Here is a 72089-nt window from a genome sequence, read left to right on the forward strand (position 1 = left end):
TATATCTGGCGCCGTTGGAAGGTCTTTTGTTGCAGTAGCAGAAGTATTTCTGACGCATTTTCCAGGGATACACAACAAACATCAGAAGTATTTCTGGCGCCATTGCCGGGGAGGAGAAATCAAGATCTATCCAAGTAGGTCTCACAAACTCATCTCTTGCATTTACTTTTGTTGCCAGTTGCCTCTCGTTTTGCTCTCCCCCACTTCACATTTGCCGTTTTCATTTTCCTTTTTCCGTTCGCCCTTCTTCCGCTCGCTTTCTGTTTGATTGTGTTACCATGTGCCTTCTTTTAGCTTGCATCTTTGCTTGCTAAAAATCCATTGATATGAATCCTCACCCACTAGCTAGTCTCTTTACGAGACCCACTTATGTGGAACGAATTGCTAGTGAGTTGAGGGCACTTGACTATCTTTATGGAGTTTTGCGTGAGATGCGTGAATCTGAAAATTGTGAGGAAGAAATTTATGAAGTGATTCACAAGGTCTCCTTGGATGAAAAGCATGATTGCAATGGTTTCACTATAAATTGTATTAGTGACAATCATGCTAAAATTATGCAAAACCCTAAGCTTGGGGATGCTAGTTTTCCTATGACCACTACTTATTGCAATAATCATGATTGGGGTGATGATCTTTCTTATGATCTTGAAAATTTGTTTAAACCTCATGATGAATATGATATTTTCAATGATATTGAAAGTGGGTTTGCAGAAGTCATGGCTTTAGTTGATGATAATCCCACTATTTTTGAAGAGCATCAACTTTGCATGCATGTGGATCATGAAAAGAATATCCTATGTGATAGTTACATTGTTGAATTCGAATATGATCCCACATGTAATTGCTATGAGAGAGGAAGATATTTTGGTAGAAACTTTCATGTTACCAAATTACCTCTCGTTATGTTGAGATTGGTATTGTCTCTTTCTCCTTCCTTGCATATGGCAACTATTGGTTGTCTTGACAATCTGTTTTCCTATAAAATGCCTATGCATAGGAAGTATGTTAGACTTAGATGTGATTTTCACATGCTTTAGGATGCTCTCGTTGTGCTTCAATTCTTGTCTTTTGTGAGAGCATCATTGAATGCCTAGCTAAGGGCGTTAAACAAAAGCGCTTGTTGGGAGGCAACCCAATGAATCTATCCTTTTTCTTTCTGTTTTGTGTTTTCCACACTTTCATAATTCTGTTATGATTGTGTTTTTTGTGTTTCTTTTTGCGTTTGTGCCAATCAAAACCGTTATGATTAGTCTTGGGGATGATCGTTTGGTCATGCTGGAAAAGACAGAAACTTTCTGCTCACGAAAAGAATTTTCATTTTTTTATGTAAGAGCTTTTGAGTTGATTCTTTTTGGTGCTGATTGCTACACAAATTATTCAGACTTTCGTAATGTTTCAGAATTTTTGAAGTACCAGAGGTATACTAAATACACAGATTGCTACAGACTGGTCTGCTGTTAACAGATTCTGTTTTTGTTGTGTTGGTTGCTTATTTTGATGAAACTATGGATAGTATCAGGGGGTATTAGCCATGGAAGATTGAAAGTACAGTAACCCAACATCAGCACAAGTAGAATTTAAGTTTTCTACAGTACCTAAGGAAGTGGTGGTTTGCTTCTTGTACTAATGTTATCACGAGTTGCTGTTTAAGTTTTGTGTTGTGAAGTTTTCAAGTTTTGGGTGAAGTTCTTATGGACAAAGAGATAAAGAGTGGCAAGCGCTCAAGCTTGGGGATGCCCAAGGCACCCCAAGAGATTCAAGGATGTCGTAAAAGCCTAAGCTTGGGATGCCCCGGGAAGGCATCCCCTCTTTCGTCTTCAATCCATCGGTAACGTTACTTGGGGCTATATTTTTATTCACCACATGTTATGTGTTTTTGCTTGGAGCATCTTGTATCGTAGGAGTCTTTTGTTTTTGTTGTGTCACAATCATCCTTGCTGCACACCTAGAGAGAGAGACATGCACACACCGTGATTTTGTCGAGCTTCACTTATATCCTTTGATAGACAATTCAGCTCACATGTGCTTCACTTATATCTTTTGAGCTAGATACTTTTGCTCTTTGTGCTTCACTTATATCTTTGACAGCACAGCGGTGCGTGGCTTGGTAGTTGATCTATGCTTTGAAAGTAGTCTCAAAAGGGGTAGTTATCCATAGGGATACGAAAACTTCCACCTTCATGTGCATTGAATAGTTAGAGAAGTTTGATTCATCTCAATTAGTTTTGAGTTGTGGTTATGGTAATATTGAAGTCATGCTAGTAAGGTGTTGTGGATCTAGAAATACTTGTGTTGAAGTTAGTGATTCCCGTAGCATGCACGTATGATGAACCGCTATGTGATGAAATCTGAGCATGATTAGTATATTGATTGTCATCCTTTGCGTGGCGGTCGGGATCGCGCGATGGTTTATACCTACCAACCCTTCCCCTAGGAGTATGCGTTGAATGCTTTGTTTCGATTACTAATAAAACTTTTACAACAAGTATATGAGTTCTTCATGACTAATGTTGAGTCCATGGTTTAGATGCACTTTCACCTTCCACCATCACTATCTTGTTAGTGCCGTGCAACTTTTGCCGGTGCACAAAACCCACCATTAGCCTCCCTCAAAACATCCACCATACCTACCTATTATGGCTTTTTCAAAGTCATTCCGAGAAATATTGCCATGCAACTACCACCGTGACATGTGCCACCACGTCTACATTGCCATTGCATGATCGTAAGATAGCTAGCATGATGTTTCCATTGATGTCTATGCCATGCTAGATCATTGCCACGGTACACTACCGAAGGCATTCCTTATAGAGTCATACTTGCTCTAAGTTTTGAGTTGAAAGTGTGATGATCATAATTAATGGAGCATTGTCCCATGTGAGGAAATAAAAGAGGCCAAAGAAGCCCACCAAAAAAAAGAGGCCAAAGAGCCCACCAAAAAAAGAGAGAAAAAGACAGAAGGGACAATGCTACCACTTTTTCCACACTTGTGCATATTAAGCACCATGATCTTCATGATTGAGAGTCTCTCGTTTTTTCACCACCATATAGCTAGTGGGAAATTTTCATTATATAACTTGGCTTGTATATTCCAATGATAGGCTTCCTCAAAATTGCCTTAGGTCTTCGTGAGCAAGCAAGTTGGATGCACACCCACTAGTTTTATTTAAGAGCTTTCACATACTCGTAGCTCTAGTGCATCATTCGTATGGCAATCCCTACTCATTCACATTGATATCTATTGATGAGCATCTCCACAGCTCATTGATGTGCCTAGTTAATGTGACTATCTTCTCCTTTTTGTCTTGCAACCTCCACTACATTCCACACCATCTATAGTGCTATAACCATGGCTCACGCTCATGTATTGCGTGAGAGTTGAAAAGGTTTGAGAAAGTAAAGGTGTGAAACAATTACTTGGCCTACCGGGGTTGTGCATGATTTAAATTCGTTGTGCAATGATGATAGAGCATAGCCAGACTATATGCTTTTGTAGGGATAACTTTCTTTTGGCCTTGTTATTTTGAAAGTTCATGATTACTTTGCTAGTTTGCTTGAATTATTATTGTTTCCACGTCAATAGCAAACTATTGTTTTGAATCTAATGGATCTGAACATTCACGGCACATAAGAGGAATTACAAAGGACACCTATGCTAGGTAGCATGAAAGCATAAAAAATTCATCCTTATCACTTCCCTACTCGAGGGCGAGCACGAGTTAAGCTTGGGGATGCTTGATACGTCTCAAACGTATCTATAATTTTTGATGGTTTCACGCTGTTATCTTGTCTTCTTTGGTTGTTTTATGTACCTTTTATATCTTTTTTGGGACTAACTTATTAATTCAGTGCCAAGTGCCAGTTCCTGTTTTTTCCGTGTTTTTGACTCTTTTCAGATCTGATTTTGGAACGGAGTCCAAACGGAAGAAATACCCCGAAATGATTTTTTCCCGAATGGAAGATGACCAGGGGGCTTTTGGGCCAAGCCAGCTGGGCTCCAGGGAGCCCGCAAGCCCCCACTCTGCCACCAGGGGAGGCGGCGGTGGGCAGGCTTGTGGCCTCCCTGGCCGCCCCCTGACCTAGGTATTTGGCCCATAAATTCCCAAATATTGTGCAAAAAATCAGGGGAACCTCGAAAATACTTTTCCGCTGCCGCAAGCTTCCGTTTCCGCGAGATCTCATCTGGAGACCCTTCCCGGCACCCTGCCGAAGGGGACTTTGGAGTTGGAGCGCTTCTTCATGATCATCATCGCCCCTCCAATGACTCGTGAGTAGTTCACTTCAGACCTACGGGTCCGGAGTTAGTAGCTAGATGGCTTCTTCTCTCTCTTGGATCTTCAATACAAAGTTCTCCATGATCTTCATGGAGATCTATCCGGTGTAATCTTCTTTGGCGGTGTGTTTGTCGAGATCCGATGAATTGTGGATTTGTGATCAGATTATCTATGATATATATTTGAGTCTTTGCTGATTTCTTATATGCATGATTTGATATCGTTGTAAGTCTCTCCGAGTCTTGGGTTTTGTTTGACCAACTAGATCTATGATTCTTGAAATGGGAGAAGTGCTTGGTTTTGGGTTCTACCATGTGGTGACCTTTCCCAGTGACAGTAGGGGCAGCAAGGCACACATCAAGTAGTTGCCATCAAGGGTAAAAAGATGCGGTTTTTATCATTGGTTTGAGATTATCCCTCTACACCATGTCATCTTGCTTAAGGCGTTACTCTGTTCTTATGGACTTAATACACTAGGTGCATGCTGGATAGCGGTCGACGTGTGGAGTAATAGTAGTAGATGCAGAAAGTATCGGTCTACTTGTTTTGGACGTGATGCCTATAGAAATAATCATTGCATAGATATTGTCACGACTTTGCGCGGTTCTATCAATTGCTCGACAGTAATTTGTTCACCCACCGTCTACTTGCTTTCATGAGAGAAGCCACTAGTAAACACTACGGCCCCCGGGTTTATTCACATCCATCGTTTACATCTCCGCTTTTACTTTGCTTTGTTACTTTGTTGCTTTCAGTTCTCACTTAGCAAACAATCAATAAGGGATTGACAACCCCTTCATAGCGTTGGGAGCAAGTTTTGTGTTTGTGCAGGATCTTGAGATACTCCTTCACTGGATTGATACCTTGGTTCTTAAACTGAGGGAAATACTTCCCACCGCTACGCTACATCACCCTTTCCGCTTCGAGGGAACACCAACGCAAGGCTCCAAGGCCACGAGGGAAATCCTTTGCATACTTGCCTAGGAAGTCCCTTAAGGCGTAGCCGCGGCAGAAAGATCAAGCCAAGTATTCTCCCGTCGACGTGCCTATTTCTGGCGCCGTTGGAAGGTCTTTTGTTGCAGTAGCAGAAGTATTTCTGGCGCATTTGCCAGGGATACACAGCAAACATCAATCTCCATCACCAAAGCACCGGCACGATCTTCTTGTCACCGGCGCCACACCATGATCTCCATCATCATGATCTCCATCAATGTGTCGCCATCGGGGTTGTCATGCTACTTATGCTATTACTAATAAAGCTACTTCCTAGCAATATAGTATACGCACCTGCAAACACAAACGTTAGTTTAAAGACAACCCTATGGCTCCTGCCGGTTGCCGTACCATCGACGTGCAAGTCGATATTAACTATTACAACATGATCATCTCATAAATCCAATATATCACATCACGTCGTTGGCCATATCACATCACAAGCATACCCTGCAAAAAAAAGTTAGACGTCCTCTAATTGGTGTTTCATGTTTTACGTGGTTGCCATGGGTATCTAGTAGGATCTTATCTTACTTACACAAACACCACATCGGAGATGTATGAATTTCTATTTAACCTCTCTCCAAGGACCTCCTCGGTCAAATCCGATTCAACTAAAGTTGGAGAAACCGACACTCGCCAGTCATCTTTGAGCAACGGGGTTGCTCGTAGCGATGAAACCAGTCTCTCGTAAGCGTACGAGTAATGTCGGTCCGAGCCGCTTCGATCCAACAATACTGCGGAATCAAGAAAAGAATAAGGAGGGCACCAAATCGCACATCACCGCCCACAAAAACTTTTATGTTCTACTTGAGATGACATCTATGCATGAACCTAGCTCATGATGCCACTGTTGGGGAACGTCGCATGGGAAACAAAAAATTTCCTACACGCACGAAGACCTGTCATGGTGATGTCCAACTACGAGAGGGGATTTCCGATCTATGTACCCTTGTAGATCACACAGCAGGAAGCGTTAAGAAACGCGGTTGATGTAGTGGAACATCCTCACGTCCCTCGGTCCACCCCGCGAACTGTCCCACGAACCGTCCCGCGATCCGTCCCACGATCCGCTCCGATCTAGTGCCGAACAGACGGCACCTCCGCGTTCAGCACACGTACAGCTCGACGATGATCTCGGCCTTCTTGACCCATCAAGAGAGACAGAGAGGTAGATGAGTTCTCCGGCAGCATGACGGCGCTCCGGAGGTTGGTGATGATCTATCTCAGCAGGGCTCCGCCCGAGCTTCGCAGAAATACGATCTAGAGGAAAAACCGTGGAGGTATGTGGTCGGGCTGCCGTGGCAAAGTTGTCTCAAATCAGCCCTAATACCTCAGTATATATAGGAGGGAGGGGGAGGGACCTACCTTGAGGCTCAAGAGAGCCCCAAGGGGTCGGCCGAAGGGGGGGAGGAGGATTCCTTCTCCAATCCTAGTCCAACTAGGATTGGAAGGTGGAGTCCTTCTCTACTTTCCCAGTTCCCCTTTTTTTCTCTTTGATTTTTCTTCTCTCCTGCGCAAGGGCCCTCTTGGGATTGCCCACCATCCCACTAAGGGCTAGTGCGGCACTCCTAAGGCCTATGTGCTTCCCCTGAGTGGGCTTCCCCCCCGATGAACATTCGAAACCCATTCGTCACTCCCGGTACATTTCCGGTAATGCCGAAAACTTTCCGGTAATCAAATGAGGTCATCCTATATATCAATCTTCGTCTCCGGACCATTTCGGAAACTCTCGTGACGTCCGTGATCTCATCTGGGACTCCAAACAACATTCGGTAACCAACCATATAACTCAAATACGCATAAAACATCGCCGAACCTTAAATGTGCAGACCCTGCGGGTTTGAGAACTATGTAGACATGACCCGAGGGACTCCTCGGTCAATATCCAATAGCGGGACTTGGATGCCCATATTGGATCCTACATATTCTACGAAGATCTTATCGATTGAACCTTAGTGCCAAGGATTCATATAATCCCGTATGTCATTCCCTTTGTCCATCGGTATGTTACTTGCCCGAGATTCGATCGTTAGTATCCGCATACCTATTTCAATCTCGTTTACCGGCAAGTATCTTTACTCGTTCCGTAATACAAGATCCCGTGACTTACACTAAGTCACATTGCTTGCAAGGCTTGTGTGTGATGTTGTATTACCGAGTGGGCCCTGAGATACCTCTCCTTCACACGGAGTGACAAATCCCAGTCTTGATCCATACTAACTCAACGGACACCTTCGGAGATACCTGTAGAGCATCTTTATAGTCACCCAATTACGTTGTCACGTTTGATACACACAAGGTATTCCTCCGGTGCCAGTGAGTTATACGATCTCATGGTCATAGGAATAAATACTTGACACGCAGAAAAACAGTAGCAACAAAATGACATGATCAACATGCTACGTTCATTAGTTTGGGTCTAGTCCATCACATGATTCTCCTAATGATGTGATCCCGTTATCAAGTAACAACACTTGCCTATGGTCAGGAAACCTTGACCATCTTTGATCAACGAGCTAGTCAACTAGAGACTTACTAGGGACAGTGTTTTGTCTATGTATCCACAGAAGTATTGTGTTTCCAATCAATACAATTATAGCATGGATAATAAACGATTATCATGAACAAAGAAATATAATAATAACTAATTTATTATTGCCTCTAGGGCATATTTACAACATCTCGCTGCCATCGTACTTGCACATCAGACCATCCCAGCGACTCAGAGGAAGAATTCTCCACTCCAGCCAGCAGCTGAATAGGTCAACCCCGGTGAGCCCGTTATTGGTCAAAGACCTTAGCTCGAAGAAGATGGAGATGGATTCTGATTCTTCTTCTTCGGTAAGTTTCTCTGGCAGCTTGAAGTCCATGGGTAAGCGATCTTCTCTATAATCCGGAAGTGGGTTCTCACCGGGAGGAGAAGTGTCACGACAATAAAACCAAGACTCGGCCCAACCTTTGGGATGGCTGGGCAGGAGGACAGACGGAATCCACGTTCGTGGCGCTGCTGGATGTTGACGCCCCCCAAGTTCCAAGTTGGGCCCATTGGTAAAATTGGTCTGGTGGTTCAGATGGAAGAAGTTCCAGAATAATGGAACTCTGGGCTCTGTTTGTAGATAGGCCTCACAAAATACTTGGAATTGACAGAGGTTACTGATATAGTTGGGCCCAGATTCTGAGGGTGAACATTGAGGAAGTGCAGAGCGTCTCTAAAAAGCATTGACCCGGGAGGCTTGAAGCCTCGTTCAAGGTGATCAATAAAAACAACTACTTCCCCTTCGGCAGGATTGGGAGTCACCTCACGTGGGGTGGTCCACCAACCAACAACTTCCTTACGATCAAGATAACCCGCCTTAACATATTTGTTGACAAAGGCATCATTAGTCTTGGTTGGTAGCCAATTGCATTTCGAGATGCTGACCATGACTAACAAAGGAAGGAACAACGCAGCTCATTAAGGATCATAAAACGTGGTAACTCGCCAGTTGGAGATCTACAATATGTCTGTAGGGACATTATGACTCACCGTTAGGTGACCCAAGGTCTGGATATGAGGATATTCTAACTCGCCAGTTGAGTGATTTACAGTATGTCTACAAAGGCGTTATGACTCGCCATTCGGCAATCAAGGGCATTGCTATGGTAATGTTCTAACTCGCTATGGTGGAAGAAGGTGAGTGGCGACTCAGAAAGGATTTTTTCCTTAGGGATATTCCCGGGAGTAGGATAAACAAGTTTCTAAAGGCAAGCAATAAAATACAGATCTATGGGTGGATCAAATTAAAGAGATAATGCTTGACAAAACTGCAAGACTACGAACGTGAGAATGCGACAGGGATGCCGTATGAATCTATGAAGTAAAAGCATCAAACTGACCGGGAGATGCGGTGAAACTACCATGACCTACCGTCGCAAAGGATCTACCATGAAGAAGTTTACGGATCTAAAAAGGGGGAAAATGTTCATCGCATTGCTAAAGGTGACCTAGAAGAACATGGCGGCGAGGTCTAACCCTAATAAGGGGAAGATACTGACCTTAGAAAGAAGGACGATCCCCGGAAGCGGGTGCGGAAGATCTGCGGCGGATGCTGCGCCTTCGGTTGGCCTGGAGGCGTCCAGTCCACGATGGCTGGCAACTGAGCTTCGAGAATGGCGAAGTGACAGAGGCGCAGGCGCGAGGAAGACGAAGTGCTGGTAGGTGACGGTGCCCCCACACTCCATGCGGTTAATTAAAGGCCAAGTGTTGCAAACAAAGTGGCACACGCGGGAACAGAGGCGACAGATGGAAGATTTGCAATGATGGCACCTGGATTTTCGGGATAACTAAATGGCAGTGAGAAAGATCCGTTGGGTGGTTGCATCATTAAGTCCTGAAATTGGAGGGAAAGGGTGATGTCATTAAAAACTACTTGGCGGCTCAAACAATGCATGGTGGATGGCGGCTTGTCGTTCGTCAAATGATGGGAGTGATACAAGTCGCCCCAAAATGAGTGGAAGTTCATTGGCATGAATAAATTCAAGTCAATCTAGGGCCTAATGTTGGGGATATTACCTGTGGTGTAACCCGCTCTAGCTGGGCCGGGTCACTAAAGGGGCGACTCATCCTTTGGTAATGCAAGCCTTGGCCCAGAGGCCCAGAAGCTGGATGGCGGTTCAGAAGCGATGCAGAGGATAGGCCGCCAAGGAGGCTTCCAGTCTTGGAAAGCACGGCGACTTAGAGATATGGAAAACCATGATCTGTAGCGTGGTTAGGACTCTTGTAAACCCTAGGTCCTCGACCTGTATATAAAGGCGAGTCCCTGGGGAAGATAGGGCAGGTTAGAAATCATCGAGAGCTAGGTCAGGCGAGTTACGCCCTCCTTGTAATCAAAACCATCATCAATCTACACAAAGCAGGACGTGGGCTTTTACCTCCACACGAGGGGCCGAACCTGGGTAAATTTGAGTCTCGCTTTCGCTCACCCCCTTTGAGTCTCCACCAAGGTGTGATGGCTCCTTCACTAAGTCCTTTCACGAGGACATCTGTCGTGACAAAACCACGACAGTAACAGTAGCACGGGCACCTGCGCTACTGCTAGGCTTTTCCCTAGTAGTGGAGGCACGAGTCAACATGGCGCAGCCAGGGCCTAGGGCGCGCCATGTTGCCTCGTGCTCCCCTCGGTTGACTACTACTGTACATCTTCACAAATATCCCAAAAAACCTGGAAGGTCTCCCGAAACACTTTTTCCACCGCCGCAAATATTTGTTCCGCTGTGTGCCCTTCTGGAGCCCCTTTTTGGTGCTCTGTCACAGGAGGGATCGATCACGGGGGACCTTGATACGTCCATCTTGCATCATGCTTTTATGTTGATATTTATCGCTTTTTGGGCTGTTATTACAATTCACGGTACAATACTTATGCCTTTTCTCTCTTATTTTGCAAGGTTTACATGAAGAGGGAGAATGCCGACAGCTGGAATTCTGTCCTGAAAAAGGAGCAAGTTTGAGATGCCTATTCTGCGCAACTCCAAAAGCCATGAAAATCAACGTGGATTTTTTTGGGATTTATAAAAAATACTGGGCCAAAGAAGTGCCGGAGGGGCGCCAGCAGGAGGCCACAAGCCTGCTAGGCGCGCCCCCTGGCCGCGCCTAGGGGGCTTGTGAGCTCCCTGCTGGCCCACTGCCCCCCTCTTTTGCTACAAGAAGGGTTTCGGTCTGGAAAAATCAAGGGGAGGCTTTTCGGAGGATTCGCCGCCTCCACGAGGCGGAACTTGAGCAGAACCAATCTAGAGCTCCGACAGGACGATCCTGCCGGGGAAACTTCCCTCCCGGAGGGGAAATCATCGCAATTGTCATCACCAACACTCCTCTCATCGAAGGGGACTCATCACCATCAACATCTTCATCATCACCATCTCATCTCCCAACCCTAGTTCATCTCTTGTAACCAATCTCCGTCTCGCGACTCCGATTGGTACTTGTAAGGTTGCTAGTAGTGTTAATTACTCTTTGTAGTTGATGCTAGTTGGATTACTTGGTGGAAGAGTTTATGTTCAGATCTTGGATGCTACTCATTACCTCTCTGGTCATGAATATGATTATGCTTTGTGAGCAGTTACTTTTGTTCCCGAGGACATGGATAAGTCATGCTATAAGTAGTCATGTGAATTTGGTATTCGTTCGATATTTTGATGTGTTGTATGTTGTTTTTCCTCTAGTGGTGTTATGTGAACGTCGACTACATAACACTTCACCATTATTTGGGCCTAGAGGAAGGCATTGGGAATTAGTAAGTAGATGATGGGTTGCTAGAGTGATAGAAGCTTAAACCCTAGTTTATGCGTTGCTTCGCAAGGGGTTGATTTGGATCCACTAGTTTAATGCTATGGTTAGACTTTGTCTTAATTCTTCTTTCGTAGTTGCGAATGCTTGCGAGAGGGGTTAATCGTAAGTGGGATGCTTTTACAAGTAAGGGCAATAACCAAGCGCCGGTCCACCAACATATCAAATTATCAAAGTAACGAACGCGAATCATATGAACATGATGAAAACTAGCTTGACAAAATTTCTCATGTGTCCTCGGGAGTGTTTTACCTCCTATAAGACTTTGTCCAGGCTTTTCCCTTGCTACAAAATGATTGGGCCACTTTGCTGCACCGTTGCTACTTTTGTTACTTGCTACTTGCTACGAATCATATCACCACACAACTACTTGTTACTGATAATTTCAGTGCCTGCAGATATTACCTTGCTGAAAACCACTTGTCAGATCCTTCTGCTCCTCGTTGGGTTCCACACTCTTACTTATCGAAAGGACTATGATAGATCCCCTATACTTGTGGGTCATCAAGACTCTTTTCTGGCGCCATTGCCGGGGAGTGAAGCGCCTTTGGTAAGTGGAAATTGGTAAGGAAACATTTATATAGTGTGCTGAAATTTCTGGTCACTTGTTGCTATGGAAACTAATCCTTTGAGGGGCTTGTTCGGGGTATATTCGCCTCAAACGGAAGCACAAAGAGTTTCTCCTCAACCTGCTGTACCTACTGAAATTTTTTGCTATGAATTTCCTTCGGGTATGCTTGAGAAACTGCTCGCTAATCCTTTTACAGGAGATGCAACATCACATCCCGACTTGCATCTAATCTATGTAGATGAAGTTTGTGGTTTATTTAAGCTTGTAGGTTTGCCCGAGGATGAGGTCAAGAAGAAAGTCTTTCCCTTATCTTTGAGGGATAAGGCGTTGACATGGTATAGGCTATGTGATGATACTGGATCATGGAACTACAATCGGTTGAAATTGGAATTTCATCAAAAGTTTTATCCTATGCATCTAGTACATTGTGATCGGAATTATATTTATAATTTTTGGCCTCATGACAGAGAAAGCATCGCTCAAGCTTGGGGGAGGCTTAAATCAATGTTATATTCATGCCCCAACCATGAGCTCTCGAGAGAAATTATCATTCACAACTTCTATGCTCGGCTTACTCAGGATGATCGCACCATGCTTGACACTTCTTGTACCGGTTCTTTTATGAAGAGAGATATTGACTTCAAATGGAATTTATTGGAGAGAATTAAACGCAACTCTGAAGATTGGGACCTTGATGAAGGAAAGGAGTCAGGTATGAATTTCAATTTTGATTGCGTTAAATCCTTTGTTGAAACAAATACTTTTTGTGATTTTAGCGCTAAATATGGACTTGACTCTGAGATAGTAGCTTCACTGTGTGAATCATTTGCTGCTCATATTGATCTTCCCAAAGAGAAGTGGTTTAAATATCATCCACCCTTAGAAGTCAATGTAGTTAAACCCAATCCAGTTGAAGAGAAAGTCATTGCCTATAATGATCCTATTGTTCCCAATGCTTACATTGAGAAACCACCTTTCCCTGTTAGGATAAAGGATCATTCTAAAGCTTCAACTGTGATACGTAGAGGCTACATTAGAACACCTACACCCCGTGAGCAAATTAGTGTTGAACCTAGCATTGCTATTATCAAAGATCTCCTGTCCGACAATGTTGATGGCCATAATATTCACTTCTGTGAAGATGCTGCTAGAATTGCTAAACCACACGCTAGAGACAAACATAGGCCTGTTGTTGGCACGCCTGTTGTTTGTGTTAAGATAGGAGATCATTGTTATCATGGTTTATGTGACGTGGGTGCTAGTGTTATTGCAATACCTCAATCCTTATATGATGAAATTAAAGACGAGATTGCACCTGTTGAGATAGAACCTATTGATGTCACTATTCAGCTTGCCAATAGAGATACTATCTGCCCTGTGGGAATTGTTAGGGATGTTGAAGTCTTGTGTGGTAAAACGAAGTATCCTGCTCATTTCCTCGTTCTTGCTACCACCCAAGAGAGCTTTTGTCCCATCATATTTGGCAGACCCTTCCTTAATACCGTCAATGCTCATATTGACAGTGAGAAGCAAACTGTCACTGTTGGTTTTCAAGGTGTGTCACATGAGTTCAATTTCTCCAAGTTTGGTAGACAACCTCATGAAAAAGAGTTGCCAAGTAAGGATGAAACTATTGCCTTAGCTTCTATTGCCGTGCCTCCTACTGATCCCTTAGAGCAATACTTTCTTGAGCATGAAAATGATATGCATATGGATGAAAGGGATGAGATAGATAGAGTTGTCTTAGAACAATATCCTATCATTAAGAATAACTTGCCTGTTGAACTGCTTGGGGATCCACCCCCACCAAAGGGTGATCCTGTGTTCGAGCTTAAACGGGTTGCCAGATACTCTTAAGTGTGCTTATCTTGATGAAAAAGAGATATATCATGTTATTATTAGTGCTAGCCTCTCAGAGCATGAAGAAAATAAGTTACTAAAAACTCTGAGGAAGCACCGCGTGCTGCTATTAGATATACTCTTGATGATCTTAAGGGCATTAGTCCCACTCTATGCCAACACAAGATTAAAACCGATCCTGATTCCAAACGAGTTGCTGATCATCAACGGAGATTAAATCCTAAGATGAAAGAGGTAGTAAGAAAAGAAATACTAAAGCTCCTGGAAGCAGGTATTATCTATCATGTTGCTCATAGTGATTGGGTGAGTCCGGTGCATTGCGTCCCTAAGAAGGGAGGCATTACCGTTGTCCCTAATGATAAGGATGAACTGGTCCCACAGAGGATTATTATTGGCTATAGGATGGTGATCGATTTTAGGAAATTGAATAAAGCCACTAGGAAAGATCATTACCCTTTGCCTTTTATCGACCAAATGCTAGAAAGACTGTCTAAACACACACACTTCTGCTTTCTAGACGGTTATTCTGGTTTCTCCCAAATATAAGTTGCACAATCTGATCAGGAGAAAACCACTTTCACCTACCTTTTCGGTACCTTTGCTTACAGACGTATGCCTTTTGGCTTATGTAATGCACCTGCCACCTTTCAAAGATGTATGATGGCTATATTCTCTGACTTTTGTGAAAAGATTGTCGAGGTTTTCATGGATGACTTCTCCGTTTACGGGTCTTCTTTTGATGATTGCCTCAGCAATCTTGATCGAGTCTTACAGATATGTAAAGATACCAATCTTGTCTTGAATTGGGAGAAGTGCCACTTATGGTTAATGAAGGCATCGTCTTAGGACATAAAATTTCTGAAAGAGGTATTGAAGTCGATAAGGCTAAGGTTGATGCAATCGAGAAAATGTCATACCCCACAGATATCAAAGGTATAAGACGTTTCCTTGGTCATGTTGGTTTCTATAGAAGGTTCATTAAAGACTTCTCTAAGATTTCTAGGCCTCTTACCAATCTCTTGCAAAAGGATTTTCCTTTTGTTTTTGACGACGATTGTGAGGAAGCCTTCGAAATACTTAAGAAGGCTTTGATAACTGCACCTATTGTTCAACCACCTGATTGGAACTTACCTTTTGAAATCATGTGTGATGCTAGTGATTATGCTGTTGGTGTTGTCCTAGGGCAAAGAGTTGATAAGAAGTTGAATGTTATTCACTATGCTAGTAAAACTCTAGACAGTGCCCAAAGAAACTATGCTACTACGGAAAAGGAATTTTTAGCAGTCGTGTTTGCATGTGAAAAGTTCAGGTCTTACATAGTTGATTCCAAAGTCACTATTCACACTGATCACACTGCTATTAAGTACCTCATGGAGAAGAAAGACGCTAAACCTAGACTTATCAGATGGGTTCTCTGGCTACAAGAATTTGATTTGCACGTTGTCGACGGGAAGGGTGCTGATAACCCCGTAGCAGATAACTTGTCTAGGTTGGAGAATGTTCTTGATGACCCACAACCTATGGATGATAGCTTTCCTGATGAGTAATTGAATGTCATGAATGCTTCACGTAGTGCACCATGGTATGCTGATTATGCAAACTATATCGTTGCCAAATATATACCACCAAGTTTCACATACCAGCAAAAGAAGAAATTCTTCTTTGACTTGAGACATTACTTTTGGGATGATCCTCACCTTTATAAGGAAGGAGTAGATGGTGTTATTAGACATTGTGTACCCGAACATGAATAGGGACAGATCCTACATAAGTGTCACTCCGAGGCCTACGGAGGACACCAAGCGGGAGATAGAACTGCACACAAGGTATTGCAATAAGGTTTCTATTGGCCCACTCTCTTTAAGGATGCTCGTAAGTTTGTCTTGTCTTGTGACAAATGTCAAAGAATAGGTAATAGCGGTAAACGTTAGGAAATGCCTATGAACTATTCACTTGTCATTGAACCATTTGATGTCTGGGGCTTTGATTATATGGGACCTTTTCCAAAATCCAACGGGTATACTCATATCCTAGTTGCTGTTGATTACGTCACTAAGTGGGTAGAAGCTATCCTCACTAGTAGTGCTGATCACAACACTTCTATCAGGATGCTTAAAGAAGTTATTTTCCCTAGATTTGGAGTCCCTAGATATCTAATGGCCGAGGGTGGTTCACATTTCATTCATGGTGCTTTCCGTAAAACGCTTGCTAAGTACGATGTCAACCATAGAATTGTGTCTCCCTATCACCCTCAGTCCAGTGGTCAAGTAGAGCTAAGCAATAGAGAGATTAAACTAATTCTGCAAAAGACTGTCAACAGGTCTAGAAAGAATTGGTCTAAGAAGCTCGATGATGCACTGTGGGCTTCTAGAACTGCCTATAAGAATCCCATGGGCATGTCTCCGTACAAAATGGTGTACGGTAAAGCATGTCATTTACGTCTTGAGCTAGAGCATAAGGCTTATTGGGCAATCAAAGAGCTCAACTTTGATTTCAAACTTGCTGGTGATAAGAGGTTATTTGATATTAGCTCACTTGATGAATGGAGAACTCACACATGTGAGAATGCCAAGTTGTTCAAAGAAAAGGTTAAGAGGTGGCATGATAAAAGGATACAAAAGCATGAGTTCAATGTAGGTGATTATGTCTTGATATATAATTATCGTTTAAGATTTTTTGCAGGCAAGCTTCTCTCTAAATGAGAAGGTCCCTATATTGTTGAGGAAGTATATCGTTCTGGTGCTATCAAGATCAACAACACGAAAGGTAATTGTCCGAGAGTGGTAAATGGGCAGAGAATCAAGCATTATATCTCAGGTACTCCCATAAATGTTGAAAGCAATATTATCAATACCATAACTCCAGAGGAATACCTAAGGGATATTTATCAACCTGTTTCAGACTCCAAAAACAAAGAGGTATGTGATTCGGTAAGTAAACAGACTCCAAAACTTTTCCAGTAGGAATTTTTCTCTGTTTTGGAATATTTAGAAAAATAGAAGATTTTGAAGTAGTCCGGAAAGCGCACGAGGAGGCGACAAGCCTGCCAAGCGCGGGCCACCCCCCTGGCCGCGCCTGGGGGGGCTTGTGGACACCTCGTGTGCCTCCCGGACTCCGTTTACTTGCGGAGTACTCCTTCTCGTCAGAAAAAAATCATTATATATTCTCCCGAAAGGTCTGACCCTCGTATCACGCAAATTTCCTCTGTTTTTGTTTCGAGCTTGTTTTCTGCCGCAGATTTAGAGCAAGATGTCGTCTCAGGAATCTGTGGGGGAGAGCAATCTCCCTCAAGTCTATGGAGAAGTAAATGCTAATCTGAAAATAATGGAGGTCATGGAGGCCAGGGAAAGGCTACCTAAAGAAACCAAGGGCAAAACTAAGGAGAAGAAGCAGGCGTGGGACGAAGTACAATCTGTGTTCAACAAGGAAGAAGTTGAAGAAGTGGATTTCCTCCAATCCTACCTCCACCTACTGTCTCCATCCTTAATTGAACTCTTGAGGTTTTGTGAAACAACTCATGCTCGCAATACTTATCTCACTCGTGAAGTTGTTGTGCTGGAGAAACATACCACAGATCTCCAAGGTATAAATCAAAGACTCATGGCCCTCTTGGAATCAAAGGTGGCAACAACTCCACCACCATCACCTCCAAAGGAAGACAACTGAGTATGGGTATGGGCAATCCCCTTGGCTGTGCCAAGCTAGGGGGAGTTGCCCCGGTATCGTATCACCATCACATGTTTTGCCTTTACCTTTGTTTTAGTTTGTTCCTTTTCAGTTTTCTCTTTCTCTTGTAGATTAAAGGTCTTATTGTTTTAGGCTTGAGTTTTTCTTTGTGTCATCCCCGATGTATTCGAGCTTGTGAGCCATATAATAAAGAGTGCCTTAGTTAAGGGCATTGCCTCATGCCATGGTCAAAAGAATGAGAAAAGAACAAAAGCATGAAAGATCATGTAATGATCTTATGGGAAGTGATGGCTTCACATATAAAAAGAATGATGATTGAAACTTGTTGAGGGTAGACAAACGTAGACCTTGGTCATTGTTGCAATTAATAGGAAGTGATAAAGAAGGAGAGGTTCACATATAAATATATCATCTTTGACACCATCCACGATTGTGAACACTCACCATACTATTGCATGCTTAGAAGTAGATGTTGGACAAGGAAGACAACATAATGAATTGTGTTTGCTTGGTTTTGAACAATGTTATATGACTAGAGATCCCTTAGTATGTGACGATTGCTTCCACCTCATATTAGCCAAAACTCCCGCACTAAGTAGAGATACTACTTGTGCATCCATAAACCTTCAACCCCAGTTTTGCCATGAGAGTCCACCATACCTACCTATGAATTGAATAAGATCTCTCAAGTAAGTTGTCATCGGTGCAAGCAATAAAAATTGCTCCCTAATATGTATGATCTATTAGTGTGTGGAAAATAAGCTTTGTACGAACCTGTGATGAGGAAGACATAAAAGCGACAGACTGCATAATAAAGTTCTTTATCACAGGAGGCAATATAAAGTGACGTTCCTCCGCACTAAGAGGACACACATCCAAACCTCAAAAGCGCATGACAACCTCTGCTTCCCTCTGGGAAGGGCCCATCTTGTACCTTTACTTTTTTCCCTTGAAAGAGTCATGGTGATCTTCACCAATTCCTTATTCCGCCTTTATCTTGGCTAACGTCATATGCTAGGGAAAGATCTATATTCATATGTCAACTTGTAGGTAAGCATTCATGAATTATTATTGTTGACATTACCCTTGAGGTAAATGGTTGGGAGGCTAAACTATAAGCCCCTACTTTCTCTGTGTCCAGCTGAAACTTTGACATGAGCACCACGTGAGTTGTAGCAATTGTAGAGAACGAAAAGATGATTGAGTATGTGGACTTGCTTTACAAGCTCTTATTTGACTCTTTCTGATGTTGTGATAAACTGCAATTGCTTCAATGACTAAAGGCTATCGGTTGTTAATCCTCGGTAAGGTTCTTGATCCATGCTTTACTTTGTGAAGGAATTGTCACTTTAGCATAAGAGATGATATGATGGTATTGTTGTTCTCATCATGATCATGATGCCTCCATGTTCGTATCTTGTTTTGTCGACACCTCTCTCTCTAAACATGTGGGCATATTTATTGATCTAGGCTTTCACTTGAGGACAAGCGAGGTCTAAGCTTGGGGGAGTTGATACGTCCATTTTGCATCATGCTTTCATGTTGATATTTATCGCTTTTGGGCTGTTATTACACTTCACGGTACAATACTTATGCCTTTTCTCTTATATTGCAAGGTTTACATGAAGAGGGAGAATGCCGGCAGCTGGAATTCTGGCCTGAAAAAGGAGCAAGTTTGAGATGCCTATTCTGCGCAACTCCAAAAGCCGTGAAAATCAACGTGGATTTTTTTGGGATTTATAAAAAATACTGGGCCGAAGAAGTGTTGGAGGGGCGCTAGCAGGAGGCCACAAGCCTGCTAGGTGCGGCCCCCCTGGCTGCGCCTAGGGGGCTTGTGAGCTCCCTGCTAGCCCACTAGCCCCCCTCTTTTGCTACAAGAAGGGTTTCGGTCTGGAAAAAATCAAGGGGAGGCTTTTCGGAGGATTCACCGCCGCCACGAGGCGGAACTTGAGCAAAACCAATCTAGAGTTCCGGCAGGACTGTAAGTGCATCTAGTGCCCCTTAGTGATTTTCGTGGTTTGAAGACTTATAGGTTAAGTATCTAATGTGTTTATAAGTGTACACAGGACTACACAGGATCTATAAGTCATTGAGGAGTTTGAGATATTTGAAGAATATCGACCCCTAAAAATATATGTCTTCAGTTGAAGAAATTGGTCTGAAGCTGAAGAAATGAATCACGAGGAATCTGCGATGAAATTGATATTCCTCATGAAGATATTGATAGTGAGAAAATCGGTGGTTCCTGAAGAAAATCATTTTGAAGAAATTGAAGCGTGAAGATTTACGTTTTCTGTTTTACTTTCTTCGCATTTAATGAATAGGAACACCGTACTGTTAAAGGAGGTCAAAGTAACACTATGGAATGGATTTCCTCATGATGCTCAACCCAAGCCAAATCCTACCAAAAGCCTCAAGTGAGGAATATGAGTGACGTGAGGACTCTCACAGTTGAGGGTCCCGACCATTTCGATAGCCACGCCAAGTCACTGGTCTTATCCACTCCAACGGTCATATTATTTAAGGGCATTAATGTCAAATCATGTCAGGATGCTCCCAGGCTATAAATAGTCGCCCCCCACAACCACTAGCTGGTTGGCGGCTCCGTTAGAAACTGACACTTGTCATAAGAGCAACCCAAATTCCTCAGAGCCTACGAGAGTAAATCATCAGTGAGGAAATACACCACCCACCGAAACCACAAACCAAACCTAGTGATTGAGCATCACTGAAGAAGTTGTTCCTGTGTGGGACTGAAGCCTTTTACCTTTGAGGACTGTGCATCCTCCAGACGGTTAGGCGTCATGGTCTAGAGCAATCCAGCAGTCAATTGTGGATCATCGGGTGACCGAGTTTGTGAGGGTTTGGAAGTCTGCCCTGAAGACTTACCACGAGTGTTGGGCGAGGGCTGTGTGTCCTTAGCTTAAGGAGAATATGGTAGGGACTGTGTGTCCCGGGACTGGGTGTCCTTTGGTTTCAATATCAAGCCGCTCCAAACCAGATGTACAACTGTCACAGCAGTTGGAACTGGGTCATCAACAACAGTCTTCAGCAAGAATCGGGTTCTAATTCCTCAACTCTTTACATTCTCTGTATTATGTGTTGATGACATTCACTCTGACTGTTTGAAGAATTTGCTGAAGACTTTCTCTGAATTTCCTCAACCCCAAATTCTTCACTTGAGTTAATCATCATCTGTATTCTGCGTGCCTGCTTACTGTGCAATCTGTTTTCATAATCTTCACTCTGTAATACTGTTGTTGTGAACGATTGCATGACTGATCCTTAACTGTTTCCGCTGTAAGTTAGTCATCAGTGAGGAATTTCCTCAAAAGAAATTTCCTCAGTGATGAAATTCTAAAAATCTCCTATTCACCCCCCCTCTAGTCGATATAACGCACTTTCAATTGGTATCAGAGCAAGGTACTCCCTTGTTCTGTGTGATTTTGGTTTAACCACCTGGAGTTTTAGTTATGTCGACTGCAGGCATGTTTACGGTGACTGCAGCATGTCCTACCTACGAGGGAAAGAATTTTCCCTTCTGGAAGAACAAAATGCAAATGCATCTACAAGCTATAGACAATGATCTCTGGTATATTGTGGAAAATGGTGTCCCCATCATTTCTGCTAGTGTCACTGCAGCTGGTGTGAAGAAATTCAAGAAACTCGATTCTCAAGCGAAGAACATCATCTGTGGTCATCTGAGCCCTGGCCAGTTTGGAAGAGTAAGTGCCTTAGGCTCTGCAACACTGATCTGGGAGAGACTGTGCAAGGTAAATGAAGGAGTATCAACCCAACGCGACTCTCGTGTTGATATTCTTCGCAATCTCTTCAATCGCTTCAAGAGACATGACAATGTAAGCTGCCAAGACACCTTTGATCGCCTCACTGACATATCAAATGAACTGCAAGCACTGGGAGCTCGAGACATCACTGATCACGAAGTTGTGAAGAAACTGCTGAGATCTTTGGATTCTTCATTTGACATTTTAGTTCTGATGATTCAAGAAAGACCAGACTACAAGATGCTAGATCCTGCTGATATCCTCGAAAGGCTAAATACTCATGAATTCCAGCTAGAAGAAAAGAGAGATCTATATGGACAAAGCTATTCCAGACCACGTGCACTGAAGGCAAGAGCAATTTCCTCATCTGAAGAAGAAGACACAGATGACAGTAGTTGTGACCCTGAAGAATTTGGTCAGGAACTTGCAATGCTTGTGAGGAAATTCCAGAGATTTACACGACGAGGCCAGTTCGGTAAATCATCAAGAAGAGACATGAGGAAATCAGAATCTGCATCTGAGGACTACAAGAAACGGACCTGTCACAAGTGCAAGAAATCAGGTCATTACATTGCTGATTGTCCTCGCTGGGGAAAGGAATCAAAGAAGAAGAAATACAAGGATGACAGTTCTGATGACTCAAAGAAGAAGAAGAAATCTTCAAAATCCTCATCTTCAAAGTCCTCCTCACACAAGAAGACTAGCTTCAGAAAGGCTCGGGCACTTATTGGCAAGGAAATGGATTCCGAGGCAGAATCAGAAGAATGTGATGATGAAGAAGGCTCTGGAGAAGATTCAGAATCCGGACAGGCTAGTCTTGCACCAGCAACCAATTTCGTCAGCAAGTCAATCTTCAATCTTGAAGAAAATGAGTGCACCATCCATACTGATGACTATGCTGATGACTTCGCTCCAACCTATTGCTTCATGGCAAAAGGTTCAAAGGTATCACATAATGCCTCCTCCTCTGATTCAAGTGACTGTGAACATGATGATTACAAAAAACCCAGTTACAGTAAACTTGCCATCATTGCCACTAAACAATAAACTGCTCTGGAAAAGCTTCAAAAACTGCTAGACAAAAGTGATGATCTGTTGAATGATGAAATGAATCTTAATCAAATCCTCGCTGATGACATGAAAAATCTTCAGTCTAGATTTGATATTCTTCAGGATCGTTATGATACACTCCTCACTGATCATGAGAAGCTTTCCTACGAATTTCTTCAAAGGAAGCTTGATCTTGAGAAGCTGAGGATGTCTTATGATGATCTTCGTATGGAGAATGATTCATTACTAGCTCAACAGATTAGCGCTAGTCAAGTTGAATTTATTCCTCCATGTCTTAAATGCATTGAACGTGAAACTGCAAATTCCTCACCAGAATCATCAAATGCTACAAATTCTTCAACTGCACCTGCTGTGTCTATTTCCTCACTTGAGGAAAACACAAATGTTACTGATGAAAATGCAGGGTTGAAGGAATTGTACGTGACAGGCATGTACAAAAGCCTCAAAGGACACCAAATCCTTTGTGATGTGCTCAAAAAGCAGATCTTGAACAGGAACCCGAGGAAAGAAGGAATTGCCTTTGAGAGGAAATTGAATGCTGATGGATCTTATTGGAAACCTGAGCAGTATCCCAAAACCTCATGGGTTGCTGCTACCGGGCCTCCTTTTGATCCATCTAATCTAACTGGCTTCTCATGTGAATTATCCTATTCCTCGGATGAGTCATTTGATTCCAACTATAAACTGTTTAAAAATCAATCTGGTGAAGTATTTGCTCGTTATGTTGGAACTAACTGCAGGAATGGCCCTCCTCTGAGGAAAATCTGGGTTCCCAAAAGTTGTCTTGAAAATCTTCAAGTGAATGTTCTCATGACATCACCTCTGAAGAATCTGAACCCCAGATCAAATTCCTCAGGAGGACCAAAGTCTTCAAGAGGATCAAAATCCTCAACTGGTCAAAACTATGCTCGTACCCGTGCTTATGCGTCTAACATGCAGGGAAACTACAAGGAATATGATTATGAGCGCTACTTCTCAAATCATTATGTTCATAAATCCTCAAACCAGTTCTCTGCATACTCATATGAGTACTTTAACCCCCCTACTGTTAAGAGAAGTGCATTAACTTCAATGCCACCTTTCTCATATGGTGCTCACAGGATGATGAACGCTTTTCCACCCCTTCAGATGTGGGTGGTGAAGAAATCAAACTAATCACTTCTGCAGGACAGGTCTCCAGATGAAAATCATCATTTGAAGAATTTGCTGGAGACCTGAGGAAATGCTTGATAGGACGCAAGCTAATGATTGATGAAATAGAAATATTTCACACGTCCTTACATTTCTGTTATGATGAAATTACTGAACTGATGAAATTAGTATCATATTCTTCAAATCTGAAGCATATGAGATGGTAAGCTGTACTAATTCATCTGCAGGAAGACAAACCCAAAAATACTGAGTGGGTTCTCGATAGTGGCTGCACACATCACATGACTGGTGATAAAAGCTTACTGATGAATATGCCACTAACTCCATCACCTCTGAAGCAAATCACATATGCTGACAAAGGTAAAAGCAAGGTATTGGGACTTGGCAAAGTAGCTATTTCCAAGGATAGGCATATGGACAAAGTGATGCTTGTTGAATCCCTTGGTTTTAACCTCATGTCAGTCTTGATGCTTTGTGATCTTGATATGATTGTTATCTTTGGTAGATATAGATGTGTAGTCATCATGGAATCTGACAGATCCAAAGTCTTCGAAGGTGTAAGAAGAGGGGATTTGTACATTGTTGACTTCTCTACAGGTCCTCAACCAGCCACTTGCTTACTAGCAAAAACCTCAGAAGGATGGCTGTGGCACCGAAGACTGGGTCATGCAGGCATGAGGAATTTGCACACACTTGCAAAGAAGAAGCATGTCATTGGCATCGAATCAGTCAAATTCCTCAAGGATCATCTCTGCGGTGCTTGTGAATCTGGGAAAATGACCAGATCCAAGCATCCCTCCAAAACCATCATGACCACTACACGTCCATTTGAATTGCTTCATATGGATTTATTTGGACCTACACACTATGCAACACTAACCAATGCAGCATCTCTATATGGCTTTGTCATAGTTGATGATTATTCCAGATACACTTGGGTGCATATTATAGTGTATAAAACTGAAGTGCAGGAAATCTTCAAACGATTTTCTTCAAGGGCCTCGACGAACTTCGGCATCAAGATCAAACATATCAGGAGTGATAATGGAACCGAGTTCAAAAACACTAGTCTTGATGATTATCTTGATGAACTTGGTATTACTCACAAAATGTCTGCTCCTTATACTCCTCAGCAGAATGGTGTCGTCGAAAGAAAGAACATGACTCTGGTTGAAATGGCAAGAACTATGCTTGAAGAATATCAGACTCCTCGTCGCTTCTGGCCTGAAGCAATCAACCATGTCATATCATCAACAGGGTATATCTTCACAAATTCCTCAAGAAAACCTCATATGAACTCCTCACTGACAAGAAACCCAATGTAAGTTATTTCAAAGTCTTCGGTGCAAAATGCTGGATTAGAGATCCTCATCATAGCTCAAAATTTGCACATAAGGCACATGAACGTTTTATGCTCGGTTATGGAAAGGACTCGCACACCTACAGAGTCTTCAGCAACTATCACAACAAAGTTGTTGAGACTGTAGATGTGCGGTTCGATGAAACTAATGGCTCGCAAAGAGAGCAATTGCCTTCTGATCCAGATAAGCTGTCCCCTGAGGAAGCAATAAAGCTTAAGCCTACTGAAGACATTGTCCCCACTGAGGAAATTGATGAAGAAACGATCCCCATCGCTGATGAAAGTCAAGAAGATGCTCCTGAGGAAATTGCAAAAGCACCACTTCCTCAGCCCAGACAAAATCCTCAACCAGCTCATCCGAGGATTGCAAATGAAGTAGAACTTGACAAAATCCTCAATGACATCAACGCGCCAGGTCCTCTCACTCGCTCAAAAGCTTCACACTTAGTTAACTTTTGTGGGCATTTTTCTTTTGTATCCATCACAGAACCCTCAAAAGTAGCTGAGGCTTTTCTGGAACCGGAGTGGATCCAACCCATGCAAGACGAACTTCTTCAATTCAAGCTGAATGACGTATGGGAGCTCGTCAAACGACCAGATCCTCGCAAGCATAACATCATCGGCACCAAGTGGATTTTCCGAAACAAGCAAGATGAGGACGGTCAAGTGGTGAGGAACAAGGCACGACTTGTAGCCCAAGGCTACACCCAGGTTGAAGGAATAGATTTCGATGAAACTTTTGCACCTGTTGCTAGACTTGAAGCTATTCGAATTCTACTTGCTTATGCTAATCATCATAACATCATCTTATATCAAATGGATGTGAAAAGTGCATTCCTCAATGGTAAGCTTGAGGAAGAAGTATATGTTGCTCAGCCCCCAGGTTTTGAGGATCCAAAGAATCCAGACAAAGTCTTCAGACTCAAAAAGGCTCTGTATGGCCTCAAGCAAGCCCCTCGGGCATGGTATGATACATTGAAGGAATTCCTCATGAAGAAAGGCTTCAAACCTGGTTCACTCGATCCAACTCTTTTCACAAAATCTTATGATAATGAGTTGTTTGTATGTCAAATATATGTTGATGACATCATATTTGGTTGTACTGACAAAAGATACAGTGATGAATTTTCCTATATGATGAGTGAAGAATATCAGATGTCCATGATGGGGGAGCTGAAATTCTTCTTAGGTCTTCAAATTCGTCAACAAAACAATGGAATCTTCATATCACAGGAGAAATACCTCAAGGATGTTCTGAGGAAATTCGACATGCATGAATGCAAAGGTGCCAAGACTCCAATGCCTACCAACGGTCACCTCGGCACTGATGAAAATGGTAAAGATTTCGATCAGCAGGTATACCGTTCTATGATTGGCTCTTTATTGTATCTATGTGCATCTAGGCCAAATATAATGCTTAGTGTTTGCATGTGTGCACGTTTTCAAGCAAAACCGAAGGAATCACACCATAAGGCTGTGAAACATATTCTTCGATACTTAGCTCACACATCAACACTAGGATTGTGGTATCCCAAGGGCTCCAATCTTCATCTGGCAGGGTATTCTGATTCAGACTATGTTGGTGACCGTGTGGATCGCAAGTCAACATCTGGCACATGCCATTTCCTCGGAAGATCACTAGTTTGCTGGTCCTCAAAGAAGCAGAACTGCGTATCACTCTCCACTGCCGAAGCTGAGTACATTGCTGCTGGTTCTTGCTGTGCTCAATTACTATGGATGAAGCAAACCCTCAAGGACTACGACATCAACATGAAGAATGTGCCTCTCTACTGTGACAATGAGAGTGCAATCAAGATTGCATATAACCCAGTACAGCACTCGAAGACCAAGCACATCCAGATTCGTCATCATTTTCTTCGGGACCATGTCCTTAAGGGCAATATCATCATCGACCATGTGAAGACTGATGATCAACTGGCTGATATCTTCACTAAGCCCTTGGATGAGAAAAGGTTTTGCAAGTTGCGGTGTGAGCTAAATATCTTAGAGTCTTCAAATGTTTTGTAAAAACATGCACACATCCTAACACTTATGCAAAGTTGATGACTTAGATGTGCAACACATGATGAAACGATTTTCTTCAACCAATGAAGAAAGTCACTCTGAATGTGAAGAAATTAACGAAGAAATTGATTCTCAGGGCCCTACGACAATTGTACGCGGCGTCTGTAATCAACATTCTTATATGGTGGGTAACGCCACCGCCCAATGTGAAATTTCTCAAGTTGATTTTCTTCAAATGATCAATTTCCTCACAATGCATTTTTCTTCAAAACAGATGTTCTTCATTGTGATGATCTATTGCAAAATCTTCAAAAACACTTGATGACTTTCATTTGCCTAGGTAGACTGTGATTCCTAGTCCTCAAGAGCACTCACTTATTGCTATTTCTTCAAGTTGATGTTTCTGCTAAGTGAATGTGATCGGACCCTACTTTCCCTCTATGCTATACTTACCCAGTCTATTCAATTCTTCATATGCGTTCTACTTGAAACTTTGTTCAAAATCCTCACTGCATCCTTGTCAGCTGATGATTTGGTAAAAAAATCCTCAAATCCTCAAAAATTGTTTTCTTCAAAGGAACAGTAACTGAACCCCCACTTCCCACGATCGGATAACCACGATCTCCACTATCTCCACCGCATCGTACGGGAGCTACACGTGTCCTGCGGAGACGTAGAGGCAAGGGCTATTCGGTCCGAAACTTTCGCGCAAAACAGTAACTTTCGGGCTATAAATATGTCCTTAACCCCTTCAGTATCTTATTCTTCGCCTCATCGCTCTCCTGCCATCACACTCTCCATCGAACCCTAGCGCCACCGCTGGTTGTCTTGTCGCCGGCAAGGAAGAGCTTCACTGCCTCAACCTTTTCGCCGCCAGGATCACGCCGGAGTCGGAACATCTACGTCCGCCGCCGCCGTAGACGTCCTCTGCTGCCAAGTTAGGGTGCATTGGACACTTGACCGAAAAGCCTCTCCAACACCACCTTTTGTGTTCTTCGTTCGCATCTTCCAGGGTAAATATATCCCATTTTTACAGCAGATTAGATCTGAAATTTTACCTCTCCTATGTGAAATCTGTTTTTCCTCAAGATACGATGCGCACATGATTCCTCAAACACTATTCATCACCACAATCATTGATGAACTAGCTAAGCATCTAAGATTTTCACGAGATTCCTCAATTGTGCGAATTTTCGGATCTGTACAACTCTGGAACCCAAGAACAGTATGCTTAAGAAAATTCCTCAACCACTGGTTATATTCCTCAAACTGTCAAACTTTTTCATTTTCTTCAAATCTGAGAACGCATATGACCTCTCCAAATTCCTCGCAACTATACTCTGTTCACAGGTACACACATGTCAGCTGATGAATCTCTCGGTTCTCATCACATTAACTCATTTGCAGCGTTTCTGGAAGAAACTCTTCAAGGCTCATCAGAATCCTTAAGAGTTCAAAATCATCAGCAAATTCCTCATCTGAAGAAAATGGAGGAAGAGAGGAAACAGAAGGGAGGAAAGAAACTGGAGCAGAACACAGCTGTTGATATTCCCGATGACATATACATGGACTATTGCACGCCTGATGAAGAACCTGAGACAATGGCTAAAAGAAAGATTAGGCTGCAGAAAATTGAGCGCGGATGGGCAAAGGAATGGAAGGAGTACAGGTTTGTGACTCCAAAATATGCGAAGAAATTCGCTTTGAAGCCTCCTGGCAGAAGGGCCCCACTTGAGGATCATCAAGAAGCACATCCTTCTAGCCTTATGACACTTGATGACTACCCAGATGAAAAGGAAAGGCATCTGGCCAAGCTCAAGAAGCAAGCTGAAACAGCAGTGAAGAAATTTCATGAATCCTCAGCTGCTGCCTCCGGTGCTGCTCATTCCTCAGCAGCAGAAACTTCAGGCTCAGAGATTCCTCAAAAGCAGTCTGCGCCCACAAAGCCAAAGGCTTCAAAGCCTCAAGAGAAGTCTGCACAGGCTTCTGTCACAAAACCCTCAGCTCCAAAACCCTCAGCTCCAAAACCCTCGGTTCCAAAACCGTCAACACCAAAACCATCAGCGCCAAAACCCTCAGCACCCATCTCATCTACACCAAAGTCCTCAGCTCCACCTACAAAACCAGTACAGAAGAAAGTCGTGAAGCCTACGACTGCCAGCTCCAGCTCCTCACTCCCAGCTGCAACTAGCTTGGAGACAAAGTCTTCAACACCCCTTGTGAAGACTTTGGCAACTACTGAACCTGCCCCTCTGCCCAGCCCCAGCAAAATCATCGCAGTCCCGTCTGCATCAAAGGGAAGTGATGATTATGATGACGAATCCCTGGAAGCCATCATCAGGAACAAGCAAGAACGGGTAGCACAAGCATCAGGCAGTGCTATTCCTCTGGCCATGGACCCCAAGGTCCTCCTCGACTTCATCAATGTATGGTATGAAGACCCAAACACACCCATTGATGATTTGAAACTTCCTCCTGGCGTCAGCCACATGGTGGCCACCTTCATAAACGAAGCCAAGTGGAAGGAACGGAAGGCCAAGCAGGCAAAGATTGCAAAGGCCAGAAAGGAGAAATTCCTCAGGCAAAATCTCCTCAAGCTGACGCCTGAAGCATTGGTGTCAACCCAGGCAGAGCTGCAAGTCTTGACTGACAAGTGTGACAAACTGTCAGACCGCAAAAGCATCAAGCGCAATTTCATCAAACTAGCCACTAGTGCTGTTGATGACTACAACAAGAGACACCCACAACCAGCACCAACTCCTCAGCCCCTGGTTGAACAGCCAGAAGATGCATCTCCTGATGAGGAGGAAATTCCTCAAGCTGAGGAACACCACCTAGAACGCCGTGCTGATGAGCCGGCCATTGAAGAAATCATTACCGGGACCGCCACTGACGAAATTGCAACCCCTGATGCAACTGCTCCTGATCCAGCTGCTTCACCAAAGCAGGCTGATGACTCTGTTCCAGCTGGTTCCTCACTACCAGCTGAAGAATCTGTAGAGAAAACACCTTCACCAAAAGCTTCAAAGGTGAAGAAGTTAATCCCGTCTGCATCAGACGCGAAAAAGACAAGAGCTGCTGAAAAGGAAGCGATGAAGAGAAAAGCTTCCTCAGCAGAAGAAAAGATTGAGGCAAAACGCCTCAAGGAAACTGAAGAATCTGCCCCTCTGGACCCGGTGCCTCTAAATGTTGCACCTTCATATGAAATGGTCGTCATTGGTGACCAAACTACAAGGGCAGATGAGGAAATGAAGGATGCTGCCTCTGAGGAGCATACTGATGAGGAAATCCAGATTGATGACAGTCCTCAACCTCATATTCCTCAGACAGAGACTACTCAAGCTTCAGCTGCAGCAGCTGATGAATCTGCTTCTGCCACAAAGTTAGCTGATGAAAACCAAGCTGAAGAAAATGTCCAGTCTGAGCAGGCTCCTCCCACTGAACAGGCTGACCAAACTCCTCAAGCTGAGAAGGAAGAAGAAATTCCTCAGCCTGAAGCTCAGCCAGAGCAAGAAATACCAGCTGATGAAATTCCTCAACCTGAGGAAACTGCTGAAGAAAATGTTCCCGCCCCTGACAATGACTTCATTGTGCTCAACCCCGAGACTGCCATGGTTGTTTCCCCTCCCATTCCTCAGCACAATATCAAGCCAGTTCAGCACCAGCCATTCTCGAAGCGGCCAAAGTTTCAGAAAGAAAATTTCTTTGAGGAACGCATGTATTTCATCGGCGAGAATCCCTATGACAAGCCTCAAATGAGGCATCTGAAGTTTTGGACCAAGACTCAGATGAACTACTATGCTTCTGTGCTCTGTGGACGCAACAAGATATTCCAGCACAGGCACATTCCTCATGATGAACTTGAAGAAATTCCCTGCATGGAACCAGTCCTCAGTGTACTCCATGATGCAGGTTTGCTCCCTATGTGCTCAGACATATCAGATTGGAATAGTGAGCTTATTCTTCAGTTCTATGCAACTCTGCACATCTCGGGCAATGCTGATGACATCAACACTTGGGTGTTCGACTGGATGACCCAAAACACTCACTACAAGGCTCCAGCGTCTGAACTCCTCAGAGAACTGCCCGTACCAATTCCTTCAGACGGGGCAGTGAAGCTTTATGGTGAGCGTGAGCTACCAAATGGAATGATGGAAGTCCTCATGAAGCCTTTGGCTGCAGGAAAACCCTCAAGAACCACATTCCTCGTCCATGAGCTCAAGTACACACCCCGGTCTGTCTACCGCATTCTCTGCAGTGTGCTCGTGCCAATCAAAGGCCATGACGATGAAGAAGATGTTGTCGGCCTCATGAAGAATATCCTCTTCAACATCATTCACGGTATCCCCATGAATATCTATGATTTCTTCTTGAGGACTTTGGCTGACAATGCAATGTGCCCCTATGATCACAAAATTTATGCACCGTGGATCATGAGATTCCTCAGGACTAGGACAGGCATCAACTTCCACGCAGATTTCCAGAACCATGTTGGTTATATGCCTCCTATCCGGGTCAACAAGAAGACTTTCGAGCCCATTGAGGGAAAAGGAAAGTCTGTGATTGATGAAGGCAGCCGGCCCCTTGATGGCCAGTTCAAAGAACCAGATGCATATTCCTCATGGGACGATACTGAGACTCGTCCACCCAGCCCTGTTCCTCCTCGCGTGCTAAACACCAGAGAGCTTCTTCTCAGTATTCATCAGAAGGTAGATCACAACCACAAATGGGTCAAACGCCAGTTTGGTGCCATTGTGAAAACCCTCACTGAGACCCAGAACTCTGTGAAACTTAATCATCACTATCTGCATGAGGTTTTCGATCGCACCTGGGCTACTCTTGCACATCTGAAGACCCAGACTGAGCTTGAAGAAATGAACTTTGAGCAAGACTTTGAGTGGTCGTGGCCTCCCAAGAAGAAGTTCAGGCCCATTCCAGTGCCAGATCTTGAAGACAGCTCCTTCTCGTCATTCCGCACCGCCGAATCTGATGAGGAACAACTCGACACCGCAACAGGCCCAAGGAAGAAGACTACACCCAAGAAGCGCCAAGGATCTTCATCAACCGCAAAGAAATGAAGTCTTCACGGGCGTTAGTCCTCAATTTGTCCCTTTTTGTCACTTGATGACAAAGGGGGAGAAACTTGAGAGTTAGTCTTCAAACGGGATTTATTTTTGGGGCTTATGAACTATATCTAAGTTACAAACCCTTGGCTCTTCTGAAGCTTTTATGTAATGAGTTGTAACTTAAGCCCGATGGTACTCTGACGCCTTTTGAACGTTTTTCTTCGCATGCTTATTCCTCAAGTTTTAATGCACCCATGTTGGAATTCGTCAGATACCATTTGCCATCATGCATCTTCATTTTCTTCATATAATATGTTATATGTATGCATGATTTACAAGATTCAGGGGGAGATCTCCATGATATAAACCATCAATGTGCATATGCTATAATAGCAAAATCCTCAAGGTATGCACATCTTCACGGGGAGTCTCTGTGAATCTTGTCTTCAAATTCCTCAATTAAGTATTTACACTGCACATTTTTATTCCCTGCTGAAGACTTAACCTAATTGTCATCAACCACCAAAAAGGGGGAGATTGTAAGTGCATCTAGTGCCCCTTAGTCATTTTGGTGGTTTGAAGACTTATAGGTTAAGTATCTAATGTGTTTATAAGTGTACACAGGATCTATAAGTCATTGAGGAGTTTGAGATATTTGAAGAATATCGACCCCTAAAAATATATGTCTTCAGTTGAAGAAATTGGTCTGAAGCTGATGAAATGAATAACGAGGAATCTGCGATGAAATTGATATTCCTCATGAAGATATTGATAGTGAGAAGATCGGTGGTTCCTGAAGAAAATCATTTTGAAGAAATTGAAGCGTGAAGATTTACGTTTTCTCTTTGACTTTCTTCGCACTTAATGAATAGGAACACCGTACTGTTAAAGGGGGTCAAAGTAACACTATGGAATGGATTTCCTCATGATGCTCAACCCAAGCCAAATCCTACCAAAAGCCTCATGTGAGGAATATGAGTGACGTGAGGACTCTCACAATTGAGGGTCCCGACCGTTTCGATAGCCACGCCAAGTCACTGGTCTTATCCACTCCAACGGTCATATTATTTAAGGGCATTCATGTCAAATCATGTCGGGATGCTCCCAGGCTATAAATAGCCGCCCCCACAACCACTAGCTGGTTGGCTGCTCCGTTAGAAACTGACACTTGTCATAAGAGCAACCCAAATTCCTCAGAGCCTACGAGAGTAAATCATCAGTGAGGAAATACACCACCCACCGAAACCACAAACCAAACCTAGTGATTGAGCATCACTGAAGAAGTTGTTCCTGTGTGGGACTGAAGCCTTTTACCTTTGAGGACTGTGCATCCTCCAGACGGTTAGGCGTCATGGTCTAGAGCAATCCAGCAGTCAATTGTGGATCGCCGGGTGACCGAGTTTGTGAGGGTTTGGAAGTCTGCCCTGAAGACTTACCACGAGTGTTGGGCGAGGACTGTGTGTCCTTAGCTCAAGGAGAATACGGTAGGGACTGTGTGTCCCGGGACTGGGTGTCCTTTGGTTTCAATACCAAGCTGCTCCAAACCAAATGTACAACTGTCACAGCAGTTGGAACTGGGTCATCAACAACAGTCTTCACCAAGAATCGGGTTCTAATTCCTCAACTCTTTACATTCTCTGTATTATGTGTTGATGACATTCACTCTAACTGTTTGAAGAATTTGCTGAAGACTTTCTCTGAATTTCCTCAACCCCAAATTCTTCACTTGAGTTAATCATCATCTGTATTCTGCGTGCCTGCTTACTGTGCAATCTGTTTTCATAATCTTCACTCTGTAATACTGCTGTTGTGAACGATTGCACGACTGATCCTTAACTGTTTCTGCTGTAAGTTAGTCATCAGTGAGGAATTTCCTCAAAAGAAATTTCCTCGGTGATGAAATTCTAAAAATCTCCTATTCACCCCCCCTCTAGTCGATATAACGCACTTTCAAGGACGATCTTGCCGGGGAAACTTCCCTCCCGGAGGGGGAAATCGTTGCCATCATCATCACCAATACTCCTCTCATCGGAGGGGACTCATCGCCATCAACATCTTCACCACCACCATCTCATCTCTCAACCCTAGTTCATCTCTTGTAACCAATCTCCGTCTCGCGACTCCGATTGGTACTTGTAAGGTTGCTAGTAGTGTTAATTACTCTTTGTAGTTGATGCTAGTTGGATTACTTGGTGGAAGAGTTTATGTTCAGATCTTTGATGCTACTCATTACCCCTCTGGTCATGAATATGATTATGCTTGTGAGTAGTTACTTTTGTTCCTGAGGACATGGGATAAGTCATGCTATAAGTAGTCATGTGAATTTGGTATTCGTTCGATATTTTGATGTGTTGTATGTTGTTTTTCCTCTAGTGGTGTTATGTGAACGTCGACTACATAACACTTCACCATTATTTGGGCCTAGAGCAAGGCATTGGGAAGTAGTAAGTAGATGATGGGTTGCTAGAGTGATAGAAGCTTAAACCCTAATTTATGCGTTGCTTCGCAAGGGGCTGACTTGGATCCACTAGTTTAATGCTATGGTTAGACTTTGTCTTAATTCTTCTTTCATAGTTGCGGATGCTTGCGACAGGGGTTAATCATAAGTGGGATGCTTGTCCAAGTAAGGGCAATACCCAAGCGCCGGTCCACCCACATATCAAACTACCAAAGTAACGAATGTGAATCATATGAACATGATGAAAACTAGCTTGACAGAATTTCCCATGTGTCCTCGGGAGCGTTTTACCTCCTATAAGACTTTGTCCAGGCTTGTCCCTTGCTACAAAAGGGATTGGGCCACTTTGCTGCACCGTTGCTACTTTTTTTACTTGCTACTTGCTACGAATCATCTCACCACACAACCACTTGTTACCGATAATTTCAGTGCTTGCAGATATTACCTTGCTGAAAACCACTTGTCAGATCCTTCTGCTCCTCGTTGGGTTTGACACTCTTACTTATCGAAAGGACTACGATAGATACCCTATACTTTTGGGTCATCAGACCTCAACATCATCCTTGTTTCTCCCACGGTAATATGTCAGTAGTTCACCATAGACCTATGAGTCCGTAGTTAGTACCTAGATGGCTATCTCGCTCTCTTGATCTTCAATACAATGATCATCGCATCTTCGCTTTGATCTATCCGATGTAATTCTTTTGTGCGCTGCGGTTGTTGGGATCCAATTAATTGTGGGTTTATGTTCATATTATTCACGATACATATTTGAGTCTTCTCTGAATTCTAAATATGATTCTTATGTGCATGATCGTCATAGTATCGTAAATCTCTCCGATCTATTGATTTTCCTTGGTCTAGTAGATTGGTCTTTCCTAAGTGAGAGGGGTGCATTGTAGTGAGTTCAATATGATGGATTTCTGTATCCTAGTGACATAGTAGGGGGCAAGACACGTCTTTGTATTGTTTCCACTAAGGATAAAACGATGGGGTGAGTTCATATTAATTGAATTTGTTTGTCTACATGATGTCATTGTTCGCCAAGCATTACTCTATTTTACTTAATACTCTAGATGCATGTTGGATAGCGGTTGATGGGTGGAGTAAGAGAATAGGTGCAGGCAGGAGTCGTTCTATTTTCTTATGGACGTGATGCCTATATACACATAAACATTATCGTGAAAATCAAATAACTATGCGCTTTTCTATCAATTGTCCAACAGTAATTTGTTTACCTATCGTATGATTGCTTTCATGAGAAATGTCACTAGGGAAAACTATGGTCCCCGGGTCTATTCACTTATAAGTTTAGAAACGCTACAATTCCTTGTTTCCTTTATTTCCTTTTTATTTCATTTTCACTTTGCAACTTCCAACCGCACTACCTACTTGCTTGCAAATAACGAGACAAAGGGATTGACAACCCTCTTGCTCGCGTTTGGTGCAAGTGTTTGTTACTCATGCGTGCAGTCGCTAAATATGGGGGTTGGTTGTTACTCTTATTGGTTTGATAAACCTTGGTTCTCTAATGAAGGAAATACTTACCTATATTGTGTTGCATCACCTATTCCTCTTCACGGAAAACTCAATGAAGATCACAAGTATCACTAGTGTTTTGCTATTTTTTTAGTTTTGCCAAGTCGGTATGTACATGACTTAAACTTTCATTTTTATGATATAAATGATACACTTAATACCATGCAAAAACATAGATTCTTTTGGATTATTATAATATATTTTTTCAAAATGTAAATAAAAAACAATAATGTATGTTTTTCTTTTATTTAGTTTATTTTTTCGTGGTTGTACTTGTTAGAAGAGTAAGGTTCTACTCTGTTGAGGGAGGGACGATGGTGGGGTGTGCCTTTGACTCGTTTCGGTTCTTGTAGTTATTGTGAGATGGCCTACATGCATGGATGTGATTTTCCCTACTCCTGGTTTTCTTTTATACCGCCATGATAATTGACGAATAGATGGAAGTTTTTCCCGCAAGAAAACAGGCATGCACTTTTTTGTTATCTAAAGTGTTTTTTACAAATTGGTGTATGATGTTGAGGAAGTGGTAGAATGCCACTAAAGATAGGATTGGCGGTGTTTTTTAATATTTTCTTTTTGTTTAAAAACTTCCACTAACTTGCCCCGCACACTCACATAGTGAAGACTTTGTTGGTAGAAATGAAACTTCTACTGAATATCTGTTTTTTACTACGTGTTGCATATTTGACCCTAATGTCTAATTGCACAAGTTGCAACTATACACAAACACGTCCAATGCACAACTATATGTGTCGCGAACTTGTTTTAAGATCAACATGTAATGCGACCTCAAGAGGCACTAGTTAGACATTTAGCAGTGGCGTTTCTCATTTCTCTTCCTTTTTGTTTTATTTTTCTCCCACTGCACGAGAATAATATTCCAAGAAAATCTTTGGGGGAGGGATATCTTTTCTTTTTCTCGAGTTGCATGTCCACTGTCGACACTAAATGCTCCTAGCGATGGAAGTTGCATCTCCACCTTCGACATGAAATTCCCCCACGTGTGTGTTGTGTGTGTTTGTGTGTGCGTGCATCTAGGGGAGGATCCAACGCTAGTGTTTTTCTATTTATTTTGTTTTTATCTCCCACCACACAAGAACAATGTCCCAAGACGACCCCACCCCCGTTGACATGCAACTACCATCGGCGGTGGCCCATTGCATGTCCACCCTTGACACCAAACTGCCCCCAATCAGTTGCATGTTCATCATCGACACACATCAACCTCCAAGTGTGTGTGTGTGTGTGTGTGTGTTTGCATGTGTGTGACATGTGCCTCTAGAGGGAGGTAGTGTCTCGACGATGGTGTTTCTGTTTTTTATTTTCTGTATCCCACTGCATGTGGCTCTATGGTGTTCTATGGAGGAGGGCAAGTGTGGGGGTGTTAATTGCATGTTTGCAACTAGGCACGCAACTTTAAGTGTCGGCCCCGAATGCAACTGCATGACTTCAACATGACTGCAACTCAATGGTGTTTTGTCGGGGGAAGGGCCAGTGGTGTTTTTCCCTCGACTGCAACTACTTGTCTACCCACTTAAACTGACCTTTTTGTCTTGTCGGTGGGCGACGGGAGAGGGGGTTGCATGTATGACATTGGACACGAAATTGCAAGTGTCGCCATCGCCTACACTTGCATGTGCACCAACAGGCTGGAACTGGCCTTTATTTTGTTGGAGGGTGGAGGGACAAGGAGTTGAATGTCTAAAAACAAGGCATGCAACTACAAGCCTCACCCCCAACTACAATTGCATGTGGACCCACCCAACTACAAATGACATTTTTTGGAGGCGGCGACAGTAGAGGGGGAGTTGCATGTTTGCCACTAGGAATGCAACCGCAAGTGTTGTCCTCAACTACAATTGCATGTCCACCCTCTTGACTGCAACCGACATCTTGTTATGTCACAGGATGGAGAAAAAGGTATGGGGCAGTTGCATGTCTCACATTATACACAAAATTTCAATTGCATGTCTACCAATTAGACTGCAGCTCACCTTCTGTTTTGCCGGTGGGCGGTGGTAAAAGGGGGCACTTGCATGTCTCACACTAGGCATCCAACGTCAAATGTGGCCCCGACGGTAATTGCATGTGCACTCATCTGACCGTAACTGTCCTTTGTTTTTCGGAGGGCGACAAGAAAGGGGAGGGCAGTTGCATGTCTAACACTACGCATGCAATTGCAAGCGTCATCCCCAACTACGATTGCATGTGCCCTCACCCAACTAAAACTGGCATTTGTTTTGTTGGAGGGCTGCGAAGGGAGAGTGCGAGTTTCATGTTTTACACTAGGCATGCAACTGCAAGTGTCGTCCCCAACTGCAATTGCATGTACACCCTCTCGACTACAACTGCCATCTTTTTATGTCACAGATGGCAAGAAATGGATGGGTTAATTGCATGTCTCACACTATACACGCAACGACAATTGCATGTCTACCTATTTGACTGCACCTCACCTTTGTTCGTCGATGGGCGGTGGTAGAAGGGGGCAGTTGCATGTCTCACACTACGCATGCAACTTGAAGTGTGCCCCCGACTGCCATTACATGTGCACTCATCTGACTGCAACTGACCTCTATGTTTTTGGAAGGCGATGGGAGAGGGGGGGAGTTGCATGTCTAACACCAGGCACACAATTGCAAGCGTCGCCCCAGCTGCACTTCCATTTCCCCCACCAGACTACAACTGTCATTTGTTTTATGAAGGGCGGCGGGGGGAGAGGGGGAGTTGCATGTTTGACACTAGGCATGCAACTTCAAGTGTCCTCCTCAACTTCAATTGCATGGCCACCCTCCCGGCTATAATTGACCTATTGTTATGACCGAGGATGGCGGCAGAAGGAGGGGTAGTTGCATGTCACACGCTAGGAACACAACTGCAATGTCACCATTGAGTGCAAGTGCATGTCTAGTTATCTCACTACAATTGACCTTTGTTTTGTCGAAGGGCAGCGGTGGGAGAGGGGGCAACGACATTTATTTTATTTTACATAAAAAAGTCATAATATCTTATTTTTAATTTTGTTTTGTTTTCTTACTTAAATCGGTTATAAAGTACCACTTTTTTGTGTCTGTTCAAATTAACGTTGAAACTAACGAGGTAGCCAAAGTTTTCTGCCTATTTTTGTTGTCTAGTCCCCTTGTTTACATATGATTCTTAGAATTCTTTTTGACAGGCTTTTTTAATCTGATGGACAGTATATTTTTAAACTCTATGGGAATTCATTTTTTGTATATTTCAAACTCCATAGAAACAGGTGTATGGAGGTTTTGATTGATGTGACAAGTCATTTTTTGTCTTGCATATTTGTTCATACATCATAACCAGTAGTTGTTGGGCATTTGTTCTGATTATATATTTTTGTTCAGATTTTGCTTTTTTAAATGCGCATATGTCTAGTCTGAGAGTGGTGTAGCTAGCAAGTTGTGTGCCAGGACATGATATGTTGAACTACTACCCGTTATAATCAGAAGTAGTAATTCTCTTTTGTCAAAAATCATAGCAGTGCTTTATTTTTTTACTTTTTGTTTATAAACACTTGTTTATAATAGCTGGGAATTAACACAATCACGCAAATTATACAAAAGCTACAGATTTTTTTTTCAGCAAACCAGCACACATATGCATAGTTGATGCTTTTTCTTATTTTTCCCGTGCGTACCAAACAAAAGGAAAATGCTATTTGACGCATTTTACGTCAAAGTGTCGGTGTATCACACATGCGTAGGAAGGGATCCTTCGACACGGGCCGGCCCATAAGGGTTCCATTGATTGCAGTTTTGGGAACCTGCTGAAAGGTTCCACGCGGTTTTTCCCGGTTTTGTGAAACTTCCAGAAGGTTCCCGATCCGTTTTTTTGGTTTTCGTTCGTTGCTGTTTTTCTCTTTTTTTCAGTTTTTATTCTCCTGTTTTGTATAATTTTTTGTTTCTTTTTCCTTTTTTCTTTTTAATACTTTTCTTTTCTCAAGTTTGTTTTTTAACAAATATTCAAAGTTTCAAAATTTGTTTATTCTTCTAGATTTCAACTTTGTTCACAATTCGTAAAATGTTCATGGTTTCAAAATTTGTTCACAATTTGAAAAATGTTTCCGATTACAAAATGTATTCAAAATACGAAAAATGTTCACAATTTCATAATTTTGTTCATGAATTTCAAATTAGTTCATGTTTCAAAATTTGTTCACAATTCGAAAAATGTTCACGGTTTCAAGATTTGTTCGCAATTCAAATTTTATAATTTTATTCAGTAATTTGAAATTTTGTTCATGTTTCAAAATTTGTTCACAATTCGAAAAATGTTCGCGGTTTCAAAATTTGCTCACAATTTGAAAAATGTTCATACTTTTATAATTTTGTTCATGAATTTGAAAATTTGTTCATGTTTTGAAAAAATGTTCTGAAATTCACAAAAAAGTTTGCTGTTTCAAAATTTGTACACAATTCGAAAAATGTTCAAGGTTTATAATTTTGTTCATGAATTTGAAAATTTGTTCATGTTTTGAAAAATTGTTCTGGAATTCACAAAAAATGCTCGCGGTTTCTTAATTTGTTCACAATTCGAAAAATGTTCGTAGTTTTCAAATTTTGTTCACGAATTAGAAAATTTGTTTATGTTTTGAAAAACTGTTCTGGAATTCACAAAAAATGTTCATGTTTTCAAAATTTGTTCATAATTCAAAAAATGTTCACAGTTTTAAAATTTTGTTACGTATTTGAAAAAAAAAATCATGTTTTCCAATATTGTTTTGAAATTCACAAAAAAATCGCAGATTCAAAATTTATTCACAAATTTAAAAGTTATTCACAAAATTGTTCATGTTTCAAAATTTGTTCACACTTCGAAAAATGTTCACGGTTTCAAAATTTATTCAGATCTTGAAAAATGTTCATAATTTTATAATTTTATTCACGAATTTGAAATTTTGTTCATGTTTTGAAAAATTGTTCTGAAATTCACAAAAAATATTTGTGCTTTCTAAAGTTGTTCACAATTCGAAAAATGTTCATAGTTTTATAATTTTGTTACGAATTTTAAAATGTTTTCATGTTTTGAAAAAATTTTCTGAAATTCAAAAAAAATCCAGGTTTTAGTTTTTTTTTCACAATTTGAAAAATGTTCATAGTTTTATAATTTTGTTCACGAATTTGAAAATTTGTTCATGTTTTGACAAATTTTTCTGGAATTCACAAAAGATGTTCGCGTTTTCAAAATTTGTTCATAGTTTTATAATTTAGTTAAAAATTTGAAAATTTGTTTATCTTTTCTAAAATTGTTCTGAAATTCACAAATAATTTCGCAGTTTCATAATTTGTTCACAATTCGAAAAATGTTCATAGTTTTCTAAAAAAAATCATGAATGTGAAAATTTGATCTGAAATTCACAAAAAATGTTTGCACATTTCTAAAATGTAAACTTTACAAAAGCACACTTGTGCAAACAAAGAATATCGCTGCAATGACTAATTCTATTTAGGTACATTAACTGATTCAAATTAGCTACAGTATATCGGTTGTGAATTCGTTATTGCTTAGTTCTTTAGGTTCAGCGCTGCAATAGAAATTGTAAATTTTCTCTGGTCGTTCAGCCCGCAAATGCATGTGGCCGGTCTCCGGTTCGAATCCCCACATCCCGCCGTGCTTACTTTGCTATATTTTTTCGTTCCGGATGTACAGCTCGATGGGCCGGCCCAGTCCCGTTATTCCCTGTGCGTTGTGCCGCCAATTTGACGGAAAGAGCGTCAAATAGGAGCTCGCCCAAACAAACACATAGACACACACAGCGAGTTGAGTGCTTCTTAGTACAAAGATCGCCAACCACATATCGCCTGGGCCTGTTCCTTTTCTGTTGAGTACCTTTTTTGCTGTGTCAAAGAAAATAAATGAATAGGTTAGCCCAAATACACAAACACAGTAAAGAGCCCGGTCCAAAATACTCCCTCCGTCCGGAAAAACTTGTCCAAGAAATAGATGTATCTAGACTTATTTTAGTTATAGATACATCCATTTTATACATTTCTAGGACAATTATTTTCGGACGGAGGAAGTAGAAAATAAACAAACAGAAAAAAAGAACCTAAGCCAAATATAGTCCAGCACATGACGAGCTAAACAAGCCTAATTACCCTTAAATGATGTCAGACGACTGAGGCTTCGCGAATTATTAAGATTTTTTCTGAATACAGGTTTATCTTTTTTTCTGAATACATGATAAACTTTTTTCTATACACATTATTAAGATTTTTCAAATGCTTGATTAACATTTTTAAGTACAAGATGAATAGTTTTTAAATATAGGGCCACATTTATTCTCTCCACACTTTAACATTTTAAATTCTTGATTAACATATTTCATATACAACATTAACATTTGTTAATACATGGTCTGGGTATATGGTCTCAACATTAATATATATATATATATATATATATATATATATATATATATATATATATATATGTAAATTGTTTGGGGCACCTAGGTCCAGTATATGGCAACTCATATTCGTAGTGCATGATGTATAATCATGACAAAATGACCTTCCAAAATTTCTTTGCATGCACTATCTCCATCAATAGTCATTGATTACTTTCCAAAAAACAAATATACTATTGGTTTCCTAGTCATAATTTCTTTCCAAAGAAAGAGGGTATGTATGTACGTTCTAAATTTTTAAGGTATATACAATCAAATCATATGAAATGTCATGCAAAAAGTTTGGATGTATAATAAGGACGTTCTTATGACTTTTTTTCCAATGTTTATTTTCTAGGTATCTTGTATTTCAAAATAAATAGGGCGGGTCACACATTTTAATGCCTAATACATGTGTACAAATTAAGTTGGCCAAATAATATAAAATGTGATCCTAATTATTATTTTTACTTTAGGAAAATATGATGCATGCCGATACCCACATCTAAATTTTTTTCATGCATATATATACCCACACTTAATTATTTTTAGTTATAGGAACGGATATTGAATGTCAGTACACACATATTTTTTCTGTAAATACGTGGAGCTAAGATATCATACCCGCATATCATGTTTCAATATATGCATGCTTGTAGATTGAAACAAAACTGATATACTTTGGACCATATACCCAAAAAAATGTTACACTTTTTATAAACGCATATTCTTTTGAGACATATATGTGAATGATATTTGAGATATACCCAAAAATCGTATAATTTACATATACCTAAGATATAAGGTATGTACACATAACTAAGATATTGTACGTGCAAACTTATTCCTCAGTACATGTATATGCCTTGAAGACATATATCAAAAATTATATTTTTTAATGAGGATATACCTGATAATGATATACTCTTTTTTCGGGTATGTATATATACCTAATACATTATACACACAGACTATTTTCTCTAAAATTATAATATGAATTTGGTGTCATGTGAGCTACATTTCTCTCAAAGAAGTATCATACCTAAGATATTGTTGTGTGTACAAAAGTGCACGTACCATGCATGTAACCATTAGTATTCATTTTCACTTTCCATTCTAACGTGGGTATTAAATGTCCAGATCATGAAATAATTGGTATTAATCCTTTCCTAATGAAACGTACTACTACTAATACAAATGCACACATCTCAACATAATTTGATGTTTTATAGGCAAGGTGCCCAAGCACCTAGGTGCCCCACGATATGATTATGATGTCACCATGATGCAAACCTAGTTCCAGTTCCATGCAGGAGAGCCATTCCTTGGTATTGGAGCAGGATAGACATAGCCGCGCCAACATCAAGGGTGGGGGTACCCGTATGTTTTGCTTGTAGTGAGATGTAGGAACTCTGGCGTCGAGGCAGGCGCTAGATGGTGCGGCCCAGCTCTTGGGAGGTCACAAAGTCACTTTATATAAGAGAGGCAATTTTATATGCATGATGATTTTTTTTATATAAGAGGTGTTGGGTTTCTTATGGCATTGACGCAAGTGCATTTTTGTTGCATAGATAGGACTTTTCCTCATTTTTTGTTGTCTTTTTATTACCTTTTTGATACAAGTGCGTTTTGTTGTGTAGAAAGGCCCTTTTATCATTTCTCTTAGTTTTTTGCTTGATTTTTAGCACTAGTACCTTTTTGCTTGCGTGGTTGGTCCAAGGTCACAATATTTCATTATAGAGTTATTTTTCGTGGTTCAAAATAATTTAGAAAAGAAAATAGAGATAAAGATTGAGGCCATGTGTAGCTACCACCATGCGTAGTAAATTATTTCCACTTTATATAAATTGTATTAAAAAATTATCCTATTATTTTAAAAATTAAATGTATATAGATAAAATGTTGTCATGCAATAAATAATGTACACACAATTATATTGTGTATGAAATCATTGATCACGTATTTAAAACATGCTAATCACCCATTTACAAAAATAAAAAAGGATTCGAGAAATATTAAACAAGTATTTTAAAATTGTTAATGAAACATTTGTAAAATATTAAATGTGTATAAAAAGTATTGACCATTTGGAAGGTCATTTTGTCATGGATTATAGATCATGCACTACGAATATGAGTTGCCATATACTGGGCCTAGGTGCCCCATGCACTACGAATATGAGTTGCCATATACTGGGCCTAGGTGCCCCAAACAATTTACCTCTATATATATATATATATATATATATATATATATATATATATATATATATATATATATATATATATACTATTCTGTTTCGTGTAACGGAATATTATTTTGTTATTATTTTTGAACTGACCAAATCGAGTGGTTGGACCGATGCTTTCATTTTCGTCGAACTGATGGTCATGTTTAGTTAAAAAAATCATGAATTTTTTTCATAGGAATGGTGCATGTAACATATCGTTGGAAAGCTCTTCACAGCTACATCGATATTATATAAGACATTTTTGCAAAATCATCATGGTTTAAGAGAAGTTTTAGAATTTTTTTTCAAATTGGAAAATGTGAATCGTATTTTGGACTCAAAGTTTGAATGGTTTGTTGGAATTGAGCAAATGAGATGGCGTTGGAAAGCTGGTGAAAATCCTCTTCCTCCATATATAGAACTTTTTTTCAAATTCTATATCATTTAAATGTAATTTGAAAAATGGTGAAATACTGGGAAAAATGAATTTTCGTGGTTTTTTGCAAACGATTTGTCGGGTTGATGGAAATGATATGGCGTATATAAAGTTTTTTTTCTTCTAATTCCTTATGGTTTAAATTCAAATTTCAATATGATAAAATTGTTTTCAAACATGATTTTTGTGAAAAGTTTGTCGAAATGGGGCAAATAATACACCATTGGAAAGTTATCTAAAATGTGAAACTTCGTCATTTTGAACGTTTTCTCAAATTCACAAGTGTTTAAGAATAACTTTGAATACGGTGAGTTCTATCGTGTTGTTTTTTCCGTCCGAAAAACAAAGTACTCGTACCAATCTATGTGTCTGTTTGTAGTGAGCTATTTTCATAGACTGGACTTTACTCTGTTTTTCGGTACTGTTTTTCTCATAACTTTTTAACCATTTATCGGAATTGAGCAAATATCATAGCATTGAAAAGATATCGAAAAGGCGCAATTTTTTAACCATTTGAAGCTTTTGTAAACTTTGGATTCATCATATGGAGATGACATGGGTAGTTTTTTTTTTGAAACGGAGATGGGTAGTTTTTTTTCATTCTTTGAACTACAACAATGGATTTGTTTTAACCATTCCACTTTTCCTAAACTTGATGCACAACTTTTTTCTGTCCTCAACAATGGACTTTTTTAGGTTTTAATTTTCAGCGACCTTGTCACTCCTCAAAAGAAAGTGTGAACATTCACAGAGGAATAAATTTCGAGCAAATTTTTAATTACAATTGTCTGCTTTTTTCCTGAACTTATTTGGACTTTCATGTTGAACTTATAACATTTTTAGTTTGTAAGCTTCTCGGGTTTTATTTTTTAAATTGTTTTTTGCCTCAAACTTTACTGGCACCAAATTTTCCTTTCCATACAGCTCGAACTAATGTGGGGTTTTCCAAGGAGTTCATACCAGATTTCTCTATACTGTTATGTTTTTAACACACACACATATTGAATTGTTAACACGTTTCATTATGAGTTGATTATATATAAAAGTTGAATTGTATGACACTTTTTCAATAAATCTAACAAGTATTTTTGACTCTCAAAACTTCCAAAGATTTTTCTTTTCAACTACAATTTTTGTTGTTGTATCTTCAAGTCTGAATAGTTGCAGATACTTCTTGTTGAACTACGGTATATTTTCATATAGCACATGCACACGTGTACTGCCACTAGTGAACATTGCATCAAACCGTGAATCACTCAGATTTGAATAACCATAGTTTTCTTGTTCAATTATTGTTCTTCAAACAACCATCACACACAACGAGGCCTGACCCACACACCCATGGCCATTATGGCAGATTAAATATACGACATAAAAGTGTGTAACAAAGCCAATAAGCTGAACTAGAATTTGAAATTGAACTGAACTAAAATATAGGAACTGAACTGACTGTATTGTCAGATTTCTCCTAGCATGCACCAAGACATTTTATATATGTTTTTTTACAGTAGAACATATACTAATTTTTATGCCGAGTAACTCCAAACAAAATAGAAGCTGAGCTTCATTTACAAGAATAGAATAGAACATATGATAGTTTCGATCCTACAAGGTTTTCTCAAATGCTTATTAAAACATAACACAAACACCTATTGTAGTATATGAAGAACATTGTAGACACAGGGCAAATGGGACATAGAATCATTAAGCAGGTGAACTGAAAAGCACAGAGAACATGTACTAGAAAAAACACAACAGCCTGAGCGCTGCATCGTCGAAGAGCCTCCTCTGGCAGAGGTGAATGGCCTGATCGCTGCATCGTCGCACGGCCTCGTGTAGTAGAGATGAACGGCTTATGGCGGAAAGGGTGAATGGCTTGAGCAAAAAAGGCAACCATCTTTAAACAAAAAATAACAGAAAGTAAAGCAAGCTTTTGAAAACAAATAGTTTGAGCCTTGGAGCCTCATGTTGACCAACAAAGAAGTAAACTTACGCCACCATAAATTGCAAGTCAGATCAAATTCAAGATGATAAATATGCATTTTTACAAGGACCGTGGGGAGGAAATTGAGACATTGCACTCTCTGTGCACCTCACGCTATCATGAAAGAACAACCCTCGCATGAAATACTAAAGCAAAGCCACCAAACATTCCCTTGTCTCACTTCGAACTTTTGTAAAAAAAACTCTCAACTTACCGTATCTCAAAATCTGAGTTGATTGTGTTACGAGTACATGAACAACTCCGACGAGCTGATGTAAGTACATGTATATTAACTGGAGATTTAAAATGAAACTTTTTAAATGTTTGCATTGTTTTTGCCATAACTATAGTCATCTTACAAACTATTCATTTTTTCTATAACACAATTCACACACAATGAATTAGAAGATAGTCCAATTAGAAGTACTAAATACAACCAACCCTGTGAACTTTAGTTTGGAAACAATGTATGTACTACCAATGAACTATAGACAGTCGTGTATTAACAAAATCAACTACCAAAATTCCCCACCCAATATTGTCGTTATTAGAAAATTTGAACTAAGAGGGTTAGAGGGGGGAAGACCTGAGAGCAGGAGGAGGCGCCTACGCAAGAGCTCGTCAAGGACCGGAAGGTGGGGCAGCACCCGAGGTGAGGAAGCAATGGGGGAGACGTCAGGACAGTGTCACACCCTGTGTTTGTACCACTTTGTTATGATCGTGAGTTTAAAATTTTGGACCAACTAAAAACTTTTTGTGTTCTTATGATGCTTGACTTGATTGCTATTTGCTTGTGTGCTAGTTTGTATTTTAATTCACAAAAAGTCTCCTGCGCTCAAAACTAATCTCCTTGATCCAAATCTTTGCCCAATGATCATGCCATGTGCATAGTCCTAAAAAATAATTTTTTTTAAAAAATGTTTTGACCAAAAAGCATTTATTTAATTTAGGTTTTCAAAAACCCCTCAATTGAGGTTTGATTACAAGTCCTAAAATTAGGAAGGATATTTTGCCCCAAATGTTTTATTTGGATCCTATTGTCAAAAAGAAATCCCAAAACCACAAAACTATTATTTTAAAATTTATTTATGTATTTTATTGAAATACCTTTTTGAGGCTAGAATTGGTATTTTACTGGGGAAAGTTATTTTTATGTTTTCAAAATATTTGAGAAAATTTAGGGAAACTCATTAAACATTGTTTTTTCATATATAAGAGTTTGAGCACATGGTCATGTTCAAAATATTGGACAAAATCATCCAAAACCTTTTCTGTGTATTTGACGTATTTGAAATATTTCTATAAGAAATATTCTCAAATAAATCAAGGAAAATTCTAGCATGTCACATATGTTATAAGTGATGACCTCGCCAAGTTTCATGTCAATCCCAATCATTGTGGTTCACCAAAATGCCACAAAACCCTCTATGTCGAAATCTAAATTTGAACAACTTTACATTGTCAAGTCTGTGTGGAAATGCTCTAATCCCCAAATGATGACACTCCATTAAGTAGTGCATTAGGGGGGATATATTTTCATTACTAGATCTAAGGAAACATATTTCTGTTAATTTCTAAGGTTTATAAAGTTTGCATTGTTGACTTCCTTAAAATAAGCTCAAATCTTGTGATCAACCTTATTTTTTCCACCATTTGATCATGTTAAATCTCATAGCAACTAGAGCATTTGAACTTGCCAAACCAGCATGAAACACCTTATGGTTAAATCCTAAAGTTATTATTTTGACCCCTTAGTTTGTTCTCCTTCACCCCCCAATTTTACCACAAGCCCTCCTAGACCCCTTGAACCTCTAGTAGGAATCCCAGGGCTGTAGCTCAGTTATTGCTATGGTAAAACCCTCATTTCCTCCTCTAGGCAGCTGATACATCCATTTTGCATCACTTTTTCCTACTGTTATTTATAATGTTTTTATGCATAATAATGCTTTTGCGAGTATTTCTAATGCATTTTCTCTTATAATATGCAAGGTTTGCACAAAAGCGAGGAATACCGGCACCGGGAAATCTGGACCTGAAAAAGCTACATCAAGTTACCTATTCTGCACAACTCCAAATGAGCCGAAACTTCACGGAGATTTTTTGTGGAATATATAAAAAATTCTGGAGCAAAGAGCTACCGGGTGAGCACAAGACAAGAGGGCGCGCCAGCCCCCAGGTGCGCCCTAGTGGGTGGTTCTCAGCCCGACGCACCTCCGTTGCCCCCCTTCTGGTATATATTTGGTTTTGACCACAAAAATAAAGAGAAGGACTTTCGGGATGAAGCGCCTCCATCTCGAGGCGGAACTTGGGTAGGAGCACTTCCCTCTGGTGGAGCGATTCCACTTGGGGAACTTCCCTCCCGGAGGGGGAAATCATCGTCATTGTCATCACCAACAACCCTCTCATCTTGGGGAGGCCAATCTTCATCAACATATTGTCACATCCCTAACCCTTAAGCAAGATAGCATTGTGCTCATGTCTTCTTTGCATTTGCATCTAAGAAGTTTCAACAAAAACAACAAAATGGCAAAGGAAAAACTCAAAACCCTAGCCACCATTTCAATTAAAGGAAATTTCAACTAGTTCAAAATCAATGAACCCAAAATGGCCTCAAGAGATGTTCAAACTTTCTGATAAATCATGAAAGTAAATGAGCATTGGAGAAAACTATTTTCTTGACACTTTAAGCATTTTAAATAAATGCAAAAGCCACTGGTTTCAAATTTAAAATTTGAAATCAGAAACTATAATTTTCCAAAAATGTTGAAAGTCTTGGAAATGAGTGGGGATATTATAACAAATATTTCAGGAGGTCTAAAATAGTTTTTACTTTTTGTTTTGGAGCTGAAATAATTAGCAAAGCAATAAATAGCAAAACAGAAAAACAAAAACAGAGAAAATGGAAAAAAAACTTACCTGTCGCCTAAGCCTGGCCCGGCCCATCTCCCCGCTTGTCCCCTCCCTCGCGCCAGTAGGCAGCAGGAGGTGGCCGCCGCCCCCTCCGGTGCGGCCACGCACCTGCGTGCCTGCCTGGCCGCCGGTTCGCGCTGGCGACGACGGGGATAAGCTCCCCAGAGCTTCCCCTATCCATTCCCCGCCTCGGTTCTTCCCCTCCTCCCGGATCCCCTCCTTCTCCCTGCTGCCGCCATTAGAGCCGAGCTCGAGCTCGAGCTGGCCGTGCCCCTGGCCATAGGATCCCCTCCCAGAGCACGCCATTAGCTCCGCCTCATCGCCCTGGTCGTCTCTGCAGAAGCCGAAGCTTCCTCGAGCCCTGCAACGCCCGCAACGCCGTCGTCTTCCTCCTCCGGCCGCCGGACCTCTCCCGTCGATTCGTCGCCCCCAGGCCTTCCCCGAGCCGTCTGAGCTCTGCTCTGCACTCCCTGTGAGCATGCGGTCGTTTCCCCTAAGTTTTCCCCGTCGATCCCCTCCTCTAGCCCTAGTTTCACCGGAGCCCGACGAGGACCGCCGCTGCCGCTCGTCGCCGGTAGCCCTCCGATGATCAGCTCGTCCTTCCGAGAGCACCAGCAGCTCCAGGACGACGCGTAGATGCCGTAGCAGCTAAGAACCGAGCGTAGATCCCCCTAATTCAAAGACCCCGAGGACGCCCGAGCTTTGGCCGCCGCTCCAGCTCGTCGCCGACGCCTTTTCCGGCGACCCTAGCCTCCCCAGTTGGTCCTGCCAGATCGGCCACTTCGCGAGCATGCTGTAGCTGCCAACCGCGTGCGTTTTGGTGCTGTGCAGCGCCGTCTAGGTCGCCTCCGGCGAGCCCTCCGCCGCGGGTCTGGTCGCCGGCGACCACCCTCCGGTGGGCGTCGACGTGGCCGACCATTAGGGCGTAATCGCCCTCCCCTCAGTCGCTGACAGAGGGCCCCACGCCTGGTCAAACCCCAATTAGGGGCTGGTCAGCGCGGGATTAGTCCCAGAGAGGCTGACCAGTGGGGCCCCCCTGTCAGGTTTGACCTGAACAGGTCGGTTGACCTGCTGACGTCAGCCTGATGCAATAAATGGAATTTCCAGTATAAAACTAATTCAGGAAATTGCTAAAAATTGCAAAAATCATAGAAATTAATCTGTAACTCCAATGAAAATAAATTATATAGGAAAAAGTATCAGAAAAATTCAAGGATTCTGATTATGCTATTTTCAACTATGTTTGAAAAAGTTACAGGACCCTAAATTGTGAAATAAGGAATAATTCAATTCTTTTAATCACTTTATAAATGGAATTTGCAAAAATATCCAAATTTTATTATAAATGCAATGATCACACACTGCCCTAGATATAAATTAGTACCATAACATGACATTTCATGCATGTTAACATTAAGTTGATCTGAGCATCAGGTCGAATCAATTAAACCGGTATCCGAGGATACCCGTTTGAATTGCTATTCGAATGTGATTCAAATCAACTCTAAACCTAAAACATCTTGATTATAATAACTTATCACTTTGCATTCTCATGCCATGCTCATGCATCATTTTGATTGCATATGATTGTTATTGAATGTTGCCATTCATTTCGGTAGGCTCCGCACCCCCGGATTCCACCGAATATCCGACTGACGGATATCGTTCCTCCTCTGAGCAACAAGGCAAGCAACCCTTTTGATCATCCCGATAAATCCCATGTTCTTGCTCCTGCACCTAATTATTGCATTAGGATCAAATGCTTCAACTGCTTTTGCCACGATAGTTGGACCCACTTCCTTTGCATGACCTAACCTTGTCACAGTAAATAGCCAAACCTTGCAACCTAGCATACCTGGTAGTTGCTTGAGCTATGATGTGCCTTATCCTGCTATGCATGCTATGCTTAGAGTTGTGTATGGTCTGTCATCTGGGAGATGAACAGAAATGTGGAATGTGTTCGGTGAGCAAAGGTTGTGTGTTGAACTTGATTTGGTAAAGGTACCGGTGAAAGGCTGTGTAGGAGTACATGGCGGGTTGTTTCATTGGAACCGTCCTTAGGAACTGAGTTCCGTGTATGTAATCCAAGACTAGATACTACCACATGCTGGGCCCTGAAATATGACCCCGCTCGGCCTATTAATCGCTTAGTACTCGGTCCAGGAGTTGCAAGTAGTTTCTGGTGTTTATAGTAATGCTGGAGGCCGTGCATGGTGCTGACCTGAGAGGTGGACCGTGATGCGGTAGGCAGTGGCACGGTGTACCAAGTGGAACCCGGATGGTGGGCTTGGGAACCCTGCGCACATCGTTTGAGGCCGTGGCGGAAACCTCGGCCGGACTTCCGTACGGGTTACTCTCAGATAGGCGATAAACCTAGACTAGGTACTAGTGTGGTTAACGGTCGTGGCCGACTCCCTCGCTGGGCTTCCGCTTGAAGGTTGCCGAGGTGCATGACGTGCACTTGGCGATAAGTGGCGAGAGCGTGTGTGACGAAGTACACCCCTGCAGGGTTATGATCTATTCGAATAGCCGCGTCCGCGGATATGGACTACTTGGAGACATATGTTGTTCATAGATAACTTCAATGGCTACTCATAAAATTATCAAGATAAGCGTGAGTGTCGTGGACGGCATTTATGTATGGAGACGGAATGATTCCACGATAGTGTATTGTTGTGGTGTTAGTGGACTCGTGTGTGAGAAATCAAGTTGTCAAAACTAATTTAAAAATGCAAGTTGTCTAGCCACGAGTCAAATGCTGGCTTTCCGCCTGAAACCCCACAATACCTTTTGATACCTTGCATGAGTAGTTAGTTCTTCTAAAGTCTTGCTGAGTACCTTCGTACTCATGTTTGCTTAATAAATGTTGCAGAGGTTGCTAATGACCCTAACGGAGGGTTCTTCGTAGACATCGACGACGACGAGTAGCTGGTGTCCCAGCTACGATCTGGCCCTACGTCGGCTCTGTAGTATAGTCAGGCCATGTGCCTTCTAGTTGCACTGTCTGTACCCAGACAGTTTATAACTCTTCCGCTGGCTTGTAATTGTATGACTGCTATTACGGGTCATGAGACCCTTGATGTATAATATTATGTGTGTGGCTCTTCTGAGCCTCTTAAATAAAGGTTGTATGTTTATGGTTATGTTGTGATGCCATCGATGTATCTATACATATCGGTATGCCATGCGTACGTGTGTCGTACTTGATATGTATGGGGTTCGATTACCTAGTCGTGAACTTTAGTAGCACCCCTTACAAGGAAATGCCCCTTTGTGATCCAACGAGCCTTGGTAGTTCGCTACTGCTCCGGACACATTGGTTGACCGGCATGTGTCCTTCTTAGCTGCTGTGTCTGTCCCCTTTGGGGAAATGTCACGCGATGTAATGGAGTCCTTGTAGCTTGCTACGACTCGTCTACACTCGCTGATGACCGACACCTGCTTTGTTGGGTCATGTATGCCTGTCCTTGTGCGGTACGGCCACTTTGGTTTATAACAAGACATGTCGATCCGGGTTCTTTGACATTGGATTGCTAGCGACACTATCGCATACGTGAGTTAAAAGACACAAACGGTCCCGGCTAAGGTAAGGCTGCAGCCGTGGAGTTAACCGTGCGTGAGACCACAAAGGGATGCGATGTGTTACAAGCTGGATTCCTATGGCTTAGGATCGGGGTCCCGACACATATTCAACAACACCATGTCCTCCAAACCCTAGCCCATTTCTTGTGTTCAATCTTTGCACGAGAACCTTAGATTGTTGCTTCTGAAAGGCTAGTAGTGTTGATTACATCTTATAGTTGATTACTATATGGTTTATTTGGTGGAAGACAAAATGTTCAGATCCTTTATGCAAATTAATACTCCTCTGAACTTGAGCATGTTTATCATTTGTGAGTAGTTACTTTTGTTCTCGAGGCCACGGGAGAAATCATGTTGCAAGTAATCATGTGAACTTGATATGTGTTCAGTATTTTGATGGTATGTATGTCGTGATTCCCTTAGTGGTGTCATGTGAACGTCGACTACGTGACACTTCACCATATTTGGGCCTAAGGGAATGCACTGTGGAGTAGTTATTAGATGATGGGTTACTAGAGTGACAGAAGCTAAAACCCTAGTTTATGCGCTACTTCATAAGGGACCGATTTGGATCCAAAAGTTTACTGTTATGGTTAGATATTTGTCTTAATACTTTTATCGTAGTTGCGGATGCTTGCGAGAGGGTTAATAATAAGTAGGAGGTTTGTTCAAGTAAGAACAACCCCAAAGCACCGGTCCACCAACATATCAAATTATCAAAGTATCGTACACGAATTAAGCTATCATGGTGAAAGTGACTAGATGAAATTCCCGTGTGCCCTGAAGAACGCTTTGGCTATTATAAGAAACCACTTTGGTGTGTCTTTTGCCACAAAAGGATCGGCCTACCTTGCTGCACTTATTTTTACACTTGCTACTTGTTACTTGTTACAACTATCTTGCTATCAAACAACTTTTTACTACTATTTGAGTGCTTGTAGAAATTACCTTGCTGAAAGCCACTTGTCATTTCCTTCTGCTCCTCGTTGGGTTCAACACTCTTACTTATCGAAAGGACTACGATTGGTCCCCTATACTTGTGGGTCATCAAGACTCTTTTCTAGCGCCGTTTTAGGTGAGTGAAGTGCTCTTGGTAAGTGGAAACTGGTAAGGAAAATTTATTGCTACGTGCTGAAATTTATTGTCACTTGCTACTATGGAAAACAATCCTTTGTGGGGTTTGTTCGGGGTATCTTCACATCAACATGAAGCAGAATTAGTTGCCCCTCAACCTACTTCACCTACTGAAAATATTGGTTATGAAATTCCTTTGAGTATGATAGAACAACTGCTAGCTAATCCTTATGCAGGAGATGGAAGTGAACATCCTCATAAGCACTTGATATATGTGGATGAAATTTGTGGATTATTTCATCTTGCAGGTCTACCCAGAGATGATGTTAAGAGGAAGGTTTTCCCTTTATCTTTGAAGGGAAAAGCATTGGCATGGTATAGTCTATGTAATGATATTGGATCATGGAACTGGAATCGGTTGCAAATGGAATTTCATCAAAACAATTATCATATGCATCTAGTTCATCCTCATTGGAATTATATATATAATTTTTGGCTTCATAAAGGAGAAAATATCGTTCTAGCTTGGGGGAGGCTTAAGCCAATGTTATATTCATGGCCCAATCATGAGCTCTCGAGAGAAATTATTGTTCAAAACTTTTATGCTCGACTTTCTCGTAATGATCAAACCATGCTCGACGCTTCTTGTACTGGTTCTTTTATGAAGAAGACTATTGAATTCAGGTGGGATCTCTTAGAAAGAATTAAATGCAACTCTGAAGATTGGGAACTTGACGAAGGTAAAGAGTCGGAACATGAAGAAGAAATATTATTGAAAGTTCTGAAGAAGATCGAGCTGCTATTGGATATACTCTTGATGACCTTAAGGGGATTAGTCCCACTTTATGTCAGCACAAGATTAATATGGAACCTGATGCCAAACCCATTGTTGATCACCAATGTCGGTTGAATCCTAAAATGAAAGAACTGGTAAGAACTGAAATTAGTAGATGGGTAAGCCCCATTCATTTTGTCCCTAAGGAGGTATTACTATTGTTCTTAGTGATAAGAATGAACTTATTCCACAAAGAATTGTCACTGGCTATAGAATGGTAATTGATTTCTAGAAAATTAAACGAAGCAACTGGAAAGGATCATTACCCTCTACCTTCTATCGATCAAATGCTAGAAAGACTCTCTAAGCACACACATTTTTTGCTTCCTAGATGGATATCCAGGTTTCTCTCAAATACCTGCTTCACAAGATGATCAAGAAAAAACCACTTGTACTTGTCCTTTTGGAACTTATGATTATAGACGTATGCCTTTTGGTTTAGGCAAAGCACCTGCTACCTTTCAAAGATGTATGACTGCTATATTATCTGATTTTTGTGAAAAGATTGTTGAGGTTTTCATGGATGTTTTTTCTATTTATGGAACTTCTTTTGATGATTGCTTGAGCAACCTTGATCGAGTTTTGCAGAGATGTGAGCAAATTAATCTTGTCTTGAATTTGGAGAAGTGCCACTTTATGGTTAATGAAGGTATTGTCTTGGGTCATAAAATTTCTGAACGAGGCATTGAGGTGGATAAAGTTAAAGTTGATCCAATTGAGAACATGTCGTGTCCTAAAGACATCAAAGGTATTCGTAGTTTCCTTGCTCATGTTGGTTTCCATAGGAGGTTTATTAAAGAGTTCTCTAAAATTTCTAGGCCTCTGACAAATCGCTTACAAAAGGATGTTCCATTTATTTTTGATGATGATTGTGTAGAAGCCTTTGAAACACTTAAGAAAGCCTACAAGAATTTGATTTACACATCACTGATAAGTAAGGAATTGAGAACCCTGTTGCTGATAACCTATCTAGATTAGAAAATGTTCTTGATTACCCACTACCTATTGATGATAGTTTTCCTGATGAACAATTAGCTCCAATAAATGTTCCTCACATCACACCTTGGTATGCTGACTATGCTAATTTTATTGTTCCCAAATATATAGGACCTAGTTTCACATACCAACAAAAGAAAAGATTCTTCTATGATTTAAGAAATTACTTTTGGGATGACCCACATCTTTATAAAGAAGGAGTAGATGATATTATTAGACGTTGTGTACCTGAGCAAGAACAGGAAAAAAATCCTATGGAAATGTCACTTTGAAGCTTATAGAGGACATCATTCGGGAGATAGAATGTAACGACCAAACCTCAAAGGATTTGAGTCTCTGTGCTTTACTCTGCTAGTCCCTGGATCGACTCGCTAGCACACACAGTAGAGATGAAAACCAGATATAGCAAGTACATCATTTATTACAACGTATGATCCAGAATTTATAAAATATAATAATCTGCATAGCACTTAGCTAGCTCTATTCTATTAAACAGCGGAAAAGCAGCAGAATAATAATGATGAGTCCCATCATAACCCACTGGCGATGTTGAGTGAAGACTCGCGACACTAACGGTACCTTACTCCTCGTCTGAATATCCTGCAACATGATACATTGCAGCCATATAGGTCAATACTTTGAATGTATTGGCAAGTTACACAGGAAAAGTAATATAACAGACCTACATGTATATGCATAGTATAACAAGAGAAAGGCTGATGGTTATTTTGCAGAAAGCTGATTTTATCCTCATAGCTACCTAATAGTCAAGTTTTAGTTTGTTTGCTACATTAACTAACGTATGGTTGAATTGGCATCTCCAACTCCAACCTATTACCATCATTAAGTTTCCCATTAAGTTTTATTAAGTGTGTCATCTGTCAAGATCATCCAACAACTGTAATGGCCTAGCTGCTCAAAATTGTCCATAACCGGGGACACGACTAATCATGATTAGTTTATACACTCTGCAGAGGTTAGTACGCTGTACCCACTGGACCCAACCCGAAGATTGAGACGAAGTGTTTCAGAAGCAGTCACCTAGTCCCATAGGAGGCCCATCCCACCTATCATAGCTACATCAGCTGGCACATCCGGGTAAGGTTTCCACGACTGATCAACTAAGCCAAAGCCCATACTAGCCAGTGGTCGCACAAGGAAGCTACTAGTCACTAAGTCTGTTTGACCTTTTTGAACCTGGGCGACATCCACTTACATTCAGAGGGTTGATACCATGATGTTCTTGAAACCATCCAACAATATCATATCCGCCCAGAGGTGAATTAAATCCTTAATTACTACTCAAATTTATTTTGTAGTAGTTCTCACATAAACTCAATGAATACAGGAACCAATCCCCGTCTACATAGCATAGCAAAATTTTATCTAACACGATCTTCATGACAAGGGGATATAGCTCAATAGCATAGCAATAATAATATTCCTATACATGCATAATTTTCATAGGGTGATATAATACTATATGCATAGAAAAATAATAGGTAAAGGATGATCAATATGTAACTTGCCTTGATTCTGGTTCAGAAAGTCACACTCCTGACAATAGTTTGCGTCGCACTCCGCACAATCTACACGTTGCAAACAATCACACTAATCAATCACCACAATCACATAACACCAAATAAAACCATCGGCAATAAAACAACTTGTTTAAAACCAAAGCATAAATAGCATGGTAGTAGGTATAAGATCATCTACATGCTGATACGAACATGACGCAAAAAGAATCAACTAAATCGGATGAACGGTTTGCAAAATATGGCCTCCGGTAGGTCTAAAACAAATCTGATTTAACTAAAAAAATTAATTTTCGCAAAACTGAAAACTACTGGTTCTATCATGCTCTACTCATCAATACGAGATCACATGAAAAAGAATTTCCTGAATCATTGTTACGAGTAAAAAGATAAACGCGTTTCAAAATTATACCGAGAATCTGACAGAGCTAAAAACAGGTTAAAAACAGATTTTATTCGCCCAGAAGTTGTTCATCGGGATTTGATGAATCGGATCGTGCGCGCGTTCTCACCACGAACAGCAGGGAAAATGGAACTGTCTTGGTGTGGCTCCTCCGATGATGCTTCTCCGGTGGCGGTCAGACGAACTCCGGCGACGTGCGCAAACTCCGGTGAACGGCTCCGCGAACTCCGGCGAAAATGGATGAACTCCGGTGGTGCTCCGGCGGACGGGGCTCCGGTCCCTGGGACTTTATGCCCTCGCGAGGGGAGTCCTGCTCGGTTCCCTGATCCGGCTCGGGACAGGAAACGAACGTGGCGAGGGCACGAGCTGGTCTCGGTCTCGTGGCCGCGTGGAGCTGGGGCGTGGGGCGCTGGTGCGCTGGCTGGGCTGAGCCTTTGGCTCGGCCTGGCCAGCTGTTGGTTTTTTTAATAAAACCACAAAAAAGTAAATAACTAAATAATATTTTTTTAAAGAAAAACAAACAAAAATAATAATAATAATAATATATGTATACAAAAATATATACATATATATTAAAAACAAACGCATATAGTAATATATATATATAAGTATATATAGATACATATATTAAAATTCTAATATATATATATATATATAAATATAAAATAAATCCACCTAATAAATAATAAAGGAACCCTAGTTCCACCTAATGTAATATTTTGAAAATAGTTTTAATGCAATAGGCCACGCAAATAGCATTTGAAAACTTAACTAAAAATAATTTCGGACATTATAAAATTTGCAAAACCAAATCGGTAACTCTAAATAATATTCGAAACGTTATGCACTTTTATTTGACACGGGAGAAGTCACATTATCTCCACTCCAATAAATTGCCCGAAGTTGCAAAATGAATAAAATTTTCAGAAGAGCAAATAATGCATAGAAAAATATGAGATGCATATGAATGATCTATTAACATCCGAATTTAAGAAAATTGGGATGTTACAAACCTACCCCCCTTAAGATGAATCTCGCCCTCGAGATTCGGGTTGGCTAGCAAATAGGTGTGGGTGATCCTGGTTGAGATCCTCCTCTCGTTCCCAAGTAGCCTCTTCTTCTGTATGATGATCCCACTGAACTTTGCATAATCTGATTGCCTTGGTGCGAGTAATTCTCTGTGCTGTCTCCAGAATCTTAACAGGCTTCTCCTCATATGTCAAGTCAGTCTCCAACTGAATTGCCTCAAGTGGCACCGTATCTCTCAAGGGAACGTCTATCATCTCGGCATGACACTTCTTCAGCTGGGATACGTGAAACACATTATGAACTCCTGACAAAGCTTTTGACAACTCCAGCTGATAAGCTACTTCTCCTCGACGCTCCAAGATCCTGTAAGGCCCCACAAAGCGTGGTGCTAACTTACCTTTGATTCCAAACCTTTTAATTCCACGAAGTGGTGAAACTCTAAGGTATGCACGGTCTCCTACCTCATATGTCACCTCCTTATGCTTTGCATCGGCATAACTCTTCTGTCTGGATTGTGCTATCTTTAGCCTGTCACAAACCAACCCGACTTTCTCCTCAGCATCTCTAATCAAGTCTGGTCCAAAGAACTGCCGCTCTCCAACCTCATCCCACATCAATGATGTCCTGCACTTCCTACCATATAGAAACTCAAACGGTGCCATCTGCAAACTAGCCTGATAACTGTTATTATATGAGAACTCTGCATATGGTAAATTATCATCCCAATTGGACCCGTAGTCCAAAGCACAAGCTCTCAACATATCCTCCAATATCTGGTTCACCCTCTCAGTCTGCCCATCTGTCTGTGGATGGAATGTTGTACTAAACTCCAGTCTAGTACCCAATGATTCATGCAACTGATGCCAAAATTTAGAGGTGAACTGAGTACCTCTATAAGACACTACCTTCTTTGGAACTCCATGCAGACAAACAATTCTGGACATATAAATCTTAGCTAGCTTAGCACTGGTATAGGTAGTCTTTACCAGGATGAAGTGAGCGACTTTAGTCAAACGATCAACAACTACCCAAATAGAATCATATCCTGATCGAGTCCTCGGTAATCCAATGATGAAATCCATACCAATCTGATCCCACTTCCAATCAGGTATAGGTAAGGGTTGTAACAAACCTGCTGGTTTTTGATGCTCTGCTTTAACTCTGTGGCACACATCACATACTGCAATATACTCAGCAATTTCCCTCTTAAGGCTAGGCCACCAAAATCTCTCCCTCAAATCCAAATACATCTTAGTATTACCTGGGTGAATAGAATAAGGTGAATCATGCGCCTCCTGAAGAATCAACTTCCTTATATCTGCATCCTGAGGTACACAAATACGCTTCTCAAACCATATGATTCCATGTTCATCCTCATGGATATCTTTTGCCTTCCCTTTTAGCATGTTCTCCTTTATCTCAGCAATATACTTATCATCCTTTTGAGCTTCTCTAATTATGTCAAGCAAAGTAGGCCTTACCTCAAGTGTAGCCAAATAGCCTCTAGGGACCATCTCCAATCTTAGATTTCTGAACTGCTCACATAACTCTGGTGGCATATCATCAATATTAATTGCATTAGCATGGCTCCTACGACTCAATGCATCATCAACAACATTAGCCTTACCAGGATGATACTGTACATTCAAATCATAATCCTTAATAAGCTCCAACCATCTCCTCTGTCTGAGGTTCAACTCTCTTTGAGTAAAAATGTACTTCAAGCTCTTATGATCAGTAAATATATCACAATGATTACCAACGAGATAATGCCTCCAAGTTTTCAATGCATGCACAACTGAGGCTAACTCCAAATCATGTGTAGGATAATTATGCTCATGATTCTTAAGCTGACGTGAAGCATAAGAAACAACTTTACCTTCCTGCATCAAAACACTCCCAAGTCCTTGACACGAAGCATCACAATATACCTGGAAGTCTTTATGTATATCTGGCAGAGTTAAGACTGGTGCTGTGACTAAACGTTGCTTCAACTCCTGAAAGATAGCTTCACAATCATCAGTCCAAACAAACTTATTCCCCTTCTTCAACAATTCAGTCATAGGCTTTGCAATCTTTGAGAAATTCTCAATAAACCTTTTGTAATAACCTGCTAGGCCCAAAAAGCTGCGAATCTCACCAACTGACGCGGGTGTCTCCCACTCTGTAACAGCAGCAACCTTGGATGGATCAACTTCAACTCCATTACCTGATATAATATGGCCAAGGAATGCTACATCATCCAGCCAAAACTCACATTTACTGAACTTGACATACAACTGGTGCTCCCTCAGTTTCTCCAACACCAAACGCAGATGCACTTCATGCTCTTGCTTATTCTTGGAGAACACCAATATATCATCAATGAAAACAACCACAAATTTATCCAAGAACTCCATAACACGTTGTTCATCATATTCATGAAGTATGCTGGGGCATTAGTCAACCCAAATGACATAACAGTATACTCATACATCCCATACCTCGTAGTGAAAGCGGTCTTTGGAATATCTTGCTCACGAATCCTTAATTGATGATAACCAGAATGAAGATCAATCTTAGAAAACACAGTAGCTCCCTCCAACTGGTCAAACAAATCATTTATCATAGGCAAATGATACTTATTCTTAATGGTTACCTCATTTAGAGAACGATAATCAACACACATCCTCAAGGTACCATCCTTCTTCTCCACAAACACAACAGGGGCTCCCCAAGGTGATGAACTTGGGCGAATAAATCCTTGTGTGTGTAATTCTCTCAACTGCTTCTTCAATTCCTCCAACTCTTGAGGAGGCATTCTGTATAGTCTCTTTGCAATAGGCCCAGTATTAGGCATTAAATCAATGAGAAACTCAATATCTCTATCTGGTGGCATACCTGGCAACTCCTCTGGAAACACATCTGGATAATCCTTCACAGCTGGCACCTCTTCCAGGCTACCCCCCTTAAGAGAGTTCACCTGCATCCTCTTATGCTTGTACTTACATACATATTTGATTCTCTTCCCTCCTGGTGCACTGAGAGAAATAGATCGACTAGCACAATCGATAACTCCTTCATATAATTGTAACCAGTCCATACCCAAAATAATATCCAGAACTTGTGACTTCAATATGATCAAATCTGTAGGGAACTCATGCTTCCCAATAGACAAGTTTAACTGATGACAACCAACACCTGCTATCATATCAGCTCTTGGGGAACTCACTCTAATAGGCATACTAAGGGTTTTGGTTGGCAATCCATGTTTATCAACGAATACCCTCGAAATAAATGAATGCGATGCACCAGTATTAAAAAGAACAAGAGCGGGTACTGAATTGATCAAAAACTTACCAATCACTGCATCAGGATCATTATAGACCTCCTCCACATTAACATGGTTAACATGACGCTTTTGAAAGGGGTTTGGCTTGATGACTCCAGAATTCCCATTACCATTATTGCTCTCTGGGCATGCATTGGAGTAGTGGCCCATCTTTCTGCACTTGAAGCACTGGACCTGATTAAGGTCTCTTTGCACTGGCACATTCTGGCGGTTCTGGTTATTATTACCTCCATTACCATTGCCATTGTTGCCCTTGTGTCCATTATGATGATGGTGGCCATTATGATTGTGGCCATTACCTCCATGATGATGATGATGCCCATTACCTCCATGGTGATGATGTCCATTACCTCCATGATTATGATATGAAGTGCGTGGCTTTTGCTGTGGTCCTGAATTAAACTTGTTGTTGCTATACTTCCTCTTGCGGTTCTCTATTGCCTGATGCTTTCCCTCAAGCACAATAGCCTTATCAACAAGCTCCTGATAATTACCAAAAGTGGCCACAGTCAACTGAACTCCCAAATCATCATTCAGGCCCTCCAAGAACTTCTCTTGTCTAGCTGCATCAGTATTAACATCATTAGGAGCATAACGTGCAAGTTTATTGAACTCCTCCACATACTCATTAACTAAGCGACCTCCCTGACGCATGCTGCGAAACTCCTTCTTCTTTAGACTCATGGCGCCAGCAGACACATGTGCGGCGCGGAAAGCTGCCTCAAACTGTGCCCATGTGATAGTATCAATGGGATAGGTGACCAAGTAGTTGTCCCACCAAGATGCGACAGGACCCTCCAATAGATGTGAGGCAAACCTCACCCTCTCTGCATCTGTGCATCCAACGGTCTGCAGGTTCCTACCAATAGAACGAAGCCAATCATCCGCCATAATAGGTTCAGGGCTGCTGGAGAACCTCTGAGGATTCAACCTCAAGAACCTAGTAAGCATATCCATAGGTGGAGGAGGCGGTGGGTTGTTGTTGTTATTGTTGGCCAAACTCTGGGCAAGCAACTGGATCAACTAGCCTTGTCCCTGAAGGATCTGCTGCACATATGCTGGCGGTGCATCATTGCCATTGCCATAATTGTTGCCTGCTCCTGCATTCCTATCCCTAGGCTCACGTCTCAGCGGCATGTGGTGGGCAAGAATAGATAAGAAAATATATAGAATAGGTCTAGAGGAATATAGATATTCTACCCATATGCATATTATGATCAAGGTAATACATATGAGGCAACAAAACACCATAGCAATAACACAAAGAAGCATAACAATAATCAAACATATATATATATATATATATATATATATATATATAGTCGAATAACTCCGACAAGATCCTAGTTTAACAAACATGTAAAATAACAATCAAGCAAGCAACCTAGTATCGTCATGCCACAAAGCGGGCATAATCAGATACACTAACACGTTAATATCACAAATAAAAATAAGATAAGTGGTGGTCTCAACACTAGTTCCTACTTAAGGTGGTCAAGATACTAGAGTGGTTGTCTAATGAAAGAGTAAGATGTAGACAAAGTTAATAGAATAAATTTTCACACTTATGGCTTTTCTAATCCATTTTCTAGGGCCACGACCTACAGTCAACCTGGCTCTGATACCATCTGTAACGACCAAACCTCGAAGGATTTGAGTCTCTGTGCTTTACTCTGCTAGTCCCTGGATCGACTCGCTAGCACACACAGTATAGATGAAAACCAGATATAGCAAGTGCATCATTTATTACAACGTATGATCCAGAATTTATAAAATATAACAATCTGCATAGCACTTAGCTAGCTCTATTCTATTAAACTTCGGAAAAGTAGCAGAATAATAATGATGAGTCCCATCATAGCCCACTAGCGATGTTGAGTGAAGACTCGCGAACCTAACGGTACCTTACTCCTCGTATGAATATCCGGCAACATGATACGTTGGAGCCATATAGGTCAATACTTTGAATGTATTGGCAAGTTACACAGGAAAAGTAATATAACAGACCTACATGTATATGCATAGTATAACAAGAGAAAGGCTGATGGTTATTTTGCAGAAAGCTGATTTTATCCTCATAGCTACCTAATAGTCAAGTTTTAGTTTGTTTGCTACAATAACTCACATATGGTTGAATTGGCATCTCCAACTCCAACCTATTACCATCATTAAGTTTCCCATCAAGTTTTATTAAGTGTGTCATCTGTCAAGATCATCCAACAACTGTAATGGCCTAGCTGCTCAAAATTGTCCATAACCGGGGACACGGCTAATCATGATTAGTTTATACACTCTGCAGAGGTTAGTACGCTGTACCCACTGGACCCAACCCAAAGATTGAGACGAAGTCTTTCAGAAGCAGTCACCTAGTCCCACAGGAGGCCCATCCCACCTATCATAGCTACATCAGCTGGCACATCCGGGTAAGGTTTCCACGACTGATCAACTAAGCCAGAGCCCATAATAGCCAATGGTCACACAAGGAAGGTACTAGTCACTAAGTCTGTTTGATCTTTTTGAACCTGGGCGGCATCCACTTACATTCAGAGGGTTGATACCATGATGTTCTTGAAACCACCCAGCAACACCATATCCGCCCAGAGGTGAATTAAATCCTTAATTACTACTCAAATTTATTTTGTAGTAGTTCTCACATAAACTCAATGAATAGAGGAACCAATCCCCGTCTACATAGCATATCAAAATTTTATCTAACACGATCTTCATGACAAGGGGATATAGCTCAATAGCATAGCAATAATAATATTCCTATACATGCATAATTTTCATAGGGTGATATAATACTATATGCATAGAAAAATAATAGGTAAAGGATGATCAACATGTACCTTGCCTTGATTCTGGTTCAGAAAGTCACACTCCTGACAATAGTTTGCGTCGCACTCCGCATAATCTACACGTTGCAAACAATCACACCAATCAATCACCACAATCACATAACACCAAATAAAACCATCGGCAATAAAACAACTTGTTTAAAACCAAAGCATAAATAGCATGGTAGTAGGTATAAGATCATCTACATGCTGATACGAACATGACGCAAAAAGAATCAACTAAATCGGATGAGCGGTTTGCAAAATATGGCCTCCGGTAGGTCTAAAACAAATCTGATTTAACTAAAAAAAATTAATTTTCGCAAAATTGAAAACTACTGGTTCTATCATGCTCTACTCATCAATACGAGATCACAGGAAAAAGAATTTCCTGAATCGGAGTTACGAGTAAAAAGATAAACGCGTTTCAAAATTATACCAAGAATGTGACAAAGCTAAAAACAGGTTAAAAACAGATTTTATTCGCCCAGAAGCTGTTCATTGGGATTTGATGAATCGGATCGTGTGCGCGTTCTCACCACGAACAGCGGGGAAAAACGGAACCGTCTCGGTGTGGCTCCTCCGATGATGCTTCTCCGGTGGCGGTCGGACGAACTCCGGCGACGTGCGCAAATTCCGGTGAACGGCTCCGCGAACTCCGGCGAAAACGAATGAACTCCGGTGGTGCTCCGACGGACGGGGCTCCGGTCCCTGGGACTTTATGCCCTCGCGAGGGGAGTCCTGCTCGGTTCCCTGATCCGGCTCGGGACAGGAAACGAACGTGGCAAGGGCACGAGCTGGTCTCGGTCTCCTGGCCGCGTGGAGCTGGGGCCTGGGGCGTGGGGCGCTGGTGCGCTGGCTGGGCTGAGCCTTTGGCTCGGCCTGGCCAGCTGTTGTTTTTTTTAATAAAACCACAAAAAAGTAAATAACTAAATAATATTTTTTTAAAGAAAAACAAACAGAAAATAATAATAATAATAATAATAATAATAATAATAATAATATACGTATACAAAAATATATACATATATATATTAAAAACAAACGCATATAGTAATATATACATAAGTATATATAGATACATATATTAAAGTTCTAATATATATATATATATAAATATAAAATAAATCCACCTAATAAATAATAAAGCAACCCTAGTTCCACCTAATGTAATATTTTGAAAATAGTTTTAATGCAATAGGCCACGCAAATAGCATTTGAAAACTTAACTAAAAATAATTTCGGACATTATAAAATTTGCAAAAACCAAATCGGTAACTCCAAATAATATTCGAAACGTTATGCACTTTTATTTGACAGGGGAGAAGTCACATTATCTCCACTCCAATAAATTGCCCGAAGTTGCAAAATGAATAAAATTTTCAGAAGAGCAAATAATGCATAAGAAAAATATGAGATGCATATGAATGTTCTATTAACATTCAAATTTAAGAAAATTGGGATGTTACATAGAACTCCTCACAAGGTATGGCAATCTGGTTTTTGTTGGCCTACTCTCTTCAAGGATGCCCGTAAGTTTTGTCGCCCAGGGCATAAGGGGCATGATGACTTGGTCTCATCCTCTTCTTCCTCCGGCTTAACACCGTAGGTCTGTTCAGGGTTCCAAACTCATAGTGGCAACTAAACACGAGGGTTGCACTCGTTGCGAGACTTAACACAACACCTTACGGCACGAGCTGACGACAGCCATGCACCACGTGTGTCCGTGTTCCCGAGGGCACCCCTCTCTTTCAAGAGGATTCGCGGCATGTCAAGCCCTGGTAAGGTTCTTCGCTTTGCATCGAATTAAATGATGGTGTTGGAAATATGCCCTAGAGGCAATAATAAAATGGTTATTATCATATTTCCTTGTTCATGATAATCGTCTATTGTTCATGCTAAAATTGTATTAACAGGAAACAGTAATACATGTGTGAATAAATAGATCACAATGTGTCCCTAGCAAGCCTCTAGTTGTCTAGCTCGTTAATCAATAGATGATCATGGTTTCCTGATCATGGGCATCAGATGTCATTGATAACGGGATCACATCATTGGGAGAATGATGTGATGGACAAGACCCAATCCTAAGCATATCACTAGATCGTATTGTTCGTATGCTAAAGCTTTTCTAATGTCAAGTGTCTTTTCCTTCGACCATGAGATTGAGCAACTCCCGGATACCGTAGGAGTTCTTTGGGTGTATCAAACATCACAACGTAACTGGGTGACTATAAAGGTGCACTACGGGTACCTCCGAAGGTGTCTGTTGGGTTGGCATGAATCGAGATCGGCATTTGTCACTCCGTGTGACGGAGAGGTATCTCTCGGCCCACTCGGTAGAACATCATCATGAGCTCAATGTGATTAAGAAGTTAGTCACAGGATGACGTGCTACGGAACGAGTAAAGAGACTTACCGGTAACGAGATTGAACAAGGTATAGGTATACCGACGATCGAATCTCGGGCAAGTTCTATACCGATAGACAAAGGAAATTGTATATGGGATTGATTGAATCCTTGACATCGTGGTTCATCCGATGAGATCATCATCGAGAAAGTGGGAGCCACCATGGCATACAGACCCCGCTGATGGTTATTGTCCGGATAGGCGTCTCGGTCATGTCTGCCTGTTTCCCGAACCCGTAGGGTCTACACACTTAAGGTTCGATGATGCTAGGGTTATAGGGAATTGTTATACGAGGTTACCGAAAGTTGTTCGGAGTCCCGGATGAGATCCCAGACGTCACGAGGAGCTCCGGAATGGTCCGAAGGTAAATATTGATATATAAGATGGATGGTTTTGGACACCGGAAATGTTTCGGGCATCACCGGTAGCGTACCGGGACCACCGGGACCACCAGAAATGGTCCCGGGGGTCCATCGGGAGGGGCCACCAGCCCCAAGAGGTAGTATGGGCCAAAAGGTGGAGGGAAACCAGCCCAAAGTGGGCTGGTGCGCCTCCCACAAAGGGGCCCAAGGCGCAGGAGGTGGAGAGGGGGGAAACCCTAGGCGTTGGTGGGCCTAAGGCCCACCTAGGGGTGCGCCACCCCTCCCCCTGCCCTGGCCGCTGCACCTCCCATCTGGGGGGGGGGCTTCCGCACCACCTAGGGTGGGAACCCTAGGGGTGGCACCCCCTCCCCTCCTCCTATATATAGAGAGGGGTTTGGGGCTGTTTTGCACACCGTTTCTTCTCTCCCTCGGCGCAGCCCTGCTCCTCTCCTTCCTCCTCCTCCCTCGGTGCTTGGCGAAGCCCTGCCGGGAGACCTCGTCTCTCCATCGACACCACGCCATCGTGCTGCCGGAGATCTTCCCCAACTTCTCCCTCTTCCTTGCTGGATGAAGGTGCGGGAGACATCACCGGGCTGCACGTGTGTTGAACGCGGAGGTGCCGTGGTTCAGCACTAGATCGGAATCACATCGCGATCTGAATCGCCGCGAGTACGACTCCATCAACCGCGTTCTAGCAACGCTTCTGCTTAGGGATCTTCAAAGGTATGAAGATGCACTCACCCCTCTCTCGTTGCTGGTCTCTCCATAGGAAGATCTGAATATGGCATAGGATTTTTTTGAATTTATGCTACGTTCTCCATCAGTGGCATCTGAGCCAGGTTTTCTAGGCGTAGATTCTATGCACGAGTAGAACACAAAAGGTTGTGGGCGATGATTTGTCAATTGCTTGCCGCTACTAGTCTTATTCTTTCCCAGCGGTATTGTGGGATGAAGCGGCTCGGACCGAGCTTACACGTACGCTTACGTGAGACTGGTTCCACCGACAGACATGCACACCGTGCATAAAGGTGGCTAGCGGGTGTCTCTCTCTCCCACTCTATTCGGATTGGATTTGATGAAAAGGGTCCTTATGAAGGGTAAATAGCTTTGGCATATCATCGTTGTGGCTGTCACGTAGGTAAAAAGGTGTTCTTGCTAGAAACCCAAATTAGCCACGTAAAACTTGCAACAACAATTAGAGGACGTCTAACTTGTTTTTGCAGGGTTTGACATGTGATGTGATATGGCCAAAGTTGTGATTTTACATGTGTGATGTATGAGATGATCATGTTATTGTAATAGGATTCACGACTTGCACGTCAATGAGTATGACAACCGGCAGGAGCCATAGGAGTTGTCTTAATTTATTGTATGAGATGCAACGCCATGTGTTTACTACTTTTACTTCATTGCTAACGGTTAGCTATAGTAGTAGTGATAGTAGTAGTTGGCGTGACAACTTCACGGAGACACGATAATGGAGATCATGATGATGGAGATCATGGTGTCACACCGGTGACAATGATGGTCATGCGATGCCTGAAGATGGAGATCGAAAGACCAAAGATGATAATGGCCATATCATGTCACTTTATGATTGCATGTGATGTTTATCATGTTTTTCATCTTATTGCTTAGAACGACGGTAGCATAATAAGATGATCCCTCTTAAAAATTTCGAGAACGTATTCCCCTAAGTGTGCACCATTGCGAAGGATCATTGTCTCGAAGCACCACGTGATGATCGAGTGTGATAGATTCTAACGTTCGCATACAACGGGTGTAAGCCAGATTTACACACGCGAAACACTTAGGTTGACTCGACGAGCTTAGCATGTACAGACATGACCTCGAATACAAGAGACCGAAAGGTCGAACATGAGTCGTATGGTTGAATACGATCAGCATGAAGTTTCTCACCATGACGACTAGTCCGTCTCACGTGATGATCGGACACAGGTTAGTCAACATGGATCATGTATCACTTAGATGACTAGAGGGATGTCGATTTAAGTGGGAGTTCATACTTAATTTGATTAAATGAACTTAATTGTCATGAACTTAGTATAAAAGTTGTCTCTATAAATATTGTAGATGGCCAACGTAACCTCAATTTCATCGCATTCCTAGAGAAAAACAAGCTGAAAGATGATGGTAGCAACTATGCGGACTGGGTTCTCAACTTGAAGCTCATCCTTGAAGCAGCTAAAAAAGGCTTATGTCCTTGATGCGCCGCTAGGTGACCCTCCTGCTCCCGCAGCAGCCCAGGACATTCTGAACGTCTGGCAAACACGGAGTGATGACTACTCTCTGGTTAGGTGTGGCATGTTATACAGTTTGGAAACGGGGCTCCAAAGGCGTTTTGAGCAACACAGTGCATATGAGATGTTCCAAGAGCTGAAACTAGTTTTTCAAGCTCATGCCTGTGTCGAGAGATATGAAGTCTCCAACAAGTTCTTTAGCTGTAAGATGGAGGAGAACAGTTCTGTCAATGAGCACATACTCAAAATGTCTGGGTTACACAGTCATCTGACTTCACTTGGAGTCGAACTTCCGAATGATGCTATAATTGACAGAATCCTCCAGTCTCTCCCATCAAGCTACAAAGGTTTTGTGCTGAACTACAACATGCAAGGGATGGAGAAGACCATTCCCGAGTTCTACTCGATGCTCAAGTCTGCAGAAGTAGAAATCAAGAAAGAGCATCAAGTGTTGATGGTCAACAAGACCACCAGTTTCAAGAAGGGCAAGGGTAAGAAGAACTTCAAGAAAGACGGCAAAGTCGTTGCCGCGCCCGGTAAGCCAGATGCCGGGAAGATGAAGATAATGGACCCAAGCCTGAGACTGAGTGCTTCTATTGCAAGGGAAAAGGTCACTGGAAGCAGAACTGCCCCAAGTACTTAGCGGACAAGAAGGCCGACAACGTTAAAGGTATATATGATATACATGTTATTGATGTGTACCTTACCAGCGCTCGTAGTAGCTCATGGGTATTATGATATACATGTTATTGATGTGTATATATGATACCTGTGCTGGTGCTCACATTTGCAACTAAAAGCAGAAACTGCGGAATAAGCGGAGACTGGCCAAGGACGAGGTGACGATGCGCATCGGGAATGGCTCCAAGGTCGATGTGATTGCCGTCGGCATGCTACCTCTACATCTACCGCCGGGGTTAGTTTTAAACCTTAATAACTGTTATTTAGTACCAGATTTGAGCATGAATATTGTATTAGGGTCTTGCTTAATGCGAGACGGCTACTCATTTAAGTCAGAGAATAATGGTTGTTCTATTTCTATGAGTAATATGTTTTATGGTCATGCTCCGCTTGTGAATGGTTTATTCTTGATGAATATCGATCACGATGTTACACATATTCATAGTGTTAGTACAAAAAGATGTAAAGTTGATAATGATAGTCCCACATACTTGTGGCACTGTCGCCTTGGTCATATCGGTGTTAAGCGCATGAAGAAGCTCCATACTGATGGACTATTAGAGTATCTTGACTTTGAGTCATTTGACACATGCGAACCGTGCCTCATGGGC

This window comes from Hordeum vulgare, chromosome 6H (assembly GCF_904849725.1).
Source record: "Hordeum vulgare subsp. vulgare chromosome 6H, MorexV3_pseudomolecules_assembly, whole genome shotgun sequence".
NCBI classification, from domain to species: Eukaryota; Viridiplantae; Streptophyta; class Magnoliopsida; order Poales; family Poaceae; genus Hordeum; species Hordeum vulgare.